This window comes from Bidens hawaiensis, unplaced genomic scaffold (genome assembly GCF_021521415.1).
Source record: "Bidens hawaiensis isolate Kalapana, Puna unplaced genomic scaffold, B.hawaiensis_p1.1 tig00013629_1, whole genome shotgun sequence".
Lineage (NCBI taxonomy): Eukaryota > Viridiplantae > Streptophyta > Magnoliopsida > Asterales > Asteraceae > Bidens > Bidens hawaiensis.
This window is the reverse complement of record NW_027492158.1, coordinates 133,333-190,896: the sequence shown is the minus strand read 5'-3', so window position 1 is coordinate 190,896 and position 57,564 is coordinate 133,333. Positions and strand designations below refer to the sequence as shown.

The following is a 57,564-nucleotide window of genomic DNA, read 5'->3' as shown; positions in this document are numbered from 1 at the left end:
CGCACGTACCGGTTTTTAAAACATTGATAAAAACGGTGCGAATCGCCTTATATATTTCTAATTAACTTATATAAAATATGCACAACGAGTTTTTTACCTGGCGCGTTGCGACGGGCAGGTTAGTAAAACTCGGGCGGTGGTAAAACCTAAGCATTGAGGCGGTAAGTCAATGCGAATTTGGTCGATTTTGGTTACGCGCGTTTTGTGCCAGTACAAAAACCAAAAATAAAACAAAAGTTATAAATATTAAGGACCAATGAGGCAGCGCCGGTCAGCAAAACTCAAGCTTTGGTAAAACCCGACCGTTGTTGATCCCGGACGTTAAGAGGATCAGTCTATGCAAATTTGGGCTGTTACCGTCACATTCTTTACGATACCGATACTAAAACAAAAAAAAAACGACATTCGGTTAGTTCTCGTTACTGTAGTGGAACTAAAACAAAACAATAACAAAAAAATCAAAATAAAAAAAAACAAAAAAAAATTTCCATCACTAAGGTGCTGTAAAGTGGCTCAATAGAGTCCTTGTGACACCAAAGTTCTAAATTATATATAGTTATAATTTGCATTATATGGTTTCCGTTTTCTTTCTCATTTACATTTTATCGGTTCTAAAATCGATGTATGCATTTATGTATCCTTGTGTGTGTGAATAAAATTTATATTTTAATTTGTGAATAAAAGAATATTCATCAGCCTGAAAAAACAGGGTACAATAAATATAAATGCAAAGGCATGCAGAAAGAGAGAGTAGGACCCACTTGTCGGGTCACTTAATAATAAATTTAAACTTTAAAGTTGGTGTGTGCGTATAAGCAAATTTTGGTATATTTATGGGTAACTTATCAGGAACCTAACAACTGAAAAGATCTAAGAACTCTAATAATTTGATTTAAAAGGTTAGCTGGATAAATGTTTTGATAATTGAATCAGCCGATCAATACCTGTTTGGTTTAACAAGTTGCCCTATCCTAAACCCGCTCAGCTAGCAAATTGATCAGCAATCAAAATCAATTTTGTCCATCAATATGTCATTCGTTTTGTTTGATTTAGTTAAAACTGGTAGTTTATTTATGTCTAGTCTATGTATGTGTAACCGAGTCAATAGTAGTAGACCTAGAAAGTTTTTCGGTTGGTTCAAGTCAAACAAATTATGTTATTTTGTCATTGCAACTTTTAAAACTATGAGCTATAACTAATGGAACGATCATGATGTACCGTTCGAAAACCATTTAGATATAATAACTGAGTCCTTGATTAGATTTGATATTCAACTTATATTGGTTTTCGTTTAATTTCAATTGCGACATGCCGACATGCAAAAATTAATCCTTTCTTGACTAAATTTAAAAATCTCAAGGTCAATGTTCAAAATTCTCCTAAGTCGGTTGAAAAACGTTAATATGCATAGCATAAAAAATCAATAAGCTAGAGATTCAGCTAATCGCACATTCTATATACTAGGTATGTTTGTGATAATGATTGAGAGTTTCTGATTTAACGATTGGACCGGCATATTTGAAGATCATCAAATGCTTAGCATCTTAACTTTAGAAAATCACACATTTAGATTCTACATATTATCGGTTATTCAGTTTCATAGCTTATAGGAGCGTTGTCGAAGAAAAAGGATATGGATGACCAGACACTTAAACGTGTTTAACGAAAATGAATTAAAAATGTAAAAAATTAAAATTATAAAATAATAAAACAGTAAACTAATAAAAGCGGGTGGATTAATGGTACGTTAGAATGGGACCCAGAGACCAGCATGTGACCTTGTTTTCTTGTCGGATGTAACGGGGCCCCCTGTTTTCTGAACTGGGGCTATTCATTTCATACTACACGTGCGTGTTCTAGTAGGTGACAATCTAAATTATTTTTAAGGCAACAGTAAAAGGTTCGGCTACCGTGATAATCTAATGGTAAAAATCAAGCTCATATTTATATGTTTACGATCACAGACAGGACTAGATAGCTCAACTGTCGAAGTCCACTACAGTAAAATATGATTGAGACAGAATTCAAACTTGAGATCTTATGATTTCAATCTACATTTTCATTTTTTCTCCAAAACCAGTTGAATATAGCTCATTAGCAGTTGGCAATATAAATATGAAAAGTCTTAAAACTAATTAAAGATTTGTGAAATTAAAAAACGTTCACGTTTGTTTTAGGCATTAAAATGTGCACTTATGTTTATTTGAATTTTCGCTTGTAACGACACAATATCAAACTTCATATAATATTTCTTAAGTAATATTTATTTATTACTAACCACAAAATTTATTGCATAAAGCAGTGCTACATAGTGTTTTGAAGCCAGCTATCGGTTATATTATAAGTCCTTGGACTAGGAACTGATTATAAGGTAGGCTTGGAACCTCGCCAGATGAAAAAAAGTTGTTGAAAAGGGAAGCAGACCCAATTGCCATCTATGTGTGCCTTCTTCATTCGTTAATGGGTCGGTTTTTAAAAATGGGTTGACCGATTGAATTAACCAAACTATTAGAAGGTCGAAGGGGTTGCCATAATATATGAGCTGGTTTCCAAAACATGAATAATACGTTATAGAGTTCAAAAAAATGTAGCTATATAACTAATAATAATTGAAAGTTCAAAGCACCCAAAATGGATTCCAAGGTGGAACACCAAAGCCGTCAAATTACATAAGCATAAACACCACTTGAAACTAAAAAGTCCCGACTTCCCATTACCCTTCTAAATCTTGACAAAATTAGAAATTTTCATATATTAATGAATATTGGTTTATCTTTTTTAAATGCAAAAGTACGAATGAGTTACAAAATAATAAGATAACGATAATGTGTCAACAACTATCATAATATACTATACACTATACAGAGAAAATAATAGCCAGCAAGCATAAACAAAATGATAATTCAAATAAAAATAACTACAATAAATGATAAACTCAGTTAACAAATCTATAAGCAATATGTTATAATTCAAGTATTTTTTTTTTGTTCTAAAGAAAATTTTCAATTACTTTTAATATTTAAAGATATGCAAACAAAAAACATGTTACAAAGACTTGAAGGGAGATGACAGTAAATCAGTTCCATACAGGCAAAAGTGTTTTTTCGTGACTCGCTAAAGTCAAAAAAATCAATCATTAAAATTGTCAAAAGTGTTCCACTTGCACACACAAAAATGTAGGTAAAAGTGTAAAACCGTAAAAGTGATTAGATCAAAAGGTATAATGACGAGGAAAATGTGAGAATTTGTGAGAAATCGTTACTCTAATTATGCATATCTTTCGATCCGAACATTGTTTATTGTTTGATCAATGTGAGTAATCTCGAGTCTTCAACGTTATAGCTACAATCTCACTTATATCTAAATCGTTAACTAACATACTTAAGCATAAGCAAAAACGTAAAGTAACAACTAAAAGTTAATCGCTCTAAAGTTCTTACCTAACAATTTAGCATTATGTATGTAACCTATTTATGATATCTTAGAGCATTCTTATCCCACCCCTTATCTCTAAACCAAAAATTACACTAAAACTCACTTTATTTTTTCTTTTTATTTCAATTAAATAATATTTTTTATACATTTTATCATTACCTTTTCTCTTTCCTTCACTCACAACCACTTTCAAAATATATTAAAAAATTACAGGAGATGATCAGTAATTTTTCAAATATACAGAAAAATCACTACTTTTTCTAAAATATAAAAACTCTTCACTCACAACAATCTGGATCACTCTCTAAATTATAAAAACACCCCTCACATAATATAAGGGGTTGGATGAGAATGCTCTTAGACAAATCTAGCATCATTATGTCATGTAATGTTTCGTGGGAGAGATAATGGATTATAAGGAACTTTTTCCAAATACTACAAGCGTTTTAGACACAATGCCTGTGGATAAGAAGAAAATTGCACAATTTAGTGGACTCGAATAAGGGTAATCCAAGGACTGAGACCTACTGAAAAGTTTCTATTCGCACCACCCAATACAAATCCATGAACTCTTGATAAGCAAATCGAACAATAGAGTTGGTAGGGGGCTTGAATGTTACACTTTGAAAAAAGTCTTTTATTCTCTTTGTATTTACATTCTCACATTCGTCACACATGATTGAATATTTATACAAGAGATTGCATGGTTATCATGTGTAAATGAAAATTGAATAAGAATTTGATTACTCTTTTAATTAATTTGTATCTTCTGCCTTTTAACTCCAAGAAAGCCCCCCCCCCCCCCCCACTTAACTTTTGATCGAACTTCTTTAACTTGAGTTACCACTGTAGGTTTTGTAGTTTGGAATGCTCATGAATATCTTTATGAATCGCGTATGCTCACTTTCAGATTAAAGTATTGTCTTTAATGAGGTAGTTTAAAGAGAAACAAAAAATGAGTGTGTAAGTTCCATTGAGAAATCTTACCATGCTTGGACTATCATTTTATAGTTGCTGAGCTATCGTAATATTTAGTTGAAATGACATGATATTTCGTGAAAAAATGTGTCAGTTGGCAGTTTTCAATTATCGTCCGTACTAATTTTGTAAATAGGAACTTCTTCAGCAATAACATGGTTACCGCTTAGACCATCCATATAGGATGGTTTTAGGCGTTTTTAGGGAGAGAGAAGAGTGAGCTAAAGGAGAGAATGATGAGGTGCAAGTGAGAGATGATGGGTAAGTTCTTTTCCAAACTCTAGTTAAATCAAGTGTGTGAAGGTGAGTGATTAGAAAGGAGAGAGAATGTAGCTTTTAGGAAGTGAGAAAATCATGTGATTGGGGTAAAATGCGTCAAGATAGAGATAAAGAGAAATAAAGGGTTGCATAGGTGATAAATGTGCATGGTTTTTTAAACAAATAAATCCCAATTTTTAAGTTAAAAATTTTGTTACAAAGATAAAAGCTTAGAAGTTGTTAAATAAAATAATTTTGAAAGTAAAATATATGCGTAAATTTTACATAATAGTAATCATATGTTTTTAAACTTTATTTAATAGTTTACCCCTCTTCCCAACCCTCTGGCAAGTTGAGACGAATATATATATTCAAGCTTTAATTTGGATAAATAGATTATGGTTTTAGACGGATATCATCTAATATGGTACCTGCTCAAATTGAACTTTTTAAAATAAATCATTTTAACCCTATTAATTAACTTATTATTATAAATAAAAATTTTAGTAGTAAAATGTTTTATATAATAATATATATTGTATATGAGAAAAATAGTGTAAAACCATACAAATTAATGTTTCAAAATAAAAAGGTTACAAAATTTTAAATTATACCCATATATACTACATATATTTAAAATAAAATAAATAGGGTATGATGGTCATTAATGCATATGATACAAATCTTGAGCCCAATTAGCGTATAATTCACATAAAAGGAACGACAAAAAATTACAAAATCCAATACAATCCCACTCCTTACAGCTCATCCCGATCGTCTGCAAAGACTGCAATGGCATCTTTTCTACAGGCACCTCATGATGTGTCAACTCATGCGGGCCGGCATTTAACTGAACTACAGGTAGCCTTAGTGTTGTAGATGATCTAGATTATCAAAGGGATATGACTTTTTTTTTTTGAATGTTAAAGCTTTCCTCCTACTATTTACATTATACCGCCAATGCCAGGAATCGAACCCTGGACCTCTCATCCAAAGGCCAAAGCCTTTACCATCCCACCAAAGTGGTGATGGCAAAAATATGTTATTTATGAGAATTAAAAAAAAAGGGATATGACATGACATGTTCCAATTTTAACAAATTCGAAGAGATATACACGTGATGTTGTTTTAATCGTCGGTCACAATGCATGTGGCTTTAAACACATTCTAATTTTGCCAAAACTATGCATGAATTTGCATTAAAATGTTGTTTATTTCTAGAATATGCAAGGATTGAAAAATGGTCTTAAATAACATAAATCTTAAAAAAAATATATTTTGGTGAATGTCTTAAACGATGTGCGTGTGGTACATGGTGTTAGTTAATAGTATATAATAGTTACCGGTCAAAAAAAATATATTATAATGTCATTTAGTTGCATGATGCCTTACAAGTTACAAATACAATGTTCAACTATTATGCATCTTAATAAGTAAGAGAACGTGATAAATAAACACATATATATAATTTTTATGAAACAAAGTTAAAGAATCCTCATATAAAGTATTCATGACAACTATATCTCTGATGTCATAGATAAGGGGTGGGGTGTATAGCTCGGCTTATTTGTACCCGCTCAAACCAAATCTATAATTTTTGTTTTGATTTAAGTCCCCACCCGTTTGGTAACAAGGGACACCAAGGATGTCACATGGGTTTTTTAATGCACTCAACACCACGCCATGTAAAGCGAAGCAACGGGGGCATCAAGGGCTGGGGCGGTAACTCCTTAACGCATGATAGAGAGAGACAAGAACCACCCCAAACCAAACCAATCACACTTTTTTTATATTTTTCTTATTTATTTTTTTTAGTTAAATGGTAATGAACTTGTTAAATAATAGGTTAGTTAAAGTCCTACGGCGTATAAAATACCAATGTGGTGTGACACTTAAAATTATTTGTTAGGCGTGAGTTATATAGTTAATATACTTAAATTATTATATTTCATCTATTAAAATCACAATTAATTACCAGCATACTTATTGAACATTATGTTTGACCATTTGAAAGTAAATGCATGCACAAGGTGGTGAACTTCACATTTTTATAGGTTCGTCTCCTTTAGTCCTCTACCGTTAATTGATTAATATTATAATTAGTTTAATATATACAATTATCGATAAATTCTTGGACTTCGACAGCGGTAGTTCATTGTATCTCATGTAAACGAATATTCTTAATGTCGCGTATACAATATACATACTTCCCACACAATACTGCGTGTATAATAATAAAAACATAAATAAAAAAACTTATTATTAAAAACAAAATAAATTACTTTACCACCTTTAATCATTTATTTTCTTAACGGCCAATGAAAATAAAATCCGATCATCTGTGGTAACCCAATGGCTAAAGTCGACCACATACGTCGCGATTGCAGACAATACTTGGTAACCAAGCCCACCAACTCCTATTCCAAAGAAAACCCGTCTCTCAAAAGTCCACTTCAATAAAACTCGATTGTAATCAGATTCAAACGTGAGACCTTGTAGCCTCCAGCCCAAATCATCACTTTCAGTTCAATATGAGTTGAGCTAAAGCTCATTGCCTCATTATTGGCATTTAATCATTTATTAGTAGCCTAATAGGTAAATGGGATTTAAATTAATTGTCTCAACTGCTCCGCAAACTTAATTTCTTCTTTCTTCTTTCTTCGGGTTCACACTTCACATTATGATCAAAGTCGTTGGGCGAGAGAAATTAATTAATTTGACCCATCTTTTATGTCACACTCAAATTAAAACAAACAATATGAAACTATTTTCATAGTGTAAACTACAGTTAAAAAGTGGTCCTCAGTGTTGTCAAGTCAAAACGCAACGACAACAATGTGTTTAAAAGAAGTCACGTCTTCACTAAGCCGGGCAAAATGGTTAGGTAACAAATTACAATAGATTCGGGTCAAACGAGTTTTAGACAAAATAATTTTGGGTTAAAAAGTGTTATTTTGAAGAAACGTAGATTTTATTTAGTTAAAGCGGTTTCCAATGCAGGAATTTTTTAAATAATTGGTTGATTTAGCAAAAATAATTTATCATCTCAAATAAGTTAGCTCAAATTCAACACACACTCTATATATTAGGGAGCTTGGGAGTATACCATGTTATTTGAAGAGTTAGGAAAAATTTGATGTGACGTTTAGATAGCATTTGAAGAGTTTCATGTGTATTTAGAGTATTTCTGTCGTTACCTCTAAAATTTTGGTCTAGATTCGTCACTGGTATATCGGGCACCTTTAACGTTTAACCATCCACACTCAAACAAAGAAAAGTGAGTCCCATAATAGCATATATCCATCAAATGACACTACTCATAGACGAAGTTGGGCGATGCATGATACCCAGCATACCCTGTAACACTCCGTTAGTCTGTTTCTCTTATGTGAATGAATATTATGGTGAAAAGAGTTAAATGTGTTTCTTAAAGGGAAAAAAAAAAGACTTTCGATAGCTTTTTTACTTAATTACAAACCAGAATAATTAATACTGATATTTAGCTATTTCAAAGTTTTAGCATTACAATCGTCATCCAACATTTTATCGTATTTTGTATGAATGACACTAAAATATCTAAATACATGAATAGTTTTTTAATATTAAAGGATAAAATAATTAGGTGGCCAAGGCCTCCTTAGTCTTTATTCTTAAATATATTAATTTTCTATATCAAACAATAACGATAATGTAACTCTTAACTAAATCTACCTTCAAATGCGCCCTTCAGTCTAAATCTTTGTCATTTACATGCATTCCAATCATTCCACTCGCATATGATCTTCTCTTAATCCTTAATCTCTTGCACGTTTCAGTAAACATCCTACAATTAATTAAGCAACGTCGATTTATTCACATTAATCAAATGGCAAGTCTAATTACTTGATTAGTTTTGCATCCCGCTTGAAAAATAAATTGCATAAAAATCATTACACAAAATGACATTACAGATTGACTTTTTGTCGATGATCAATTTTGTTCGAAGAACAAAATTTAATATTTTTATCAAATTTTCTCCTAGATTTCGATCTATTTGTCGGTAACAACTAACAAGCACTACAAGCCACTATCAAGCCCTTCAAATTGAAATAAAAAATGAATTTAAAAAAAAAAAAACTAACTAGCTGTCTTATTAATTCGACGGCAACCATTTGAACCGGTCTTAGAAACCAGCCCACATAATTGAAAATTCTAAAATATATATCTTTAAAATATTGATAAAAATCTCATACAAATTATATATATCATTCTCTCTAAAATATTTAGATAACACAGTAATAAGGAGAATTAGTTTTTAATAATATAACTTATGATTCATTCGTCATAATACTTCCTACTCGTAAATTAACTAGTGAACAATCTAACTCACATAATGTATAGACATACACTTGATTTACAATTGCTTTCTACTAAATTTTGTTTATAATAACTTTTGTGAAAGAAATCGAATGAAAATATATAAAGTGTTAATCTATGATGTTTAATTATTGACAACGAAAGTGAAGATCGAAAGTGTTATTTACAACATTGTCGGTATGAATTATTAACAGTAAATGAGTACAATTTTGAATTAGTAAAATTCAATTAGCTAAATAATAAAGATGCCTACAAGTACATATACACCATAAAATACAAATAAAATAATAATCATAATAATAAACGTATAACTGTTCACAAGTTTGATCAGATTTGGTTTATCAAACATTAATACCGAAATCATTTATAATTCCACGATTTTTTTTTCACAGAGCAACTCTTTACTAGCTAGGTATATAGTTGGTTGGTTGCATGCTAGAAAATAAACAAGAGTTTGTTTAAAATTTTCATTTATTTCAATTTTATTCATTTGAATATGGATTTAAAGGAAAAAAAAAATCTTTCAGAGAAACTCATTTACTGTTCATTTACTAACTGTGGCTAAGAAACTTTGTTTATTCAATACTTTGTGTTTTATACTTTTACTAACACTGTAAATTTACATTAAAAACTACTTTCATATTTGTTTTTTAAGTTAGTTATATATATTTAATTTTAAACTTATGATGTTTATCACGTTTAAAAAACTTGTGTGATCAGTAAATCAATAAGACGATGACTAAAATGAAGTATACCATATATGAATAAAGATGAAGTGCACTTACACCCACGGGACATCTCCTACAAGCATCCAATCTCCATCTTTGTCTTCATATATTGCTGTGTATTCACAACTCTCATTGTCTTCTTTCATTGCTTCACCTACATTATTCAACCTTTTTTTCTAAATATATGTAAATCATTTAATACTTTTTATTTTATTGCCTGGAAATTTAAGAAAAGCGTTGAAAAACCTTTCACTATTTTAAAAATTACTTTTAAAGATATATTATTTCATTTTTTAATGTTTTTATAACTTAAATTATTATCCACGTACAGTAGTTAGATAAATATATAAACAAACATTCAGTGAATTAGTAGACTAATCCGTTATCAAGGATAAAAGAAAATGTTTAACGTTCAGGTAAATGCGTATGCTTGCTTTGAGTAATCAAGTCTGGTATCATTTAATACCATACTCGAGTCATACCTCTAAAACTTTCTAAAATCAATCCATACCTAGTCTACCCAAATACATATTCCTAATGTTTCGGGTTTTAGATTACCAACCCTAAATGTTGTCATTTCTATATTTATATGCATATAACCATTTGTTTCTAAGCGATACACATATCAACAAAAGAATACATACCAATTCCATAACAACCAAACAACTTCTCAAGACCCATCCCAAGTTCCAAATACCCTCTAAAACAACTCAAATCGATTTTTCTAAGAATCGGTGCTCCATCCATGCTCACCTTCACGTACAACTTTCTAACGACATCGTTGCATATACTATTCTTTCGATGCAAACACACAGGCGGCCACCCTACCACCAAATCCACATTTCTGTTCTTCACTCCACCACCAACATCCACCTCCCGCCCACCTCCCGATAACACCCTCTTCTTATCCTTTCTCTCGCCACCACTGCCACCACCGCCAAGTAACCCTAGTCTAAGTTCGGTAATTTCAAGCCCAAGCACTTGGTTTCCCATTTTTTTTTTATATTTTGAGAGAAACAATTAATTAGAAGATGAGATAATTGTTGTAGCATGTAGGTAATGCTTATATTGATACTTATATACACACATAACATATAAATGAGGAATATCGAATGATTGAAAGAGCAAAGGGGGTCAATTATGTTAATGGTCGGTCACATGATCAAGGGAGTGTGGTACTCGTAGATTGCAACCAACAAAACATTGACGTACACTAGTTAGAAACCGGGATATTTTTTTGTTTTAAATAACGATTGATAGGGTTTCTTAATTGTTTATTTTCTTGATGTTTGTGGCCGTTGGATCAATGTGGAGACAAACCATGTGATCTCTTGTCTTCTCAAGCACGACCAACTTTGTTAATGTTACAATACACTCACACAATCATATACAAAGTAATTAATTAATATAACATTAGTTACAATATTTATTGCTTTAGTTGGTTTCATGTATCATAACGAGATTCGTATAAGATGTCCTAACCGGAATATTGTATACTGTTTAATATATAATATAGCCAATGGTTTTATGATTGGCATTATAATTATAATCGAAAACGAAGTCCATCTTATCTAATGATGTGTTTAAGTTACATAAGCTATGGAGTGCCTAGCATGGTGTGCACTTAAATTACATAAGATATGAACTAGCAATGCAATGAATGACTCATTTATCATCGAAATTGATACGAATAAAAAACGTCGATGATTATAGGAAAAGAGATTGAATATGATTGCAATATATTTCATTAATCTACATTATGAGTTGCTCTTAAGTTCTTCATTTGTGTAAACGTTTGATGATTAACAAACAAAATGACTCTTCAAATTGAGTTCATAAAAGTTTTCGTTTACGCTATATGTGGCAAACAAAAAAATATTGTTCAATAGTGATTCTGGAAGATCATCTATGATACATAGATATATATGGATATGATCTGATCACTACAAGAAAACGGAGCATTAGCGGTGACACTTTTAGCGACGACATTAGACCAATAGTGACGAGGAATTAGCGGCGATAGTCATGGTCATTAGCGTCGACTTTTGTGCTTCTCTTATTTTAATAATTTAACAAATAAACAATTTCACGAAAATTTGTTTGTTGATAGATGACAAAATATGTCATAATCTAATCTAAACTATGTTCATGTATAAAATGTTAAATTAAAGACTAACCCTAACCCACTTCATGTAAATATAGATTAAGATAAACATGGTCCACATGGACACATATGGTGGGCCATGGGCCGACGCATGGGCCTACGTAGATATGTAATGCACTACAACCAAATTTTATGTTCCATATTACCCTAACAAGACTATGGTCTATGGGCCTGAAAGATATGGTCCCTACTTTGGTCAGCCTAAATGTAGATTGATTGATGGTGTATGGATACTATCTCAAAAACGTGTGCATGCATGTGTCCATGGATACAGATATTTTATAAATGGATAAATGGATGCCACGTGGATATGTTTAGGAGCCTCGACTGTGCATAAATCACATAACAATGACTTCTTGTTCGTTCTACTTTACGCTTGAATCATAGTGGTATTTAGTTAACTAAACAAATTACCAAGTCTATTTTTTGAAACAAGTCTCAAGCATTCTCTCTACTAGAATCCTTTTGAGTAGATATTGACTCGTCACATTTGCATTACCAAAATCTGAAAGTTAATTAAGTCATCCACATTATCTCTCCTATTTTACTTATATTTTATACCCTAAAAATTCGTTGTCTTGGATTAAGCATTCGAGTTTTCGTACAATCAGCATTGTCTATTCTTTTGTTCATAGAACTAACATACGTGTGAAAACTTTTCAAACAATTACCCATCATAGTAACTGCACTCAAGCACACTTAAATGTGTTTATCTCATGTACAATAATCGCATCCAATAAGCACGGGTGATATTTGAAGTTATATTGGATCAAGCTCTCCCTTTCTCCTTGCAGCTTCTCTCTCCTATTCATTCATAGCAAATATAGAATTTGGCTACGAAGTTATACTGGACCAAGTCCTGTCTCTCCCTACCATGCATATATCTTTGGTTCCAAAATCCACAAAATGCGGCGAACTTACATAACAGTTCTATCACCAGCCGGTTTTAAGCAAATTAGATTTAAAGACAAAAAAAAAAAAAAAAACGAAAAACATTAGGAACAACCTATCTTGCCTCCTCTTACCAACAGCTAGAGGTGCACAATCCGGGTATTTTCAGGAACCGGAACCCAGGTATGGTCAACAGAAGTCAAAACCGGGTCCGGGTAGGAACCGATTCCGGGTATTTGACCAGGTTTTCCTGTTTTTCTTCAGGTTTCAGGTAGCGTCGGGTTTTGACCGGGTATTGGCGGAACTGGTTCCACCGGGTCTGGGTCGGTTTCGGAGAGAAACTCAAAGCCCGGTCTATACCCGCAGGTAGGGTAGGGTCATGTCATTGTCCGGTTCTAGGAACTGCCAGGTCGGGGGTCGGGTCCAGAACCAGGGTTTTTTTTTTTTCACCTCTACCAGCAGCAGATGTTTATAATTGGCTAACCATATAACCCACCAAACCATTGGTCCCAACATAATACTTTCCATCATCTCCCATGTGATCATCATCACCCCCAAGTGATCTCCACCATACTTCACACACAAATATTATATTATAACCCCACACACAAAAATGAATAGAGTCAACTTGTTTATAGCAGCAAAAAGCGCCTCAATGCCAAAATTTCTATAGCATTTGTACAACATAAATCCCAAAAAAAAAAAAAAAAAAGAGAGAATAAAAAGACAAGTACAACAGACTTATGAAATCTTCTCAACTTTCTCTTCATCTATCGAATAAAAACCCTCAAAATTTTAAAACTAAAAAGTAGTGAACACAAACTAACAGTATACACACTTTAAAAACGAACCGTCTAAGAACACAGGTACTAAAGGTGGTGGTACAACGGTTTTTACCGTCCTTTTTACCTAGGTCGGCTGTCGTGTTATTTCATCATTGTACCAAACCCGCAAAATGGTTTTGTCCCATTAGGTGATAGATGTTTGTCAGTTGTTTGTTATACCCATGAAATAATCCAAATTCTTGCGTCTATCTAGATTGCTAGATTTTTTAAGGCATTTGATGGTATAAATTCAACTGAACCATTTTCGGCGTGCATTTGTTTGGAATCTTTGTTTGAAGCCTGAGTTGAGCAAAGTCTGCCTTCAAAGTAGGTTGAGTATGGAAAATATTCGGCGCATCGAAGTTTCCATCCTGCAAAATAATATATATACAAGTTATACTAGATTAATAAGATTTACCACATGTAATTAAATATTAAATTATTAATACAGAAAAGATTAATAACATACAATAAATATTAAATCTATTACAGATTTAACCTCCATTTTTCAAAAATTAGCTCATTACCGCACAATTATTCAATTAATTTAAAGTTAAGATGTTCATTTTTGTCTTTAATTTTCTAAATAAACAAATTAGGTTGTGATGTATCTCAAGCATGTCAAATAAAAATAGAAGAAAAACAGGTCAAACAAAAAAGAATAGCTAAAAGAATAACATATCAAATAGGCTAAAAGTCAACTGAAGTTTATATTTAATGTATACGAACGACTCTGAAATAGCTGAATTCAGAGCTTTGGATTATTATTGAAACTTCATGGGCATTACTCAATAAGAAAAATATGCGGAAACTGATAACTTACTTGTTGCAGCATCATTATCATTAAAAAGAGTCCCCAATATTTTGTGAACCGCAGCACAGTCTTTCAGCTTCCATCCTCTAACCGATCCGATTGATCCATTACTGATTCAAAAACAGAGCATCCAAGCATTAGCCATTCTATTAAACTAATAAAAGAAAAGGCAATCAAATTGAAATGAAACACACATGCACTCTTACCTAGACACAAAGTTATTGGCTGATTCTTCTATCAATTTAACCGCATCACCTTTGTTTCCTTCTAAACAATAAATCATCTCAGCTACTGCTGCTCTGTGCAACAAAGAATCTGCATTGCCACCAAGTCAATCATCTTATATGTAGAACAATGATCATAAATGTGGGACCCATGTTAACAAGAGTATAACCGGTAGCATAATGTAAAAAAGAAAATTACCTTTATGTTGCTCGAGAAAAACAGTATTTGCTTCCATCAGAGATTTATCATGCAACTGACTAAAATAGAAAATGCAAAGACTTGATTAGCAACTAAAAAAACAAGCCAGCATATGTTTCTAACTCAGAAGGTAATATCAACAATTAATCTTTCAAGCATCTAAACTTAAGGCCGCAAAAGCAACATCCTATCAATCTGTCAGGCCACTGGTTTGGTAGAAGCTAACTTCTAAATTAAACATATTAGAAAAAGTAACTGAACCAGTTTTTCTCAATGATGAGGTAACCTTAAAATAATTTCAGTCAAATAAGACAAATAAGAACTTCAATATTATCTATGTTTATGCAATCTATAATCTTTAAAATCAATTTCATATATTTTGACACCGTAGAAATAACCTGAAAGTTGGTCGCTCTGCTTCTAAGACGCCAGAAACAAGTTTTTCACCATCAGTGGTAGGATCTGGCATTGATGCAACTTCATGGAAAAATCTTATCTGTAAAAATAAAATAAACGCATATAAAAACACTGATCTTGAACAAAGAAAGCCATGTTCACTACTTTCTTATTGAGAACGGACGAGACCAAAGTATGAAATAAAAATGAAATTGGCAGCAATTAGATGATGTGTATGCAAAGTATCAACTTAATCTGCTTAATACAAAAACTAAAAACTTTCATACCAAACATTTATGAGCATCTGGGTTTACAGGATCCATTCGTTGTAGCTGCTTCAGAGCCTGATAAAGAAAAAAGCAGTCAGGTTAACAGAAATATCGAATAAATCAAACTTTTAACTTACCTATTCAGATAGACAGAAAAATAGCTTCCAAAAGTAAATAGAAGTTCAATTATTTATCTAATCTTATTTATCGACTCTTCATCGCTTTATCGTTTAGTTTTTTTATTAAATTATGCATTAATTAGAAGTACAGTTGGAGCAATTTCATATATATATTCACAGTTTATAGTATCGTATTTATGCTATAAAAGTACAGACTATAATACCAATTTCACAATAAAAAGATAAAAGTATTTACTTATAACAGTCTGAATCACTGAATAGAAATGATTCACAGTAATAAATAATAATGTCTTTCTAATCTTTATTCAGTGAAACAGGGTGTTATATGTAACTGGCTTTATTTTATTTAATATGAAACGAGTAGATATTAAAATACTACCAAAACCATCTGTTTGTCATTAAGGCTTCCAAGAAAGCATCAAGGATAGAAACAAACTACCTGCAATGCTAGCAAAATCTTTTTCTTTCTCATATTTACTTCAAAAGAAAGCAAATGTGTTTCCAAGAAATTAGATGAATGTTTCTGCAATAACTTCAGATACTTTCCAGCTACCATTAAAGGATCTTCAGTCTAACATTAAAATAAAAAATAAAAAAATAAAATAAAATAAAAAACAGGAGTAAAGTTTAATTCTTATACAAGCAAATAACTTTCAATAGATACATAAAGGATCAAAGAATACAGAATAAAAAAAATTAATGATTGCATCACGAAACGAGCACCTGCAAGAGTTTCTCTCCATGTGGATCCGGGTCAACTGGCCTGACCTGTCGTTTCCCAGATTTAGAAACACCACCAGCATTTGCTTCCTCACTTTTCACTTCTGCCTCCTAAAAGAAATAAAGAAAAGAGTAAAAATAAGATTTGCATAAATGACAAAAGCAAAACATTGTATTTGGCTATATGTAACCCTAAGCTTAATACCTTTTTAGCCCGTGCTTCAGCCTTCCTCTGTTTCTGCCTCAATTTCTTCTTTTGAGCAGCAGGTAATTTCGCAAGTTCATCTTCTTCTGTTGATGACTTTAAAGGAGAATCATACAGCTTGATGTAGCATCTGTATCATTAATTAAGAATAAGAAAACCATCATGTAAAAAGGGATATAAGAAAGAGAAAATAACAATTGAGAAGAATGTCTTAATTCATACTTTATAACTCCAATTGCTGCTTTCCTAAAGTAAGCATGTGCATGAAGCCGATCTTGAAACCTTAACATTTCGATATAGGAGCGCAGGGTCATTTTTCTTAAACAATAAGAATGGAAGTCAAACTGGTCTTCTGTGATGTCCGCATAATGTTTCTCCACAGCTAAGAAATTTTTTAAAGCACGCCCAAGGTCACCCTGACGAAAGTAACTTTCTCCACAAGCAATTTCATACCTATAAATGAAGATAAGTTAAAGATGTTAAAAAAGTTTTATGCATAACTATAAAGATTATAACAGACACCAACCACATGCATTGCATGTCATGAAGATTATTGTGCTGATCTCCATCTTTTGTGAACAATACAGCTGTCTTTTCTGCAAGTGGAACCTATAAGCGATAGTAAAATTGGTAAATCAAACATCATAAACAAAACATATCAGGTTAAAGAAAAATATGATTTGGTGCCATCAACCTGATCAGCTTGCAACATTCTTTTGGCACATTGGCTGTTTACATATCGATCTGCAAGATCCATGCACCTAGCTTCATCTGCCAACTCAGCAGCGGCTGCAAAGTCCCCACCATGTTTTAATATTTTGCTCTGTGAATAAAATAAACTCCATTATTATAAGCCTCGTAAATTAACCTTCATTCAAACTGTAAGCAAAATGAAAAAAGCATAGCATAAACAAACCTTAACAGAGTATAAATCAATGACAGTTGGAGTGTGTTGCAAAGCCTCATCAATTTTAGCAAGAGCAACATCATACAGGCCAAGTCTGTCATAATGCTACACAAGCAAAACTATCTTAAAACGAGCAACAAAAAATTTTTTAAATAATAAATATTCATGAAGTGAGGACAAACTTGAGCCAAATAAAACAAGGTCCACATGAGTGTTGAAGGTGGCTCTTTATCCGATCTGCATATTAAATCCAACGCATTAATTTAGTGGTAATAAAAAATGTAAAGAAATTGTAGGTATTAAGTTATACTATACGCACAGGCCAAAATTACCTTCCAGGGTATCCACCAGTGGTTTTAATTGATTCCTCCAACTCAAGGAGTAACTTTTCAAGAATATTAGCCTGTAAAAAAAGGGTAGAGATTTATCATAGTAATAAAAGAATTCATGAAGTTAGATGTTCTAGAAGTTTCTACATGGTAGCTTGCACAAACCTTGCCAGGATGATCATAGAGAGGAGAAAGATCAGAGAAAAGTGAAGGGACTCCCTACATTTTACATTACTAAAATTGTTAGTTGTTATTTATCAAAAAAAAAAGACAAAAAAATCAGAAAAATAAAAAAAATAATTAAAAAAATTGTATGACCTTTGTTAGGAGTGGCCTAATATAATTATCTGCCGCATCTCGAAACTTTACATCCTCCAGAAAATCTAACGGGATTCTCTGAAAAGTAAGTGTCACACTTTAGATAATGAAAAGACATACAATTCGAATAAAATATTAAGAATTCAGTGCTGTATGATGTATATCACCTTAACAGCAGAAGACCAAGTGTATTGCTGCCCAAGCGACTTGTACAACGAGTCCAACTGGTCAATTTCATCAGAAGAATATTGACCACTTTTTGAATGTAGTCCAACACACTTTTGCAATCCATCATAGTATCTAACAAAACAAGAGCCCAATTAATATCATTATTTTTTCCCCTTGCAGCAAGGCTCCAAACACTGAAACTATAAAATAAGTAAAAACATTTCTACCTGTAGTTGTCAGGATTCATTGATAACAGAACCCTATATAGCTTTTCACCTTCTTCAAGGCGATTAAGCTTCATAAGAAGAGAAGCCTCCATTTCCTTGTAGGATAATTTATCAACCTATGATAGTATTTGCAGAAAGTAATAAATTAGATCACTTTTTCATTTATATGATTCAAAAGAAAAGAAACATTGAAGTGATAACATACTATCTTTAATTCTTTCTTGTGTAATTCCAGAAGAGCTTTCTCAAGCAATCCACATTCCTCTAACAAAGATACCTAAAGGACAAAACAAGCAAATAAAAAACGTTTATGCATATAAATTTGGATTATTAACTGCTCAATTGCCTGAAGATATGCATCACTAATGTTTTGACATGCATATTAGTACCAACTAAATCAGTAAACTCGTTATGTGTAAGGTAAGTTATTCTGGTGTTGACTAATACAAATATTACCTTGTATAACAGCATTTCTCCATGCTCACATCGTTCACTATCTGGAGGATAATTGTCTTCAAGAGTCCCTTCATATGCTTCAAGAATGTCAATTGCTTTTGATGCACTAGCAAAAGAACATGATGGGTCAGTATGAAATTATAATACTTTGAATGTCATATATGTATGATTGTGTGGGAAGAATAAAATTGTGATTGTAGATTTGTGGGTCCTATACTCCTATTCACTTGATGGGCGTAATAATTAACAGGGCAAGTTCATATATGTTACAATTTAAAGTCTACGATTTCGTATTTGCTCCTCTATATTTCATAAAAGTATATTTCCCTTTCAAGACACTAACAGTTTTCGTAATTACTAATTTCATAGTAAATAAACTTAAACCAGTTACTCCTAAGTTATAACAAACTATTTTCACATAGAAAAAACGAAAAGAATACTATGCATTGGAATGATTCGCTGAAATAGCGTTGTTTTCCAGTTCATTTATTCTGTTAAACATGTTGTACAAGGACTAAATTATATCAAATTTAGTTATTTACTATGAAAAAGGTTAATATGAGACTCAGTGTTATGAAGAAGTAAATGTCACATCATAAAACTTAAAGTGGTAAACACAAAAGTTTGAAGTTTGAACTTTTATAAGAGCAAAGATGAAACAAATCCCAATGAAACCTAAGCAAATTCACACTTATCATAGTGAAATAAGTATAATAGAAAAATAAGCAATATAACCAAATATCACATTTACTTTGAGTTCAGATGCTGAGAAACTGCAAAACCAATCCAATTCATTCGATGACTTGGTTTCAGTGTCAACAACTGTTGTCTAGTTTCAACAAAACCAGCCAAGTCTCGCATTTGTGCCTGCAAGTGGAGAATATGATTATACATGGTATACATTAATTACATGAAAATATGAAATCGACCAATCAAAATGCAGCCTTCTTCTCTTAAGTTTAAATGGTATAAACTATAAAAGTCCTACTAGATACTAATTCATAATCAGAAAACAGATTTACCTTAATCACTTTGCAACAATAAAATGCCAGCCCTAACTCTACCCAGTTGAATTCACTCTCTATCACTGTATGAATTTAGCTTTTAGGGTAGGTTTTAGATCACGCTTAATTTTGCATGTTTGACTTAACCCCCAACATGACTACGTCTCTTTTAGAACAACAAAAGCTCAAAAAATAACTAATGCAGCTATAGTATAAACCCCTAAAATATATACATATTAAGATAATTCCCTACAGAAATAATTCTAACTTTAAAACCGGGCATTACATAATTCACCTAAAAAATAAATGTCAACAGAAAATATTCAATATCGCATCTTCCATCCTTAAACTATGAAGTGTCAACAATCTCCATATCAGCATGCAGACTCATAGCAACTCCAAACGAGAATAAAACTTACATAAAGAAGAATTATGTGGTGAAAAGATATGAGTGTTACAAAAGTTAAGCATATCTACCTGCAATAGCGATAGGTCCCTCAGTATTTCAATGTTATCTGGATCTATCCGCAGAGCATTCCGATAACATTTTATCGCCTCCCTATACTCTCTATCTGAACGATAGAGAAGACCATACACATGCCAGCAAACATGGCTTTTCAAATCATTCTACAATAAAATAAAATATTGTAAAAATCCATATGATACCATAAAACTTGCACTTATAGAAATGCTTGGTGAAAATGAGAAAAATATTTCTTACCTTCAGTCCCAACCGAACGAGCTCATATGCTTCTGGCTTACGATCCATAGAGTTGAGTGTTAATCCTTTCATGGACAGTGTTTCTAGAATCAAGTACCACGAATGAAAGAATTTTAATAAATGGAAGACAAAAACAAATATATTAATCATAATAATACAATCATATCCACTCTATGGACTCGTGATTCTATTTTGTGAAACTAATATGTTTGTACATATTCTAGCAAGGAGCAATGATGCAACTGTTCAATATAAGTATATAACCAAGTTAAAAAAGTATTCTCATAGAATGGCTTGGACCGTAATGTGCATGCTCTGTAGTAATGGTAATAACTGAAAAGGTCACCTGAAGCTCGCTAGGTCTAAGGAGTCACATACTTACATCTGAACTCAAGAGCTATATCTAATCTGATTATAATTCTTACAGCAAACATGACTAATTTTTATAAGCAACAGACACGAGTTTCAACTCTACAAAAAAGTCTCTATAGCATGCAACACATATAAAAAGACAACAACAGTAGTGCAGCATGGTTTGGAAACAGCAGAACGTAACTTTTACTATATTGGCACATGTAGAATGAAGGTTAAAAACTAAAGTTGCATTATGTAATAACTTGTAACAAACCAACCTCCATGATTTGGAAACTTCTTCAGTATAGCATCTGCAGCCTTCAGCCCCTTCTTGTACTGTTTCGTCTCATAAGATTTCTGCCAAACAGACAATCAACAGAACATATAATCATTTATTTAGCAAACCACTTAGCAATCAGACAAAATGACAATGATGCTGATTCTAAAAACATAATGGCAGCCCCAAATGCAACAAAACAAAATGATTTAGAAATCACACATCTGAAGTAAGCATGCCTGTACTTTAATTAGAATGTGAAATCAGTTTAAGTAGCTATTACACCATGTGTATTAAGAATTACCAATACACTGCAAATTCAATGTCACATATCAAATTGCATGAGCAGTAACAATGTCAACATGTTGCTAGACTCCATAACAATTATATTATTACTTAATTGCACAGCAATAACAAAGTCTTAATAACTACTAAAACTACACCGTGAATGCCACAATCAACAAGCTACACAAAAGCTAGGATTCTGACAAAACAACGAATCGATGTAGTAATTATTAAATCCTAACAATTAGAATGTGAGTTTCAATGCCTAACCACCACTTGACATCAGTTTAATTAGCTATTGTATATGGTGCCATACTGAAAATTAAATGACAACATGCTGCTAAACTTCATAACAATCATACTATTACTTAATTGCACGGCAATAACAAAGTCTTAATATCTACTAAAACTACACCGTGAATGCCACAATCAACGAGCTACACAAAATCTAGGGTTTCTAACGAAACAACAAACCGATGAGTAATTAAATCCATAAGGAATGAAGAACTTACGACGATTAGCTTGAAGAGATTGGCCTCTTTGGGAGGAAGCGAAGCGGCCATTGTTTGTTAGATTAAGCAAGCGCTTGTAGAGAGAGACAGTAGATGTCGGCGATTTGATGTTCAGTTAGGGCAGAGAGTGGTGGTGGCGTCTATCTGCTGCAACCCTACTACTCATAGGCTGGGGGAGACACCACGAAGGTTTCGGATTGTTGAGAATCTACGAGGGGTGTGTTCGTAACTCTACTACTCTGGCTCGGTTTGGAACTCATTAAAACTTAACTGAACTGTGAATTCGATTTTATGGCATGACATAATTTGAAAAGGATTACCAATCAGACTAAAACATGTAGGTTTTGTGGAAACTCGTATATTCAAATTGAAGTTTGTTTATGGTCTTATCGACTTAGTTGTGACGTACAAATGATCATTGCAGGGGTATGGTACTAAACCCGATTTTACGACCCTAAATTTATTATGTTTGGCTTATTTTATTATATGGACTAATACAATGTTATTGGGCTGAGGGGGTTTTGTGGAGGTAACCCTAACTGGGCTAGGCCCATTAGGGTACCATGATGGTAGCCATGAGGCTCTCTATATAAGGAGGTATCCACATCTTTATTAGGGGTGGGTCATGCTCAATAAGAGCCACCACCATATTTTTGTGTCTGTAAACAAGAGATCCTTGAGATTTCTTAGCAGTCACCTCCACACCCCCAAAAGGCCATTGCAGATCTCAAGCAACCGGAGAAGAAGATCAAGACGTGGTTCGTTCATCTCGACATCCGTGGAAACATCGTCACGGATCAGGTCAGATTCATTTCATGTTTTGACATTGGCGCCATCCGTGGGACGGCAATGAACCACATTTCGCTTCTCGTCTCGGCCCTCCGATCTGTTCATCAATATCTCGGGTCTACGGTTTCTTCTTTCAGATATGTTCTATGGAAATCCAAAAATCCGTAGATCTAAAAAATACTTCCAGATCTGGAAATACACAGGAAGAAATACCACCGAACTTTTTGGGAAAACCCTTAGATCTGTGTTTTTTCTAAGTGAAATATACCAAATCTAGTTATGATTTTTTCAGATCTGGGTTCGTTTGAGCAACAGTCACACTTCATATTCATATATCTATAAATCCTATTAGATCTGTTGGTTTTACATAAAACCTACCTGATATGGATATTCAAAATCTCTAGATCATGCGCGCCACCGCGGATCAAAATCGCTCCCTGTGGATCAACTTCGGATTCCGCAAGCGCGCTCCCGGCGATCACTCTACGCCACAGCGGGTCGCATGCGCGCTCCCGGCGATCACTCTACGCCACAGCGGGTCGCATGCGCGCTCCCGGCGATCACTCTACGCCACAGCGGGTCGCATGCGCGCTCCCGGCGATCACTCTACGCCACAGCGGGTCGCATGCGCGCTCCCGGTGATTACTCTACGCCACAGCTCACGCATATCACATGCTCACGCATCACGCATGCTCACGCGTATCACGTATGCTCACGCGTATCACGTATGCTCACGCATCACGTATGCTCACGCATCACGTATGCTCACGCATATCACATGCTCACGCATCACATATGTTATTGGGCTTCACGTATGCTCATGTATATCAAATGCTCACGCATCATGCACGCTCACGCACCACATCTGCGCGTGAGAATAAAGGAGACATTGCGCAGGCCGCGCGTAAGCGACACAACAAATGAAGAACAGTCTAATCCAAATCAGGATAAGAACAACCATGATTGTACTCATATGGCTACGAGCCATACTTAAAGGTTGGGAATCCTCATAATATCCCATATGGCTACGCGCCATACTTAAAGGTTGGGAATCCTCATAATATCCCATATGGCTACGCGCCATACTTAAAGGTTGGGAATCCTCATAATATCCCATATGGCTACGCGCCATACTTAAAGGTTGGGAATCCTCATAATATCCCATATGGCTACGCGCCAAACTTAAAGGTTGGGAATCCTCATAAACCCATAGGCCACGCGCCAAAACTTAAAATGTTGGGAATCCTCATAAATCCATAGGCCACGCGCCAAACTTAAAGGTTGGGAATCCTCATAAACCCATAGGCCACGCGCCAAAACTTAAAAGGTTGGGAATCCTCATAAACCCATAGGCCACGCGCCAAACTTAAAGGTTGGGAATCCTCATAAACCCATAGGCCACGCGCCAAGCTTAAAGGTTGGGCACACCTCATAATTTGCCCGAGGATGGGAACCATGCAATACATCCACTTTTAGTTGACATGTTTTTGCAGGTTCGGCTACGAGCCGCACAAGCACCTATGACATCATTATTATTATCTGGCCATTTGTGCCTTCATTATTATTTTGAAAACAGGCCGGGATAGTCATCCTGCGCAGAAGAGGCCCTTGTGGGCCAGTCATTATCATCATTTTACAGCTCGTAAGTCGCCTCACGCGCGCAAGCTTTATTATTCTTATAGCTCGTAAGACGCCTCGCGCGCAAGCTTTTATTATTCTTATAGCTCGTAAGTCGCCTCGCGCGCAAGCTTTTATTATTCTTATAGCTCGTAAGACGCCTCGCGCGCAAGCTTTTATTATTTTTATAGCTCGTAAGACGCCACGCGCGCAGGCTTCTATTATTCTCATAGATCCGTAAGTCGCTTCGCGCGCAGGCTTTTATTTTTCTTATAGCTCGTAAGACGCCTCGCGCGCAAGCTTTTATTATTCTTATAGCTCGTAAGACGCCACGCGCGCAGGCTTCATTATTCTCACAGATCCGTAAGTCGCCTCGCGAGCAGGCTTCATTATTTTTACAGCTCGTAAGTCGCCTCACGCGCGCAAGCTTTATTATTCTTATAGCTCGTAAGACGCCTCGCGCGCAGGCTTCATTATTTTTACAGCTCGTAAGTCGCCTCACGCGCGCAAGCTTTATTATTCTTATAGCTCGTAAGACGCCTCGCGCGTAAGCTTTTATTATTCTTATAGCTCGTAAGACGCCACGCGCGCAGGCTTCTATTATTCTCATAGATCCGTAAGTCGCCTCGCGCGCAGGCTTTATTATTCTCATAGCTCGTAAGTCGCCTCGCGCGCAGGCTTTATTATTCTCATAGCTCGTAAGTCGCCTCGCGCGCAAGCTTTTATTATTCGGCGTGCTATATCTTGTTCATGCTAGTGCACCATCATTATCATAAAAACCACAACACGTCACCATCATGAAGAAAACCTCCCAAAACTCAAAGACAATAAAGATAAGGCCGAAGAAAAGGGAAAAAACCGCCTCACGCCCTAACACACCTCATAAAGTACAGCGCTCTACCTAAACGCTTGCGCGCCTAGGAGCAACGCTGGACTTGGGGGGCTTGTAGGGGTATGGTACTAAACCCGGTTGTACGACCCTAAATTTATTATGTTTGGCTTATTTTATTATATGAACTAATACAATGTTATTGGGCTGAGGGGGTTTTGTGGAGGTAACCCTAACTGGGCTAGGCCCATTAGGGTACCATGATGGTGGCCATGAGGCTCCCTATATAAGGAGGTCTCCACCTCCTTATTAGGGGTGGGTCATGCTCAATAAGAGCCACCACCATATTTTTGTGTCTGTAAACAAGAGATCCTTGAGATTTCTTAGCAGTCACCTCCACACCCCCAAAAGGCCATTGCAGATCTCAAGCAACCGGAGAAGAAGATCAAGACGTGGTTCGTTCATCTCGACATCCGTGGAAACATCGTCACGGATCAGGTCAGATTCATTTCATGTTTTGACAATCATCAAATACCAGGGACCAATTACATGTATTTTGTCAAGAACCACTAATGACTGTTTACCATTGATGAGCAGCTAGCACTAATCATCGGTTGTGAGTTTCCCACTGATTTTTAGGAATATTAGAAATGTCAGCTTTATACTTACTTTTGTTTAACGACCAGCTTGTTGGCAGTGGTCTCTCTCAATGATCTCTCTCCCAAAGGGTCATAAGTCATAATAACCATCAACCTTTATTTACCCAAGTTCGATAATAGAAAGAGTGTTCTCCCCCTTTTAATGGCATACATTTGTCATATTCAAACCTGGAACCTCCAAGGAGGAAAGCCTTATGGTAAAACCCTCTGACTACCTGGATGAATTTGTAATGGCCGGCTTTATACTTACCAAAGGCAATATCTCAAAACATGCATAAAAGATCAACACAGAGAAGTACTACTTTATAAACTAGCTTATCTCCTTATCTATGAACGTAACAAGATAATTGTCAAATTAAAACATTTATAATAAGAACATTAAGAAGACATTGGTATGATTTTACATTTTTACAAATAGAAAGGATGAATACAAGACCCTTTCTTCTCTATGAACCAAATATAGGACATCCAAAGCAAAGCACATAATAATGTTTCTCATGATTCTCATGTGAGGTGGGTTAACATTAGCCCCAACGAACCTTCCAGCAAACCGGTAGAAGACCACAAAGCCGCCTTTGAATCTTGTTAAAACTATTTATTTTCTACAACACAAATCGTTAGCGCATGGTATACCAGTCTCAAGTATACAACATAGTCAGCTACTCGATATGAGATCCACGAAGACTGTTTAAAGTCCAGTCCGACCGATTTTGATAGAAATTAAAGACCGAGATTCTAACTACTTTTTGAAGAAACAACAAATTAAACCAACCGGTTTAACCAGTTTGATGGTTTTGTTTAGCTTTTCTTTCTTTTTTCTTCAAAATTATAACTTCATAGCAAAAACAGTAAAATAAAAAGACGATTACACAAATACAGTTATAATAGTTATACCTGTAACTTTTTAACACTGAAGCTGTAAATAGTGCCTGAAAACATCTCTCAAAACGAATCCAATTTACCTAATCCACTAAAATTAGCATAATGTAGTTCAATCAACTAGATATTGTTTATTTTTTAAGACAAAAACTGTCTACAATCTGATTTCATCTGATTTCATGTCTGCAACTGAAGATGTGGTCTGAAGGTATGCAATCTGAAAATATAATACTGTTTGTTTTATAAACTGGGTATCGTCTGCATAAGCTGAAAATTAGTTACCTATCATACATATCACAGTAGATAGAAGTCATTTAACGTCTGTAGAGCAGTAAAATAGTTGGTGGTGGCGGACGGTGGGTGGTGGTGGTGATGAGCGGTGATGGTGGTGGACGATGTTGGTGGCGGATGGTAGGTGGTGGTGGTGGGTGGTGGTGGTTGGTGGTGGGTGGTGGTGGCGGAAGGTGGGTGGTGGTAGTGGACAATGGTTGTGGCCGACGGGTGGGTGGTGGTGGTGATGGATGGTGGTGGTGGGTGGTGGTAGTGGACGGTGGATGGTGGCAGTGATGGACGGTGGTGGTGGCGGACGGTGGGTGGTGGCGGACGGTCGTGGTGACGGCACATGATGGGTGGTGGTGGTGTTGGACATTGGGTGTTAGTAGGATGTTAAGAAGTGTGAAGATGTGTGAAGAAGTTAAACAATAGCTACTTTTTTAAGACCATAAAAGCAGTTAGCAGATCTTATTTAAAAAAAAAACAAACAGTCTTCAGAAGCTTTTGTTGCGCACCCGCAGACATGAGGCTCCTGAAGATGTTTTAAGCAAAAACAAACACCACCTAAAGAAACGTGTCAAACTTCAAAAGAACCGGGCCACTTGACGAAAAAGGTCAAACACAAAGGCCCAAAAGCCAACTTTCTGCTTTTTAGAAATACAAAGTGACTGTTCATAAACACCGTGAGACAGCAGGCAAAAACTTAGAACCATCAACTATGGTCAGAGTGGTTAACATTTATGAATGCTAGCAGCAACACTATCATATGCTTCCTTTACTTCATCTTCTGTCATCTCAATTGTATCATCACTATCATAATTTTCTGTTTTTCCAGTTTTTTCGACCTTTGCTCGTTTATTTTTATCCTTTGGTTTTTCATCTTCTGATTTTTCGAGCTCAAATTCATAAATGCGTTTGCACACGATAGCTTGGTGGTAAACGTCTTTTTTAACCACACTATCTCCAGCTATATCGAGCTTGTTCAGCTCTTCAACAACCCGTGGGACAAATCTCCACTCCTCAAGTATTTTTCCCATGCCCTATAGACATATCGTTTTAATAATTTAAATATACAAAATTTACTTGCAAAAAAAAAAATTACATACCCGCCCCTCCTTGAGAGAATCTATTGCATCCCGCAAACATGTCAAGATTCCTTTTGCTGCTATCTTCTTTATCTCGCTTGAATCAGGCTGAGTAGTGCAAATGAGTGATTATTATGATTATTTTCTTATCTTTTTATTTTCATTTTCTGGTATAACTCGAAAGACCAATATGCCTAACCTTTTCATCCTGACTGTTTAACCATGACATAGTTTTTTTCATGTCATCTATTGCCCATTTCTTCACTTCAGAAGTTAAAAACTCCTTTTTAGCAGGCTTATGGGCCGTCTGTTGTTGACTCTGTTTCGGGTATCACATACAAAAATGTCACTACAGCTGTTACATGCTGCTCAATGATAAAACTAAAAAAGCAAAATAAACCTTGCCCGAGGAAGAAGCTTGTGGTTTTGAATCTATAGACTTATCTGCTTGCTTATAAGAGCTCTTTGATGAAGACTGTTTTGGATCTGCAAGCACCAATTAAATCAGGTGTCAAATGCAAACAAAAACAGTATGCAAGCTCTTAAAATTGATAAGAGTGTAAAACAGACTCAAGAAAAAAGAAAGATAAAAATCACTATGCAAAGTTTTAGTTGCATATCAACCAAAGACGTTTAAATTCAGTACTACGCTTATACATTGGGAACTACTAAACAAATGATTAACAGTAAACAAAGTTACAAACTCGATTTTAAAGAAACCTTTGGGCATGCATCGGATGTCAATTGACGAACATCGGAACATGTACATGATCAATATGCTGGAATGATAGAATCAATTACAGACAGTACAGTTATCAATGCCTGACTACATATATGTATGTATGCGCGCATGTATAGTTGTCAATAGAGAATAGCGGTAAACAGCGACGGGCACCTATATGCTACGTAGCGAATAGCGGTAAATAGCAACCGCTATTTCATATTTAGTGATAAAGGAGTAGAAAATTTTTAAGCAAATAATTAGGGTTTATATTCACAAAATAAGCTTTTACGGTGAAACTTGTGGAAGGTGCAGTTGTTTGGTCGATAAACAAGCCTAAAAAATAGGTTTCTATAATTTTTTATATTAAAAAATAAAAAAAACCCTAAATACCGCTTTACTCACGCTAAATGACCGATATTTAGTATATAGCGGCCTATAGCCGCATCGCTACATAGCGCGCTATAGCGCCCGCTATCACTGCTATTGACAACTATAATGTGTGTGTGTGTGTAGAGAGAGAGAGACCTTGGCTAGGTCCAGTGGAGCTACTTTGATTCCTCCATGGTTTACCGGCATGCAAAAGGAAAGGTTCAATAGCAACAAGCTGTTTCTGTTCGTAACACTCAGTTATCCATCCCTAAAATAACATTATCAACTTTGTAAGATACTCGGTAACAGACTGACAGCCATATATCAAACAATACAATAGCAAATCACATAATGGTACTGGTTGAACGTCCAAGTGCAAAACTGTAACCGGTCTTAAGATTAACCCTATTAGGTTTGAAGTTTGAACAAGACGTTACAAGCTTTAACTTATACACAAGTACCGATGTCGCAACAACGGATAAACATTCTTAAATGACAAGTTTGATAAGAAGTTAAACCTTGGAGACAACGGTTCCATTATCAGCCTCAACTTGTCGAAACTTTGGAGTATTAACAAATGCACAAACTAGCAGTGTGCAATTGGCGTTCCAATCACCTTGATACTGAGCCCCCATTTCCAATGCTTGAGACCGTAACGTGCTGCGTTCAGGGTTAACAAACCCTGAAAGTACAAACACAACCCCATCCTACAATCATCAAACTTAATGTCACGAAACGTACAATAAGTAATAATATAATACATAGTTATAGACCGGCTTGTACCATGAGTTTGGAGAACTTATTAGCGGTTTGGTCGGCAGGGCGTTTATCTTTGTGATTATTAACTGGTTCCTTATGGTCGGGGTTTTTATCAGCATCTCTTGAGCTCATCCATGACGGAAGAGCCCGTCCTGTGGCCTTATGACTTCCGGAATCAGGCATGTCCTACTCGATACAAGTTTTACACTAGTTATTCAAAATGCCTAAAAAAGGTTGAATGGTGACATAATAAAGCAAAATAATCAGTAATTGATTTGAAATGCTGTGAATATAAACCATTTCAGTGTGAAAATAAACTGTTTGCTCTGTACAGTCTACAGATTAGGTTTTGCCTCTGAATAGGAAAAAGTTTCTATGTGAACGATTAATCAAACATAGGGTTTATATGCAATAAACAGGAACGGTTTGATATTTAACATCGAATTGAACAAACACTGAGCGGTGAAGATAAATCGAATTACCGGTTGCTCCGGTAACGGTCGCCGGCGGTGGCTAGGATGACTTGGTGGTTGTATAACCCAAAACTCACTCGCACATCCACGTGTCAAATGTGATGATGACTATGTTTAAGTTGATCCACTGGTGTTGTGGTTTAACAAGGAAAGGTCGGTTAAAGCGTTATATCTAACGCATTAGTTAATTAGGGTGTTGGTCTCGTTACTGTGTTAAGGGTAAGCCAACTTAGCCTAACATTGAGCCACCCCCACCACACACACATCGACCGGCCTAAGGGCACATGGGCATGGGCGGTGATTAAAGGAACCTGCTAGAGATCCAATCACCAATGGACAACTTATCACAAGCCGCCAGTACCCGTCCAACCACTGTTCACTACGTAGTCATCTTACCACATGAACCTGCCCAACCTATATCTATCTCTCTCCTTTGCATACGCAAACATATTTCTCTTTGTCTCGCTCTTCGTCTTTCTCGCCAACAACTAACCAAAATCCACTTGTCATATGATAGGAAATGATACGTGTTGATTGTGATAGATTGGATTTAGGAAAGCTAATAAGAACAAAATAAACGACGATTTAGGAAAGATAATAAGAACAAAATAAACGATTGTATTACGAAACGTAAAGAAAGGTTACAATGATAGTCCAGGGCTATGCCCACTCTCCATACATAGGAGCCCTAACAACAAACAAACTAAATCCTGCCCACTAACACGTCCTATTCCTATTACTTATACTACCTCTATATTACAATTTAGTTACTTGTATTAATTTACCATTGACCCCCTTAAGAATACCTATATATCATTTTCCCCATAGCTCATTCCCATCATTACTCTCCCCTTCAAACCAGTCTTGCCCTCAAGACTGGGAACGGACAACTGACTCGACAACCAAACGGAGGCTTCTCTGAGAGCGTTTTCAGGTGGTCGGCCCTGCCCATTCACCACCCACAAATGATATGATCCAACCAGTAACTCGATAACAAGACTTGCAGTCTTGTACCACCAATGAATACCCGGTAATTCTGTAATAAAAAGAAAAGTTCCAACAGAGGTAAACGATCCAAAAGACAGAACCCGGTCAACAAAAGTGGTCTAAAGCTGAGAAATCCCCTTGATGAAAAACCCGTCATAATCGCTATTGAAATCTCCTCCTTTTCCCCTTATAGAATAAAATTCTAACCCTTTTGGACTATCATTAAGTAATGTGATATGTGAATTCGTATCACTGCTCCCCTTTTCTACAACAATTTTGTCCTCAAGACTGTGGCTGGAAAACTGTTCTTTGACCAAAGTTGGGTCTTCCCAACTTGCATCAGCAGGAGTCTGGCCTTGCCACTGCTCTATCAAATCATGGTCATCCCATAGTGGCCAAGTAGTCAACATAACCAAGTAGCCAACACAGCCGCTGTTCAGAATGTTTGAGCCACCACCAACAATGCCTATAAAAACTAATAATGAATCCACTGTTTGAAAAAATTGCACCATGAAGTCTTGGTTCTTGAAATTATCTCTCATCACTCTATATAAATGAAATACCCTCAAGTTATGGTTGTGTGTAACTGCCATTAGCAGCTCATCACCAGTTGTTAGGTGTTGAATGGAAGCCTTGGTTATCATTACTTTCTTGATATCTCATTTATCCGCCTTATCGAAATCCCTTAAAACTGATAAAGATATCGTTAATTTAGAGCAATAATGCTTTGCAAGGTTATTCTCAAGCATACCACGAAACTGAATTACCATTGATTGGTCAAGATGGTGCACAATCTGAGTAAAAACAAGTGTATGGCCCAAAACCGAAAGACCAAACTCTAACCAAACTACACAAACCAGGTGAGGTGACTGATGTGAATAATGTGACTAAAATAAAGTATGTAAATAAAATTCGGACCAGGATCGAAACCGAAGATCTGAATTCGAGTTTTGAGTCGATCTTGAATAGGTTCTGTGTATTTGGGAACAGAGGCGCCATAATTGAATGTAACCTGTTTAGAATCCAAATCATTCGTTGCTGACGAAGGAAGTAGATCAATCAATTGAGGAAGCACCAATTGATTTTGGTGTAGTAGGTGGTTTAGCATGGTGGTAACAGGTGGAGCAAAAACAGGACGACGGAACATTGCATCTTCAACCCAACCAAAGTCCCAACCCGGTTTCCATTCAAAAGTTTGAATAAGCAGTGCACTACCTGTCACACCCCGACCAAAGGAGGCGGAACATGCCGAGGTGTAACGATTGTCTATAAGCACATGACACTAATTAAAGTGACAGTATTTAATAAACTCATTTCATTTCACAACATCGAAAATGTCACATAACAATTATCCATAAAATAACCATAAACAAGATATCACAAAATATGGCAAATTTGATATTGTTCATTTTTACTAATATCCTAAGGTCTTTGATGTCGTTTTCTTCACAATCATAAATCAACAAAGATGCAAACCTGCAACATTTCATAAAATAAAGTTTGTCAACACAAAGGTTGGTGAGCAATTCATAAGTTTAATCATATTAGTATATAATAAAGATAGTCACAAAACTTGCATACGAAACGATAAATAAAAGTGGTAATTTGGATAAATAGATATCGCCAAACACATTGGCGACACCTAGCTATAAGGGGATGCCAAATAGTCTAGGATTTTATAGTTATCGTTAATTGCATTACGTTAACGACACCTTGCTATAAGGGGATGCCAAATAGTCTAGGATTTTATAGTTCCACCAACCAAAAATGATAAACACATAGGCATATAAGCATAGAACACCAAATCGAGCAATTATTTAGGTAAAATATACAACTACGTTTGTGGTTTAAGATTTAAATACAAAGCATTTTGTTGAATAAGGTGAAATGTCACCCCCAAAATAAAAGATGGAAAATGGGGTATGAAGTGCTCACCTTCAAGTAGTAAACTTGAAAGATGATAATTTGGAGATTTGTCTAAACGACGAGTTTAACACACAATGCCTAAAAAGAAAAGAAGTCTTGAATTTAGAAAGGTTGTCTTGAAGGTCTTTAAACAAAATAAATGTTGAGAAATGTAAATAATTAAAGTTCAAGGTTTAAAATGTAACTATTTAAGAATTTATAATAATAACCCTTTAAAAATGTAAGTTTGCTCGAAATCGGGTTAAAGTATCTAACCTTAATATTTACTCAACCTATGTTAAGTAATAAGGTGGGTAAAATGCAAGAATGCAAATCCCTTTGGAATAAAGATGCTAAAACGGTTTTTTTTTATCGAGTGTTTGGGTTGTCGGTTCGGGTCTTGATAATTGGTCAAACCCAAAGTCAACTTTCCAAAATATTGAATGTTATGAGATAACTCAATAAAATTTAATAAGACTTAACCAAGTATGTAGTTCCATTGTTTTAGAACTAACAACGCACGTTAGGCGAGTGTTCGGTTTTGTCGGTCCAAACTTTCTTATGAGATCAAGTTGGATCCAACATTTCCAAGTACTTAAGAAAATATTTAAAAATCAATTTGTAACTATTTTTAAAGAAATATACAAGTCTTGATGGCTAAAAAAAAACACACTTGTGTGTCTTAAGCGAGTAAGAATCGGTTTGGTTTCCACATGTCCAAACACTAAAGAACTTGTATATTAATGTACAAATAAAAAAAATACTTTAAGTTTTACAACCAAAATTTAACAATAAAGTCTTTAAACAAAAGTTTGGTTTTCGGTTCGGATCGTGCTTCGGTTTAAGACCGAGGTAAGATTCTACAAATCCATAACAAATCCATAACCATAGAATTTGTAAAAATGATTTTAGAAACTTAGATCTAACAATAAGCATGTTTAAACAATTATTTAACAAAACTAGTAACAAAGTTCGGTTTGTGGTTTAGAGCTATTTACGGTTAAACCGAATCATAGACTTTTAAAAACCCATAACCATGGAACTTGTAAACATGACCAACAAACTAAAATAAGCAAGATTAATATGTATGAACAAGTTATATAGATGTATATATATCAAGGACACGAAGTCCTCCATGAAGCCTTGCCTTATGGGGTCCGAAACCTCACCGACCGGAATCGGAGAAGTAACTACCAAAGGTAAACAAGGGGTGTATATTATATATATGTTGCACAACCATAAACAAGTATTAATAAGGCTACATAAACTAATTAAGATGAAAGACCAAAATCCTTCAAGAACACTTAAGAAGATAACCTTGAATCTTTGATGTTTGAGAGAGTTTTTTTTTTTTTGGAGTTGTAGCAATGGAAAATGAAGAGGAAAGGTTGTGTATATATAGGGTAATGTTGGTGGTCAAATATGGGTGTGAGACACAAGAGTTTTCATGCAAAATGGATCAAGACAAAAACACAAAACAACAAAAAAATAAATAATAAATAAATAAATAAAAATAGGATGTTTTCAAGACCCAACAAGTGTGAAACAATATTGTACATAAATCCATCATTTTGATTATAACATAAGCTTCGGTTTACAAATCGGGTCGGTTTACATAATAAACAAATACAAAAACGAATACAAACAAGCCCGAAATTGACGAATGTCACAATACGTGTTGATTGTGATAGATTGGATCTAGGAAAGATAATAAGAACAAAATAGACGATTGTATTACGAAACGTAAAGAAAGGTTACAACGATAATCCAGGGCTATGCCCTCTCTCCATACATCGGAGCCCTAACAACAAACAAACTAAATCCTGCCCACTAACACGTCCTATTCCTATTACTTATCCTACCTCTATATATTACAATTTAGTCACTTGTATTAATTTCCTATTGACCCCATTAAGAATACCCATATATCATTTTCCCCGGTAGCTCATTCCCATCATCATATGTGCATCCGAAAGCTTGTTATAGTGCTGGAACGAAACTTAAAAAATAAATTATCAAATTAGCATATTTAAAAGTTAGATAAAAAAAACCCAAAAAAGGTAGTGACATACGTATAATGTATTTAAAAACTAACATATTTAAAGCAATGTGTATTCGGCCTGTAAAACCCGGGAGCTGGTAAAACCCAAACGTTATAGCGGGAAGTCGACGCGTATTCAGTCAATATTAGTTATGTGCGTGATAATGTAAACAACGTTGGTAGAACCCAAGCCCAAAAATTAATTTCGCCAAATTAAGATATAAAAAAGATTTAAATTATAAAAATAAAAATATTTAAAATGACTAGTAATCAATCGGTAAAACACGGGCGTTAGTAAACCTGAGCATCGTCGGTCTCGGATGTTGTGGCGGTAAGCCGACGCGAATTCACTCGGTTTTGGTTACGTTCACTACTGTACTGGAACTAAAACAAAAGGGTATGTAAAACTCGGGTGTTGGTAAAACCCGAGCGTTGTTAGTCCCAGTCATTACGCACTAAGTCAACACGAATTCATTGGTTTTGGTTACATTCTATCAAATACCAGAAACTGAAAAAAAAAAATTGTTAGCTTTGGAGCACCCAACATTTAGTCTATAGTAATAATATTATTATTATTACAATAATAATAATAATAGTGTATTTTGGTACTGATAACCCCATAGGTCAATGGTATCGTCGAATTGGCTTACATTAATGTTTCCTCAAGTGGATCACAAAAGATGTCAACTAAACACCACTTGAGAGCACAATAGCAACGTCTATAGACAAAGACGTCATCCATATCTTCTATGTAAATAATTCAATTGATGCTACAGCCGCCAATGTTAAGGGATGAGCCCATTGGTGTATTAAATAAGTATTATAGTCAAGTAGTTTGTTAAAAGTTACCATCAGTCTAGATTGTGGCCAGCCCAATTGCAGCAACATGTTGAACGTTGATTATGTCTATAAATGGTCCATTCTCATAATAGTTTTCGGTATCAAACATACTCAACATTAATTTCATGGATCGTTTTCAAGATCTTCCTCATGATATTGCACTTCAGTGCTTTATTCGAGTTCCTTTTAATCAATTTCACTCTATGCGATCGGTATGCAAGGAGTGGAAAACTCGGGTGGATTTGCCCGAGCTTCTCCGGCTCAGGAAGTCTACGGGAAAAGCTCAATCTCTTGTGGTTCTTTCTCAGGCGCAGGTGAATCCGGCCGGAAAAAAGAAGTGTTTGGATGCTCCGGTGTATCGGTTGGTGGTGTTGGAGACGGAAACAGGTAGCTGGTCGGAGATACCGTGTTTACCGGAGTTTTCAAACGGATTGCCGTTGTTTTGCGGGATGGTTGCTGTCGGGTCAAATCTGGTTGTTATGGGCGGGTACGGCCCAGGAACTTGGGACTGTCGTAATTCGGTTTTTATTTTTGATTTTCTCTCGTCCACGTGGCGTCGTGGTGCTGACATGCCTGGTGGGCCTGTATCGTTTTTCGGTTGTGCTGGCGACGGTGATCGGACGGTGTTTGTTGCAGGTGGGCATGATCTTGAAAAAAATGCGCTTAAATCCGTATGGGCGTATGACTTGACGAAAGACAACTGGACCCAGTTACCTGACATGGCAAAAGAGCGTGACGAGTGTGAATGCTTGTTCTACTGTGGTAAGTTACACGTCCTCAACGGGTATTCAACAAATATGCAAGGTCAATTCCACCAAAGCATAGAGGTATTTGACACATCAGCTAGAAAGTGGTCAGAACGCAATGGCGCGTTATCAGAGACCACGTGCACTCCCAAAATTTATGTCGAAGGTACTGATAAGAAGCTATATACATGTCATGCTAATGACGTGGTCGTGCTAAAAGATGACACATGGCAGTTTGTTGCAAGACTGCCAGCTAAGGTGACGAACATGTCATACTTAGTATCGTTTCAAGGGCATCTCATGTTGATTGGTACGCCAAAATACGGCGAGCCTAGTAATGCTTATAAGATGGACTTAAATGAGCGTGTATGGTTGAAAGTGCACGTGCCGGTCGAGTACTCTGGTCATGTTGAGTCTGGTTGTTGTTTGATTACTTGAATTATGAATGATAAAATATTAAAATTTGTATATATATATATATATATATCAAAAGATTAAAGTGTAGTCTCGGTAGAGCTTCAATAGTAAAGCTATACAAGTTCTTATATAAGATGTGTACAAGCCCTGATATTAAGATAAAATGAAAAAAAATAACCTACAGTATAAACTCGATAAATCAATACTCGATTATTTAATAAACTCTCTAAGATGATATTTTTTGCCAGTCCCGACTCGGGGATAGGGTGCTAAATTAATAATTCGCTAAAATTATAAGATAATACATTTTTGATAATTTCTTTAGACCCCATATAAAATATAAATTAATAATTCATTATATATAGCATATTACATGAATGATTTATGAATGTTTCTTGAAAAATGACTCAATTGTCTTTTGTTTTTTGTTGAAATCAATTTCCCCTTGAATCTCGTCTCTAATTTTCCTTAGCATGGTAAGAACTTCTGGTGTTGTTTTCTCATAGCTCAACAAGAAATTGTTTAATGTGATTGCCGCTTCAATAGCTTCGTTTCGCGAAGAGGGCTCCATTGTAGAACTTTCATCATCTTCTTCATTGATGTCATCTTTATTAATTCCAATAACGCTTTTAATAATTTCTTCATCAGTCAACAACTGTGCAACTACATTTTATTCTGGGTGAGTCAGAACATTCTACTATAAATTAATAAAATATTAATTAATATATAAATTAATAATTATTAATTTATCGATTAATTAATAACTCTTTTAATTAATAAATTTTGGTGGTCCTAAGTGTATTATTTTATAGAGTTTCTACTGTAGTGAGTTCGTTTTTGTTTTGGCTAATTTAATATGAAAGGGTGAATAATATTAGATCTTAAGACAAAGTTCATGTGTTTATGGAGTTCTCATTGCAACACTTGACAAGAACTAACAAAACTATGTGTCTAATACATATTATATTTAATAATAATCAACCGGATCATCACAATTCAATCCTTCACGTTGACTTTTACTTTTGTTGACTTAAATGTATTGATAATATTACGCTACAATGTTAGACCTCACAATCTCACCCTTATAAGTATCTTGTAACATATGCAGAACCTTATCAATGTCTTGTGTCATTTTTCAGACTCATCACATCAAGCATGCCGTGATCTTCACTTTGGCAAGCTTCAGTCTCAGTTTCAGGATACAGCAATTGATGTAAAAAAAATTAAAGCACTAGCTATAATCATGCAGCAACAAAAACTTTTTATCTGAATTGCATGATCAGCGTGTATATGTTGTGTAAATTGAAAAATAAAATTTTAATTTGGGTTATTATGTTTACTCTATTTACAGCATAAGAAAACCTTTCAGACGGGAGCATGGCATCATCATCACCACCACCTAATACTGAACTCTAAAGAGAATCTTGAATGCAGTACAACTTATCTTTTCTTTAATAATTAATGACTCATAACCTCTTATTGTATATTAATAGAAATCAAATAAGTCACATTGTATACATTAATAGAAATCTCATACACAATGACATCACTTATATTGGTCCCTTCGTGGGACCATTTTATGCCGCTATCCAAAAGATTTACGTGGTCTTTTGGGGCATTTATAGGATCATACCTATAACCTCCTATTGGGACCATTTGATGACACTGTCTATATCGATACAACTTGATTATGTGTAGATTTGTTGTATTGGGGTTGTAACCCCTACGAGTCCTCTTAGGCAGATGATGAAGCACTTTCGATTCACGTCGTTTGACTTATTATATGGTGTTGTGATCGATCTTTTCTTAGGCTAAATGTCGAGGTTGTTATCTCCACAACGTTAAACAATCGATGTGGCATCACTTTTACATAAGGGGCGCTAAACGCCGCCCTGAAAGACATTATGGGGCGGTAAGGGTTTAACGTTGGAAGGGGGTGGGCGTTAGGGGTGGTGGTTGATGTGGCAGGTGGTGGCGCCACGGGCGTTACTCCACAGTGTTTAGCCTTGCTGCCCTAGTTTATTTAACATTTATCATCTAATTTTTTTACGACACTTTTATTGTGATTTGATGTTCAAAGTATCCACCAGACCGATTGATTCTTCCTTTCTTGTCTGTACGGTCAGCTACAGCCATTATCTCGCTACTCTGCCACATCCCATCTGCATTATCTCCCCATTTTCTCTCTTCCCAATTTCCTCATTTGTGGACATCTCCATTTTCAGATGAGTTTTTTCTTTTACTTTCTCTTAATCATGACCAACAAGGACATGTTCAACAATTTTTTGTTCTAACCGTGATAAAAAGGTTCATGATACTGTGGATTGGTATGACGTTCTTTAGGAGTTAGATTTCATTGTTCCAACCTTCGATATGCCAATAAATCCCTTTTCCACGGTAAAAGTTTGCACTGCATGTTAATTTTCTCAAAATCTCCAGTTGTTGTATTCTCTTTAGTACGTTTCTTCTCGATACCTTTACTTTTAAAAAGTTTACGTCTCTGAGAAGGGGTGAGCAGATAACCGAATTAATCGAACCATCATCGAATTAATTGATTTTACCGAACCAAATTAGTTGAACCAAACAGTTACCAATTGTTTGGTTAAGCTATATATAACATGCCACACTTTAGTGGAACCTCCTTATGTGAATCATTTGCGTACAATTTATCGACTGACTCGTGTGCCGATCATTGGTGTATTTTTGAGAAACAACACGACATCATTCTTGCTCTCAACCCCTAGCAATCATAGGGGTTGGAAATAATTTTTTTTTCCACGATGACCAGTGTCTACTAGCTAAAATGCGACGGCGGGATGTCTAGGTCATGATAACCAACGAGCCACTTGAAAAAAATTGGGCAGTCCAAGTTTTTTAAGATTATCTGATTCAAAACCCCATTACTTGTGACAATATTCCAAAGTCATGTTATTGTGGGCTTGTGTCAGCTGGGATTGCAGCCGAAGCTCTATTCCCACATGATTGTGAAGGAAACATTGTTAGTTTGTACATAATAATTTCTCTTTTTCTATGATCCCTCACTTTATTTAATTATCTTTTTGTTTTTTTTCTAGTCATGGATCTTCGTTGTGTTTTAAAGTTGAAGACTTTCAAAGGGGTTTCTATTTGACATGATGAATTGGACAAGGGTGTAACTCTTTTGCTTGCTAAAGCGGAGAAAGCTGCCTCTAAAATTCGGCCACTATGAACAAGCAAAACCACTACAAGATATTCACCTTCGTAGCATACACTAAAACCCACGTTTTATTCTCGATAGACTGCACAAAACTGTAACATCCGGCCCCTCGCACCACCAATATTGTCTGCTATGCTCACGAAGAGCTCACAGATTTGTTTTTGGTTGCCTAGGTGGAGACTTCCCAAGAGGTCACCCATCCTGCTACTACTCCCACCTGAGCACGCTTAACTGTGGAGCTCTCCTCTCGTCAACTACCATTAAGCCCAAAGCGCGTTGGTGATTTAAGAGGCTGGACATTTACTTATGAACCAAGGATCTCTTTTGTCCACGGCCGATGTGGGATTTGCCTAGGGTGTTACAAACACCCCCCCTTTTGGACTCATCGTCCTCGATGAGGTTTGCCCACCATCCAATCCAGGATGTGGGATTTGCCTAAGGTGTACCTCGCGACACCCCCGGAGACTCACCCTCTCTGATGAGGTTTGCCCTTCCATCCCGAACGGCACAAGAGTGGCTCTGATACAACTTGTAACATTCGGCCACTCGCACCACCAATATTGTCCGCTTTGCCCACGAAGAGCTCACGGATTTGTTTTTGGTTGCCCAGGTGGAGACTTCCCAGGAGGTCACCTATCATGCTACTACTCCCACCTGAGCACGCTTAACTGTGGAGCTCTCCTCTCATCCACTACCATTAAGCCCAAATCGCGTTGGTGGTTTAAGAGGCAGGACATTTACTTATGAACCAAGGATCTCTTCTGTCCACGGTCGATGTGGGATTTGCCTAGGGTGTTACAAAAACCCTTCAAAATGTAATAGCTAGTTTTTTTCGTTCCAGATTGAAAATCTGGATAACAGTATCGTTCTTTGTTCTTGTGCGGGATTATTATGTATAGCCTTCGTTATAAAAATCCTAGATGCTCCATATGAAGAATATATGAAATACTATGATATTTTTACATGGAACCTGAATACGGCGAATTACAAGAAGATATCTCAAATCATCATAAAGAATGTTACCGGCCGACAATGGGGTTTTTACGATGCATTACACATATTCTCATGACGACTTTAGGGTTTGAAGGGTTTCTAAATTTGGAGATGAGTTTATTTATTATTTGAAAGACGATTTAGGGAGGAAGCTAGTAGATACAAAGTCTTAAGATTTGATTTTTATAAGCCTACCATAAATGTTGTGTCTAAGGAAAAAAATCTTCTTTCTAAACCAATCTGATTTAAAACTCTACCAACACGTAAATCTTCCAAAACGATTGAAGGTCCTTTATTTGTCACTCTACAACCATGCATATTGTTGATATTTCACCGCGGAAAATAATAAAATTAATTTATATGTTAAATTTTTGCATGAAGACAAGGTTGAATTGTGGACATTGAATGGCAAGACACACCGGATAAAGATTAAAACTTGTTGCATGTACCTGGTTACAACTCTCGAACCCAACTGTAGATATTGAAGAATGTTATTTGGCTCATGATGCCTGTATTTGATGTTTACAAAGTGGATCCAAATGGCCAATAATTTGATCAGCTGAACACTATTGATTTAGATATTCGGGGGATGCATGTTGAGACGTTTGTCTTGCCCAATCGGTATTCTTGTGTTGGTAATCAAATTTGATTTGCACTATCTTTTATTTTACGTTTAGGTGTCTTCTATTTTGCATGTATTGAATTATCTGGATTCTTGAAACTTTGCTTTAATGAATGAAATACTATTCCCTAACATGTGGTTTCTACTGCAAACTATTTCCAGTTAAATATTAATATTTGATCCTAGTCGTAATTGTGTGTTTCTAATGTGTTTTCTTGATTTGCAAATTAATCACTTAAGGTGAAATGTTGGTTGTTTACGACTCTTTGCACCAACAGTATTTTGTTTATACTCTGTAAACCATAACAGACTTAATGTATACTTTTCTTGTTCCGTATGTACGCCTACTAAATATTAAATATGATATTGATAACATTTTTTTTCTCAATGCACATACACTAGTAGAGTAGTAGTAAACGTACACATTTTCATATATTTGAAGAAAATGAAAAAAGATAAGCCAGTGCAACTCTCAACTCCAGGCTTATGATAGTTCAGAATTGTCGTTAAAAAAAATGACAGTTCATAATTCTTTTGACATGTGGCTAACCTACACACGAAACAATCTAAATCAGGCAAGTTAATGTCAAAAACATTATCTTTAATCAGAACCAGAAGTGCACAAACCAGTTTAAAACTTAAAACCGGTTTGGGTTAAAACCAATTCGATTAGGTCAACAAAAGTTAAAATCGATTTATGACCAGTTTTGGTTCAGGTTTGACCGTTTTTGCCCGTTTCAGTTCGGTTACTAGTTTCAAACCAGTTTCTACATAATCAATTTCAAACTAATCCGATTTCGATATGATTTTCAGGTCTATTCAGTTAACCGGTTTGTTTGTGCCGGAAACCTATCATAAAATGAAAATTTGGAGCTTTTCTTCTTCATTCCACCAAACCACAGGGTTTCAAAATTTCAATTCCCGCCCATTATCGCTTCTGCAAAATCACTCATCCAAACTCATCCATTCCAACGTCTCAATTACTGCATCCGGCGGCCATGGAAGACGCCATCTACCAAATCGTGACAGAGCTCGAACACCACCACCACAACCCACAATCCCACACACCCATCACCGAATCATCTCTACAAGCCCTCCAAACCCTATTAGACTACACCCTCAACAAAGACGACCCAATCGAACTCGAAAACCTCTCCGACGAACTCTCCGCCAAGAACCTCTCTTTATCCACCGCACTCCTCCACCCTCTCACCGCCGCCATGGACTCCGGTGGGCCCCACCACTCTCTCCTAGCCTCCAAAGTTTATCTCTCCTTGTTATTAACCAAAGACTTCCCTGTTATCTCACTCTTTAACCCCGTCGCCTTCCATTCGCTACTCCGAACCATTCGCTGCTCGTTTAAGAACACCCAATTGGGTTCACAGTCCGGTGGGAAGAAAAGAGGTGGGCGTAAGAATAATAACAAGAACAAGAATAGGGGTAAGCAATTGGATTATAATGATGATGAAGTGGAATTGGAAACACCCAGAGAATTTGATATTCGGGTTTTGTTTCCGGTGCTGGAAAGATTGAATCTTGTGTTGGGGTTGATTCATTTGGATAGGTTTCCTGACTGTTTGAAGGGTTTGATTCAGACGATCGGTGGGATTCCGACGACCGCGCTTGATACGTGTGGGGGGACGGTGAATTTTACAAGGTTGTGCAATATATGTTCGGAGATTTTGAGTGAGTTGTTGAAGGCTGAGCATGGGGAAAAAGGGGTTACTGCTGCTGAGGTGTTAAAGTGTCTGTCTTTACCGATTATTGCGTCCAAATCGGCTGCGAGAACGTTTGGTTTGTCGTATGTTGTTGGTAAGATGAGTGTGATGGCGAAAGATTCGGATGAGGTTCGGAAATGTATGGTTAATTTTCCGAAGTATTTAATTGGGAAAGCGCCCGAGCGGGCTGAGCTTAGAGCGTTGGCGGTTGAGTCGATTCTTGAAGTGGTTAAGTCTTTAGAATTTGAAGATCAAGTTGAGTTTTCAGATCATGTAGTGAGGATGAGTAATGGGAAGCCTCAGCTTAGATTGCTAGCGGTTGATCTTATTCTTCATTTGATAATGTTGTTAGATAATCCATTAGGGCATGAAAGTTCTTGGGGGGTTAAGTGTCTGCAAGCACTGTTGGAAAGGTGTTCAGATTCAACTGCAGGAATTAGGGCGCGTGCGATTACGAATTTGGCGCAAATTGTTGGGTTTTTGTCAGGGAATAGTGAGAATAAAGCAGGGATAATGAAGATAATGGGATTTGGTGAAGACGGTGGGATTAATGATTTGTTGAGGAAACGGTGTGTTGATGAGAAGGCGGCTGTTAGGAAATCTGCACTTGTTTTGATATCCAAATTGACAGCTTTACAAGGTGAAGGCGGTGGATTTGATGATATGCTGTTGAAGATCATGGGTGTTGCTTGTTCTGATCAGCTTGTTAGCATAAAGAAGGCTGCAATTTCTGCATTATCTGAGGTTTAGTCTTAATCTTTATTTGTTTCTGTTTTTCATGACTATGTAAATAAATAGTAACACAAGTTCACCTTTTAAGGGTGTTTTATTTTGCGTCTTCAAAGTCATTATATGATGTGATATAATCTGAATCAGATAGTAAGGTGTTTCTGTAGGGAATGCAAGCAAGCCGAGCCGAGCCCTAACTTAATTAGGCTTTAGCTTGGCCCACTTAACCTACTAGAACTCGAACTTGGCTCGTGAGTAGTTTTTTAAGCTTGAGCGTGGCTTGTTTATTATTTGTATTTATAATTTATAATTTTTTAGATCTGTATTATGATTACAAATTTTATCTTTTTACTGTTCCAAATCCAATGCTTGAAGTTTATTTAAACAAGAACATTTTTTATTTGTTTGTATTTTCTTTAACAGACTTTCAGGAAATTTGATGATGAAAATGTGACTAAGGAGTGGTTACACTCGGTTCCACGTTTAATAACCGATAATGAAACAAGCATCCAGGAAGAATGTGAAATCTTGTTTCTAGAGCTGGTAGTGGATCGCGTGTCATGGGCAGGATCTAATGTTGCTGACATGTCACTTTCTAACGGAGTCTTGGATCTGTTAAAAGAACTCTGCAACGGGGAAGTGAGCCCGTGGGTCAAAAAGATCTGCACCAATCTTGGAAAAAAGAAGAAACTTAAGCCCAGAGTTGCAGTCTCACTTCAAAACATAATCAAGAAGTCCGAGTTTATGTGGGTAACCGAGTCCAAACCGATTGAAAAGTGGTTAGCACCAGCCGGAGCATGGTTTCTGTTATCAGAAGTTTCTAGATTCTTGTTGAAAGCGTTTGATTGGGAGTTTTTGTATCACCATTGGCAGCTTCTTGATAAACATGAATCAGTAAATGCACCAGTTGAAGAAGAAGATATAGAATCTAATTCTGTTGATTGGGCTGGAGATCGTGTCTTTTTGTTGCAGACGATTTCTAATGTGTCTGTTGAACTGCCTGATGAAGCTGCAGCAGATTTAGCTCATAATTTGCTTAAAAGAATTGAGGATTTCAGTATGCACTCTATGGAGGTACTTGTTGCTTTAGGGGTGTAAATGAGCCCAAGCCTGAGCTCGACTAGGCTCAAGGTTGAACTTGGCTCGGTTATTATTTATTAATTAATTTATATTCCTTTTTAATTGTTTTTATATATGTTTTGAATATAATTTTATATATAACATAATATATATATATATATATTTCATAATTCCATATATAACAATGAATTTTTTATACATATATTTAGTATATTAAAACAACATATAAATGATAGGCTTGCGAGATAGCTTGAGCTTGGGCTCACTTATTAAACAAGCTTATTTTTAGGGTCGGGCTTGTTAAGCTCTGCTCGTTTCTTTCTAAAGTCTGAGCTTGGCTTGTGAGTAGTTTTTCAAGCTTTATCTCGGGCTCAACTTGTTTATTGTTTATTTTAATTATAAATTTTAATATATAACATGATAAATATTGTTTAGTTATTTTTATAATAGTTTTAGATATAATAACATTTACGATACAAATATATAGTTAATATATTAAAAATAATTTATAAGTAATTGGCTTGTGAGACAGCTTGAGCTCGATATGTGAAGCTCGGACTCCAGTTGGTTTATTAAAAAGCTTATTTTTTAGGCTCGAGCTCGTTTAAGCTCGGCTTGATTTGAGCTTTTGACGAGCCAACTGAAGCAGCTCACGAGCTGTTTGACTCATTTACACCCCTAGTTGCTGAAACGGAAGTTTATTTTGTTGTAGCAAATTACAGGTGGCAAAATGGGTAAATGGTTGGGTAACATGTCATTTGTAAAGCATTTACACTGTAAACAATAATGTTACATGATGGCAGGTTGATGCACATGTGAAAGCACTGCGAACATTGTGCAAACGAAAGGCTAAAGACTCGCAAGAAGCCGATAAACTTGTGAACAAGTGGGTCCACCAGCTACTTTCCAAAGCTTGCAAAACTCTAGAATCATACATGACAAAAGAATCAGAAAACAACAAAATTAATGTCTTATTTACACCTCCAAGTGGGACTCGAAAGGGTAACAGATCATCAACAAAAATGTCAAAGTTATTAGCTCAAGCTGTTACTGCTGTTTACACCATTGGATCACTAGTTCTTGTTTGCCCTTCTGCTGATTTGAAAGCAATTATTCCTGTTCTGCATAATATCATCACATCAGGAATTTCTGACCCGAAACAAAAAGAGTTGCCAGGGGTATTAGTGTCTTTTAAGCAGACTGCCCCTTCGTTGTACATTCAAGCTTGGGTAGCAATGGGCAAAATTTGTCTTGCTGATGGCAAACTTGCAAAGCGTTATATTCCACTGTTTGTGCAGGTTCATTTTGCTTCAAAGCTTAAATTTCACAATGTCATATTTACGCTTTGAAAACACTTAAAATATCATATTTATCTGTTATTTTGGACTTAAACCGAACCAAAAACCATTCAGTTTCGTTTTTTTTTGGTTTTTGATTTTCACATTGGGTCCGGTTCGGTCATAAAAGTCAGTTCAGTTTATAGTTTGGTCTGGTCTTTTCCGTTTTTGCAACATGCAAATTTGAACCGGAAATTCATTTTTTGAAAAAAAAGGCATTAAACCAAATCATCAGTTTTTGGTTGGGTTTGGTTATTTTGGTTCGGTTAGTTTATTTCGTTTTCATGCCCACTCCTAGCACAACCACTTGGTTCAAAAGTCTTAGTCATAGGTTGTTTGTCTTATATTCTGTCTTTGTAAGAGTCGCAGTTTGATAGTTTTCAATATCCTTTCCACATAATTTCTAAAGTAATTTAAACATTCTTGACGCAGGAGATGGAAAAGAGTGACCTTGCATCACTTCGTAACAACATTGTGGTAACGATGACCGATTTTTGTGTACGATATACAGCTTTGGTTGATTGGTAAGACTCATATGCATTATCTTCTCCTAAAATATGCACTCATAATAACTTAGGGATCAATATGGTTACGCTTGTGTAAAAATTTTGGTCTAAAGTTCAGAGTTGCAGTATGGGCGTATGGCTAAACCATAGAGACCATCTGTGTAATTAATTCTCTTTCAAAATGGATTATAACTATTTAATCTTTTAATTATTACAGTTATATACCAAACATCACCAAATGTCTTCGCGATCCGTGCGAACTGGTTAGAAGACAAACATTCACACTTCTCTGTAGATTATTACAGGTAAACTTAAATCAACATTTTTATGTTAAAGATTTTACTTTCTAAGGTTAATGACGCGTTAACGCTTTTGGAATTCATCATATGTTTAGCGGGACTATGTGAAGTGGAGAGGTGTGCTTTTTCTTAGATTTCTGTTATCACTTGTTGATAAATCAGAGAAAATAAGACAACTTGCTGATTTTCTTTTTGGGAATATACTAAAAGGTGAGAAATTTCTTTAACAATTAACTGACCATATTACCCTTGCAAATGTAAGTATCCTCATTTGACTTGTATAACCATCTTCTTACAGTCAAAGCGCCACTCTTAGCTTATAACAGCTTTGTTGAAGCAATCTTTGTGTTAAATGACTGTAATGCCCATACCGGACAAAGCAATCCTCTGAGTTCTCAAAAAGAAAGCCGACTTTTTTGCATCCGGTAACAATTTGCTGTGTCAAACTTCAAATAAGTTTATGTTTTCTGTTTATTATTTTTGTTGACATTTTAGAGGGAATGATGAAAAGTCAAGAAGTCAACGAATGCATATATATGTTGCTTTGTTGAAACAAATGGCTCCTGAGCATCTTTTGGCTACGTTTGCGAAAGTATGTGCAGAGATTTTAGCATCTGCATCAGATGGTATGCTCAAAATTGAAGATGTTACCAGCCAGTCTGTTTTACAGGTATATCTTTAATTTTCTTTTTAAATATTAGATATGTTTATCGCATGTTCATTTCAATGCTATTTTCAATTTTTAATAACTTATTCATGACATTTTGACGAATCCAATTTTGTTTCAAATAACAGGATGCATTTCAAGTTCTTTCTTGTAAAGAAATCAAAATCCCAACAAACAAAGGCTCATCATCAACAGAATCATCAGAACTTGAAGAAGACGTTTCAGAAAGCAGCGGGGCTAAAGGACGAGTTATAACTCAAGTCGTCAAGAAAAGCCTAATCCAAAACACAATCCCAATATTCATAGAACTAAAACGTCTACTCGAGAGTAAAAACAGCCCGCTCACAGGATCGTTAATGGAGTGTCTTCGAATCCTCCTTAAAGATTACAAAAACGAGATCGAAGAGATGCTAGTGGCAGACAAACAATTACAAAAAGAACTTATTTACGACATGCAAAAATACGAGGCCCAAAAAGCCAGATCGACAGCCGCAGAGGCTGTCGATAAGGGTGGCTCACATGTGAACAGTGTGGACACGTGTGCAAAGGTGAGCTCAGCCGTGGCTGGTGCGAGGGCTGAAGCCACGGCTAAGTCTGTGTTGAGGGACGTGAACCAGGGTGCAGGGACCCCGTCGCTTAGTGCAATGAACGTGCCTAAGCTCAAGTCGTCGACTGGTGGTGCGACTAGGCTCAAGGGAAGGTCGTCGGCTGTGCTTGAGTCGTTAAGGAGACGACAGTCTTTTGACTTCGATGATGAGAGTTGACTTTGACTAAATGGTTGTCTTGTGGGAAATATTTCTAGAAGAATCATAGAGTTTGTACATGTATAAGATTGTATCATAGTAATGCTTTTAGAACATTCTAACTTGGAACGATAGCATCATCTGCTGCTCATAATCAAATGAGTGTCTCATGTACTAGTGTTTTATTAGAAGGAACATTTCTAGATTATAAGTTCAAAATTCCACCAATTCAAAACATTCAGAAAAATTGTTTTATTATTATTATTATGATTATTATTATTGTTTTGGATTTCATAATTTCATATATGATGATCGTTAACACTAAATTTTTAGGCTTATTGTCTTGCATTAGAATCATTTAAAAGTCGTATTCGAAGCATCAGATAACTTACATACATCCAAATTTTGTATTAACTAAATACAAAACACGGCAAAGATTAAGAGATGATTAGTTGATTACACAATATAACCAAAAACAAGTATTTGATGACATGCAATAATGAAATCTGATATGAACAAACTATTATAATAAAACATACAATAATGCCAAACAGAGTTGACTATCGGGTCAAAGTTGTCAAAGAGTGAGTGCCCGATGGCTAAAATGATTCATATAAAAAGGTTAAGGTTTGCGTAGCGAAAGATAAAAGCAAAAACAAAAAAAGTCAAAGTCGCATTCAAATCGAATGAGAATCTACGGTAAATTACATTCTGGATTAACGTGACAATCCACTTGACACCGATGGTTCCGGCTTGGATATATCTTTTTTTGAACGACCAATCTAACTCTAACTGTAAATAATTACTCACTTTTTAAAACGACGGGACATGAACTCTTACTCCTTAAAAAAAGAAAACAAAGTCTTATTCAAAACCTTGATATCGCTAGGTTAAAGACAAAGCCTTATCCAACGGTTTCCTGTTAGATATATCTAGTTGGTCCAATTTTCAAAATATTATTATATAATCTTGTTTGCGTACAAATGTAAAATAACTTTGTATCGTTGATGGTTTTATATACACCGAACTTAAAAAAAAGATTGGATGGCATGGATCCAAGCAGTGGCGGATCCAGGAATTTTTTTCAGGTGGTGCACTACTTTATATGCTTCAATTTCATAGAATCGGATATAAAAAATTCCAAGTTGGTTCAAGGTTCGGGTCGGTCCGATGGTTTAGACAGAGTTCATTACAAACTAACAAATTAAAAACTAACAGCCAAACAAATTAAAACTAACAAAAACTACCAAACTAACAAATTAAAAACTAAAACTTAACAAATAACCTAACAATTAACAACATCAAGAACAATTAAATATTTAACAAATGAATCTAAATTTAACTTTACAGTGGGAGGATTCTAGGAAGAGTAACAAGGGTGAGTATGAGGAAGAGACAGAGACAGTCACTGTATAGGTGTGTGTTTTATAAAATCCTAAATTGATATAAGGCTGACTTAAAAAAAGATTTAAAAAATTGCTTGCTGCAGGGAATTGAACCCATGACCTTACGCTTACAAAACCAACAACTTGCCATCTAGTCCAACCCTTGTATTGTACACAGAGTGGTTACTTTCTAATTTACAAGGTGTTTCTTCTAATATTTTCTACATATCAATACACTATTATTTCGAAACTCGGGTGGTTCCCGGGAACCACCCGTTTAGACTCTAGATCCGCCCATGGATCCAAGTTGAGCTTTGGCCTTTAGTTAGTTTTTGCACCAAATTGCCCCTACAAACACTTGACGTGTTTCTTCGGTTTATATATATATATATATATATATATATATATATATATATATATATATATATATATTATCTTGAGTTTCTTTAATGATAACAACTTAAAGTTTGGTGAGTATATTTTCAATTGAAATCATATAAGTGCTTACGATTAGTTAAATATATGTCTTTTGACTTGTTTAAAGTTATTTTATTAAGAAAATCTAATAGGGTTAAAGACATAAAACAATAGAAGCTAATTCGACCGGACACATAAACTCAAAAGGCTTAATGCTTATCACTGCCTTACTTTCTAGAAGATCTTGATTTTTAATTATACGTAAATGAAAAATTTATAAATTAATAAAGTTTTGAAACTTTTCTTTTTGTTGCATATTTGTGTTTATTTTTTAAATCACATAAATAAAAAGTAGCTTAGTCTGTACTCTGTAGTAGGAAATAGCATAAAGAACACTACCCTGTAGAGAGATATGAGAGTAAATCAAATGAAAGGAATCATATTCTGTAAACAACGGATTATATAACATAACATTAGGTTAGTTACTTGTGTTATATACGAGTGAAAAATAAAGAAAACATAATATATGTGTGTGTGTGCATGTGTTATATTTAAATGAATTATAAATGTCAAATTTATATAAGAACGGATAATTTTAAATAATTAAATTTAATTAAAATATAATAATCATTTAATTTTGGTTAATAAAAGTAAGGAAAAAAAATAGATAATAAATTATTTGTACATTATACGATTTGTATATTCTGAATTATGAAAAGATTAACAATTAAATATAATTTTTGTTTTATACTCGAAGATAAGACATATTATATATGTCAAGTCAAAAGGTATAACACAATTACCACTTAAGTGAAATTGGTAAACATATTTAGTTTGAAACATGACGTCTTTGATTCCAGACCCGCATTACACAACAATTTATTTCTCCAAATTTTTACAAAGCTACTGTCATGAAAGGTCATAATATACTAGGAAATCATTGACATCCATCTATTTGTTTGGATTGTGAATAATAGTTCTTCATTCATTACAAGCTAAATATTTATGAATAAGGAAGAAAACGAAGCATGGATCATGATATAATAGGAAATAACTGACATGACATCTGCTTGTCTCCATCGTGAACAATAGTTCTTCCTTTATTACAAACAAAATTTATGAATAAGGAAAAGAGAAAGCGTTAACCGGAAGAAACCAAGGCCGATGTGTATGTATATACACAACCTTGATAGGTCCGCCTCATCACTGTCTATAAAATAAAACCGTTATTTTATTTATTTCCGGCCTCACTCAAACCTTCTAGAAACAGTTTGCACAATATTATTTGACTTTATTCACACATCATTATCACCAGCTAATTGTTATTTTATTTAGTATAAGTATTCATCTCACTCCAAATGGTGCAATCAAATACAAAATTATAAAAACGTGACAAGTGTACAAAATGGACCTAACATCTTTTTAATTTGGTTGTTTTATAAAAGTTGTACCATAAGTATATCCCTTTTAATTTTAGTATAATATTGTTATATATAGCTTAAAAACATTTTTTATAAATATTGATATATTGTTGTTAGAAGATACATTACAACCCCTATAATTGGATTTTTTTATACCTAACCTAAAACATAATTGGATTTATTAGTTAAAATGGTAGTAAACCACCGACCAAGTTCTTTGAACCAACTTTCATTCTAAAAAAAGCTCATCCGATTCCAATCAAGAAACAAAATCTTAAAGTTAAAACACCAAACAACAGATTAGATTTAACTCATAACCAAACCTAACAACCTTACCCATCTACTAAATCACCACTTAAAGCAATTTTTATTACCAATAAGTATTTCATATATAGATACTTTACGTTATTGGTTTATAAAACCAGAAAAAGAAACTTGTACCTTTCCATTTTAGACAACTTGCCTGCTTGCCGCATATTTAACCTCCAATGCTTCATCGTCACTCTTCCATTGATATGCATTAAACATATTTTGTTTATTTAATTAATTTTACATATTGCATGCCACATTTTGTGTTACCGTAAGTTCGTAATAATATAAAGTACTTGCTTATGGAGGATGAAATTAGTGTCGTTGTAGAATTATTAACCCTCCGGTGGTTATGTGACATTCATTGGTTGATCAATCGTAAATCTTCACCAATCAAATGTAAGAATTGTAGCTTTTAGTTGTTTTTTTTATATAGAGTGAGATTTGTTTCATTTCCTTTATAACTACTTTTTTTCATCTGACCTTAAATATAGACATATAGTTGGATATATATTAAAAATGATATTGAACCGACTGACCCCTAACCAACAATTGACCAGATTAAATAAACTACCTTTCATTCTAAAAGAAAGCGTACCTGTTAATTAATTCCTTTTTATACAATTTTTTAACACTTAAAATTCTTCTTATTTTGTAAGAATTTTGAAGACCTCACATTTGTAAGACACAGACACCATACCATTAATACTAATTAATCATTATAAGAACTAAAATTCAAAACATCAAATTACATATTAGATTTTAACTCATAATCAACCTTACTATATAGTAAATTACCACTTGAAGCAACTATATATCTGTTTTAATGAAAAACTAACAGTAAAGTTTTTTGGTTATAGAAATTTACTACAAAGGTTTGACATTTGCAACAAATCCCCCAAGTTTTTCTTTATTAAAATCTTATTTCATTTTTTATTTTTGCATTTAATGATCTTTTTAGTTAAGTAAGATATTTAATAATCAGTTAACTGAATAGGCTACATTTTCTTTTTTGAAAATTTTATTTTCTCTCAGAACCCTTCTCAGCGCACAGGTTTAGCAACTTGAGTATCGACGGTACACGATAAAAAACAACAATGAAATGAACATGTTTTGATTCTCTTTTGGTTAAATTATAACTATACTTTTTTTTTCTCTTTCGTTTACTAAAACTGTTACTCAAAATAGATAAACTTTAAAACTTTATATGTTGCTATCATATTTTAGAAATTACGCCCTGCTTGCGGTGCGCCCATATAATGTATATATGTGTGAACCCTCGGGTGGGCAAAAGTGGGAATTGCACTAATTTTGACGTTATTTTACTAATCTCGTGAAAATAAAGTTAAAAGTGGCGGAAGGTTAATCAGGCATCATGTGGTGGCGCTGATAGCCGAAAGACAAAGGTACACGCACCAATCGGCCGATGTCCCGGTGGTTGAGTGTTATGTGCCTTATGTCCAAGGCCTGATGCAAAACTACTATCGAGCCGGGGGTCTCACCGGAAGCAGCCTCTCTATTCCTTCGAGGTAAAGGTAAGGCTGTCTACATCTTACTCTCCACAGACTCTACCATAGCTTTGCTATCGGTGGAATTTACCGAGTACGATGATGATGATATTTTAGAAATTAGAATTGCTAATATAATTTTCTAAAACGCCTAAATTATAAACCATAAAAACACATATTTAAAACACGTTACCGTCATGAAACAAAGGTTAACCGTCCCTGTTTTTATTATATTTTATTAATAGCGGTAATTGTAATTTTATATATACTTTACTTTATTATCCAATAATATGAAAGACACAGATATATATATATATATATATATATATAGAATAGAAAAAAATGATGATCTAAAAGGGTTTTTAGGACAGAGAAAAAGACTTGAAGGTTTCTAGATGATCCGTCATTTCAAATGGCGGATCCCACTACTTTCTAATCTGTTACTTTGACTGACAGATCTCGTATATCAAAGTAGCCCACCCCTATAAATTTTTTTAAACCTTTAAAAGATATCCATCATTTCAAATGACAAGTTTAAATAGTGACTTTTCAGACCGATTTTATGACTGACGCATATCCTTTTTCTATCACTACAAATGGCAAATGCTAAATCATATTTATAAGTATTTTAAATTTATAACTAAAAGTATACAAATATTGTTAGAAAATTCTTTTTTTATTTTAGATAATAATTATCTTTTATATATTTGTTTTTTGAATGGCTATTTTCGATAATAATTTTTGAATTATTTTTTTATTATCGATAAAAAAATAATCATCGATATTTCTTTTTAACGGCTAACTTGAATCATTACGGGTCGCGGCCCGCCCTCTCATCTCCATTCTCAAGGGTACCGGGGACCTCTTGTGACATTTGTCACTTTCGGGTCTTGTTTGTATTCGTTTTTGTATTTGTTTATTATGTAAACCGACTCGATTTGTAAACCGAAGCATATGTTATAATCAAAATGATGGATTTATGTTACAATATTGTTTCACACTTGTTGGGTCTTGAAAACATCCTATTTTTATTTTTATTTATTTATTTATTTTTTGTTTTGTTATTTTGTGTTTTTGTTTTGATCCATTTTGCATGAAAACTCTTGTGTCTCACACCCATATTTGACCACCAACATGACCCTATATATACACCACCTTTTCTCTTTATTTTTCCTTACTACAACTCCAAAAAAAAAAAAAACTTTTTCAAACATTAAAGATTCAAGGTTATCTTCTTAAGTGTTTTTGAAGGTTTTTAGTCTTTCATCTTAATTAGTTTATGTAGCCTTATTAATACTTGTTTATGGTTGTGCAACATATATATAATATACACCCCTTGTTTACCTTTGGTAGTTACTTCTCCGATTCCGGTCGGTGAAGTTTCAGACCTCATAAAGCAAGGCTTCATGGAGGACTTCGTGTCCTTGATATATATACATCTATATAACTTGTTCATAAATATTAATCTTGCTTATTTTAGTTTGTTGGTCATGTTTACAAGTTCCATGGTTATGGGTTTTTAAGAGTCTATGCTTCGGTTTAACCGTAAATAGCTCTAAACCGTAAACCGAACTTTGGTACTAGTTTTGTTAAATAATTGTTTAAACATACTTATTGTTAGATCTAAGTTTCTAAAATCATTTTTACAAATTCTATGGTTATGGGTTTGTAGAATTTTACCTCGGTCTTAACCCGAAGCATGAGCCGAACCGAGAACCGAACTTTTGTTTAAAGACTTTATTGTTAACTTTTGGTTGTAAAACTTAAAGTATTTTTATTTGTACATTATTATACAAGTTCTTTAGTGTTTGGACATGTGGAAACCATCTATGAACTTGTTGTGAGATGGAAACCGAACCAAACCAATTCTTACTCGCTTAAGACACACAAGTGTATTTTTTTTTAGCCATCAAGACTTGTATATTTCTTTAAAAATAGTTACAAATTGATTTTTAAATATTTTTTTAAGTACTTGGAAATGTACCACTCATCCAACCCATCCAAGACATACAAGCACCACCTCCTCCACCACCACAAGCACCTCAAGTCAACCAAGGCAATCAAGGATAAGCTTTCATTATGAATGTTAATCAAGCTCAAGCGGCAAACGATGTTGTGAATGGTATGTTTTTAGTGAACCAACATTTGGCTTCCATTTTATTTAATACGGGTGCCGATAGAAGTTTCATTTCTTTGAAATTTGAGTCGAAAATTGCCGTGTCTCGAACCAATCTTTCCCGATCGTTTTCTGTTGAAGTCGCCAATGGGAACTCCATCACCATAAATTCCGTCGTACGTGATTGTACTCTCGTTCTTGCTAACCATATATTCTCCATCGATCTCATCCCGATGCAAATGGGAAGTTTCGATGTCATAGTAGGCATGGATTGGTTATCTTTGCACCGTGCCGAAGTTGTTTGCTTCGATAAATTCATTCGCATTCCGCTTGTTAGCGGTAAAATCCTTAAGGTCTTCGGAAAAGCTACTTCGAGAAGGCTTAATCTCATGTCGTGCTCTCAATCGCAAAAATACTTACGCCAAAAGTATGCTCCGCTCCTAGCTCTCTTGGCGACAAAAGACAAAAAGGAAAGGAAAATCCAAGACATTTCTATTGTTCGTGATTTCCTCGATGTCTTTCACGACGATGTCACCGGTCTTCCACCCGTTCGTCCGATTGAATTTCGAATCGATCTTGTGCCGGCGCGATGCCCATGGCCAAGGCTTCTTACCGTTTAGCCCCGTCAGAAATGCAATAATTATTGAACCAACTCGAAGAACTTTCCAATAAAGGTTTCATTTGTCCCAGCTCTTTTCCTTGGGGCACTCCTATTCTCTTCGTGAAAAAGAAGGATGGTTCGTTTCGTATCCCTTGCCACGAATTGACGACCTATTCGACCAACTTCAAGGCGCAACTTGCTTCTCCAAAATCGATCTTCGATCAGGTTATCATCAATTGCGTGTTCGCGAAGAAGACATTCCAAAAACCGCTTTCCGTACTCGATATGGACATTTCGAATTTTTGGTTATGCCCTTCGGGTTAACAAAAGCACCCGCGGTGTTTATGGACCTCATGAACCGCGTTT

General features: G+C 35.2%; 5 protein-coding genes across 5 annotated transcripts; 2 read left to right on the top strand and 3 right to left on the bottom strand.

Moving 5' to 3' along the window:
* Positions 1 to 8,397: 8,397 nt before the first annotated feature.
* On the bottom strand, positions 8,398 to 10,748 carry LOC143544561 (auxin-induced protein 22C-like). Its single transcript, XM_077036643.1, has 3 exons — positions 10,400 to 10,748; positions 9,813 to 9,909; positions 8,398 to 8,494 (listed from the first exon to the last, which is right to left on the bottom strand). The coding sequence occupies exons 1-3, from the start codon at positions 10,746 to 10,748 to the stop codon at positions 8,398 to 8,400; spliced, it is 543 nt and encodes a 180-aa protein (XP_076892758.1).
* Positions 10,749 to 13,719: 2,971 nt separating this feature from the next.
* On the bottom strand, positions 13,720 to 22,250 carry LOC143544608 (N-terminal acetyltransferase A complex auxiliary subunit NAA15-like). Its single transcript, XM_077036673.1, has 26 exons — positions 22,160 to 22,250; positions 21,364 to 21,442; positions 20,732 to 20,814; positions 20,488 to 20,637; positions 19,758 to 19,873; positions 19,007 to 19,112; positions 18,756 to 18,827; positions 18,551 to 18,666; positions 18,323 to 18,455; positions 18,156 to 18,233; positions 18,003 to 18,056; positions 17,841 to 17,911; positions 17,691 to 17,745; positions 17,518 to 17,613; positions 17,296 to 17,424; positions 17,128 to 17,210; positions 16,824 to 17,054; positions 16,602 to 16,731; positions 16,400 to 16,507; positions 16,116 to 16,247; positions 15,555 to 15,611; positions 15,270 to 15,367; positions 14,872 to 14,930; positions 14,655 to 14,763; positions 14,458 to 14,558; positions 13,720 to 14,005 (listed from the first exon to the last, which is right to left on the bottom strand). The coding sequence occupies exons 1-26, from the start codon at positions 22,208 to 22,210 to the stop codon at positions 13,845 to 13,847; spliced, it is 2,658 nt and encodes an 885-aa protein (XP_076892788.1). The 5' UTR covers positions 22,211 to 22,250; the 3' UTR covers positions 13,720 to 13,844.
* Positions 22,251 to 27,814: 5,564 nt separating this feature from the next.
* Positions 27,815 to 30,370, bottom strand: LOC143544582 (DNA-repair protein XRCC1-like). The gene is made up of 7 exons (XM_077036656.1): positions 30,167 to 30,370; positions 29,902 to 30,090; positions 29,540 to 29,651; positions 28,691 to 28,776; positions 28,490 to 28,609; positions 28,312 to 28,398; positions 27,815 to 28,245 (listed from the first exon to the last, which is right to left on the bottom strand). Exons 1-7 carry the CDS (start codon positions 30,323 to 30,325, stop codon positions 27,937 to 27,939), a joined length of 1,062 nt encoding a protein of 353 aa, XP_076892771.1. The 5' UTR covers positions 30,326 to 30,370; the 3' UTR covers positions 27,815 to 27,936.
* A 6,143-nt stretch (positions 30,371 to 36,513) lies between these two features.
* On the top strand, positions 36,514 to 37,572 carry LOC143544560 (F-box/kelch-repeat protein At1g15670-like). Its single transcript, XM_077036642.1, has one exon. It carries the CDS (start codon positions 36,514 to 36,516, stop codon positions 37,570 to 37,572), a length of 1,059 nt encoding a protein of 352 aa, XP_076892757.1.
* A 5,773-nt stretch (positions 37,573 to 43,345) lies between these two features.
* On the top strand, positions 43,346 to 49,462 carry LOC143544581 (condensin-2 complex subunit CAP-D3-like). Its single transcript, XM_077036655.1, has 9 exons — positions 43,346 to 44,824; positions 45,233 to 45,883; positions 46,693 to 47,187; positions 47,659 to 47,750; positions 47,950 to 48,037; positions 48,127 to 48,241; positions 48,330 to 48,456; positions 48,527 to 48,701; positions 48,827 to 49,462. The coding sequence occupies exons 1-9, from the start codon at positions 43,361 to 43,363 to the stop codon at positions 49,460 to 49,462; spliced, it is 3,843 nt and encodes a 1,280-aa protein (XP_076892770.1). The 5' UTR covers positions 43,346 to 43,360.
* Positions 49,463 to 57,564: the final 8,102 nt, after the last annotated feature.

Coding starts and splice junctions, on each gene's coding strand:
- LOC143544608 (XM_077036673.1), bottom strand. CDS start 22,210: ATGGCCGCTTCGCTTCCTCCCAAAGAGGCCAATCTCTTCAAGCTAATC. Junction 17,912..18,002: donor TCTATGATCATCCTGGCAAG/GTTTGTGCAAGC, acceptor CTTTTTTTACAG/GCTAATATTCTTGAAAAGTT. Junction 14,006..14,457: donor TGATAATGATGCTGCAACAA/GTAAGTTATCAG, acceptor ATTATTTTGCAG/GATGGAAACTTCGATGCGCC.
- LOC143544582 (XM_077036656.1), bottom strand. CDS start 30,325: ATGCCTGATTCCGGAAGTCATAAGGCCACAGGACGGGCTCTTCCGTCA. Junction 28,399..28,489: donor TAAACAGTCAGGATGAAAAG/GTTAGGCATATT, acceptor TGCACTACTCAG/CCTGATTCAAGCGAGATAAA. Junction 28,246..28,311: donor ATTCTCTCAAGGAGGGGCGG/GTATGTAATTTT, acceptor ATATGTCTATAG/GGCATGGGAAAAATACTTGA.
- LOC143544561 (XM_077036643.1), bottom strand. CDS start 10,748: ATGGGAAACCAAGTGCTTGGGCTTGAAATTACCGAACTTAGACTAGGG. Junction 9,910..10,399: donor GTTTGGTTGTTATGGAATTG/GTATGTATTCTT, acceptor TGAATAATGTAG/GTGAAGCAATGAAAGAAGAC. Junction 8,495..9,812: donor GTAGGAGATGTCCCGTGGGT/GTAAGTGCACTT, acceptor AATTAATTGTAG/GATGTTTACTGAAACGTGCA.
- LOC143544581 (XM_077036655.1), top strand. CDS start 43,361: ATGGAAGACGCCATCTACCAAATCGTGACAGAGCTCGAACACCACCAC. Junction 47,188..47,658: donor ATATTCCACTGTTTGTGCAG/GTTCATTTTGCT, acceptor TTCTTGACGCAG/GAGATGGAAAAGAGTGACCT. Junction 48,038..48,126: donor TTCTCTGTAGATTATTACAG/GTAAACTTAAAT, acceptor TCATATGTTTAG/CGGGACTATGTGAAGTGGAG.
- LOC143544560 (XM_077036642.1), top strand. CDS start 36,514: ATGGATCGTTTTCAAGATCTTCCTCATGATATTGCACTTCAGTGCTTT.